Source organism: Erinaceus europaeus, chromosome 11, assembly GCF_950295315.1.
Source record: "Erinaceus europaeus chromosome 11, mEriEur2.1, whole genome shotgun sequence".
Classification (NCBI taxonomy): domain Eukaryota; kingdom Metazoa; phylum Chordata; class Mammalia; order Eulipotyphla; family Erinaceidae; genus Erinaceus; species Erinaceus europaeus.
In genome coordinates this window covers 51,755,251-51,827,339 of record NC_080172.1, presented here as the reverse complement: position 1 = coordinate 51,827,339, position 72,089 = coordinate 51,755,251, and the positions used below count along the sequence as shown (strand labels likewise).

Sequence of the window (72,089 nt, the reverse complement as noted above, 5' to 3'; positions counted from 1 at the left end):
CTCTCTTCATTATTTAACTAACCTTCCATCAACAAGCACTTTAGAGGCAGAGGCCAGGTAGTACACATGATTAAACTCACACATTACTGTGCACAAGGCCCCAGGTTTAAGCCCTCAGTTCCCACCTGTATAACAAAAGCTTCACAAGTGGTGAAACAGTGCTGCAGGTGTCTCTCTTGTCTTTCCTTCTCTGCTTCCTCTGCCTCTCAATTTCTCTCTGGCCTGTAAATTTAAACAATAAAGTTAAAAAAAAATCTTTAAAACAAATTTTGATGATGCTACTTAAATAGAACTCATGATTTTTAAAAAACTTTTCTCACTACCTTTCATATCCCAACCCTAGCACAGGTGAGATCTTTCTAGAAGATTCTAGAAAACCAGACAAGAGGATCTGATGAGAGACTAGACCCCACAGAACTCCCATGCACAAAGCCCCATCGAGGTGACTGCTGGTGTGAAATTGACACTGAGGGCACAGAGATAGGCTCCAGTCCTTCCAGGCTCCAGTCTCCATGCCGGTGAGGGGATAGCAGGTTCCCAAATGCTCCTCCAAGTGACTTCTCAGTATTTGCCTTACCTGAAGGAGTTATTTACCTGGGGTGCTTTGACTGGTGCCAGGAAGTCTCCCTGCCAGGCCCCCAATCAATTCAGGTAAGAATAAATCAGCCAGGACCAGGCAGTGGGGCTTTTAGTTGAGCACAGATGTTGCCATGTGCAAAGACCCAAGTTCGAGCCCCTGCTACCCACCAACAGGGAGAAGCTTCATGAGTGGTGAAGCAGGGCTTCAAGTCCCTCTCTTTCTCTCTCTCTCTCTTTCTCTCTTTCTCTCTCTCTGCCCTTCTCTCTCAGTTTTTCTCTGTCCTGTGCAATAAAAAGAAAAGGAGGTAGGGGGAGGGAGAAAGTAAAGGTCATTCATCCCATAGGTGAAAGGTTGGGTCACACTATCCATCAAGTACACTGTTTCCCCCACCCATCTGTCTCTTTTCTACATTCTGGGCTCAACCACCACCAGGTAGCCAGGGTGCTCTCACCTGTAAAATGTATAGCTCAGTTACAGATTGTCATTGGGCCTTGTGAGAACTGCGCAGGGAAGTGCTTAGAGAGCTTAATGACTAATGAAATAGCACCAATGCTTGTCAGGGCTGGAACAGGGCTGAGTCAGTGAGGGTTTCAGGGAGGAGAGATGGAGGGAACACTTGGGAAGGAGAGACGCTAAGAGACCAGAAAGAAGGTCAAATATCTTAAGAGGTGGACCCTCCCACAACCAATTTCCTAGTGCTTTTGTTTTAATTTTATATTGAACTGGGACCTTGTACATGTGTGATTTCATCCATCTGGGCCACTTTCTCTCTCCTCTTCCTGCTTTTCCTCTTTCTATTCTTTTTTTTTAGATACAGAGAGTCAGTGAGAGACCACAACAGCAAACTTCTTTCAGTGCACTAGGACTGGGCTTGAAGCAAGGATGTGCGCATGGCAAAGCAACACTATCGAATGAGCTGTTCTGACAGCGTTCTAGGCCACTCTAGCCCACAGACACAAAGAAAGAGACACACTGTGGTGCCAGAGCTTCCACTGCCGCCTTGGCACCTTCCACATGTGCTGGGTTTTGAGTTTGGTCTGTGTGTCTGGCAATTCAGTAGTTCTGTCCAGTGGGATATCTCTCCACCCGCCCACCCAGCCCCCGATACTTTGTTGGTGTTGCTCTGCCACCAGGGTCACTGCTGGGACTCAGTGCCTACATGACTCCAGTGTTCCTGGTGACCATTTTTTGAGAGAGGGCGAGAGACAGAGGAGAGAGAGAGAGACAGAGAGAAAGGGACCTGTTCCACCCTTTTTGAATTTCTATTTATTTCTTATATAGAGACAGAGAGAAATTGAGAGGAAATAGGGAGATAGAGAGGAAAGAGACAGAGAGACGCCTGCAGCACTGATTCACCACTTGTGAATCTTTCCCCCTATGGGGAAGAACCAGGGGCTTGAACCCAGGTCCTCACACACTATAACGTGTGTGCTTAATTAGGTGTGCCACCTCCTACCCACCCTTTTAAAAAATATTTATTTATTTATTTGGGTAGAGACAGAAGAAATCAAGAGTGGTGGGAGGGAGAGAGGGAGAGAGATAGGATAACATCTGCAGCACTTCTGCACCACTCATGAAGCTTCCCCCTCTAGTAGGGGGCTGGGAGCTTAAACCCAGGTCCTTTTGCATTGTAGCATGTACACTTATACAGGTGTACCACCACCTGTCACCCCCACCACTTTTGAAGGTTTCTTTCTGCAGGTGGGGCCTAGGGGCTTGAACCTAGGTCCATGGGCATTGTAATGTGTGCACTTTACTGGGTGAATCACCACCCAGTCTTTGATGTTTTGGTCACTATGCTCTCTGATGAGAAACTGCCTAGTAGTTCTGTAACTTCAGCTCACTGAAAATAGCTGTGAAGTTAGAGCACTATGATCTAATTCTGTGGGGTTTTTTGTTGGTTGGTTTGTTTTTTGTTTGTTTCTATTCACCTTTGAGAGAACTTGGGACAAGCTAGTCTGTTTCCCCTTCTAGTCAATGGAGATAAAAGGTGAATACATGGAGACACAGATAAACAAAATGAGATAGCATAGCTGAAAAACAGTCTAAGTAGCAAGGTTTGGGAAAGTCTGAGATGATGTGTGCATGTGGAACTGGCTTGGATGATCACAGATAGGGGTCCTTCAGGGATGGCTGTGCTTTGTTCTGTCCTGGGGCCTCAGCTGGAGTGTCTTCTGAGATGACATTTATGCTGTAAGTCAAGGCTTCTGTTTTTGTTCTGGTCACTGCCAGGATTATACTTCTCTAGACTGGCTTTTTCGATAGAGACAGAGGCAGAAAGATGGAGGGCTGGAAAGAGACCACAGTATCAAATTTCCTTCAATGATGTGGAAGCCAGACTAGAAACTGGGAGAGGTGCATGGCAAAACAAACCCCCTATCCTGGTGAACTATTTAATCAACCCAAGATTTTTTTCCCCAGAGCCATGATCTCCTCATGCATGCAAAATATAATCACTCTGTGCCATTTTTTTTCATTTAGATAGAGACAGAGAGAGAAGAGAGAAAGGGAGAGAAGGAGAGAGGGAAGGAGGGAGGGAGAGAGGGAGGGAGGGGAAGAGAGCTTCTCCTGATGTCATAGAAACAACCCTGTAGAGCCAAGACTCAAACCTAGCCTGTAAGCATGGCACAGCAGGTATTTATTTATTTATTTATTTATTTATTTATTTATTTATTTATTTATTTATTTCATAGAGACAGAAAGAAATTAAGAGGGAGAGGGAGAGAGACACCTACAGCACTGCTTCTCCACTTCTGAAGCTTCCCCCAGGTAGGGGTTTGGGGACTGAACCTAGATCCTTGCACTCTGTAACATGTGTGATCAACCAGATCTTCCACCACCTGGTCCCCATAGGCATGTTGAGAAATAAACCTGTAAACTATCTCTGCGATCCCCCATAAAGCAAGTTTTGCCTCTAGGTTGAATTCTCAAAACCACAGTGAAGTTGTCCACTGGCAACTTCAAGGGTTAAGGGAGTAAAGGAAGCCTCCTTTCCTTTTACCTGTCTGTGCTTTACTTGGGCCAATACCACCCCACCCCCACCCTCCAGTGTTCTCACCACTTTTTAAAGATTTCCAGGTGTAGCCCTGGGGGGTCCCTCCCAAGCCACTATGTAAATAACTTCCTGTTGTTCCTAGGGACAACCTGGGGGTTGGTAGGGACACTGCCCAGGCCTGAAGACTGGGGGTTGGGGAGGAGGCAAGGGTCCTGTTCATTCTTTCTTGCTAGGTGACAAAGGCAATAACCAGAGGTGTGGGGGTGTGGGGGTGTTGGGGGGAGGGCTTAAGGAGGAATACTTGCTTATTCTGGAGAAGCTGTGTGAGTGTCGGGGCAGGAGAGTACAGTGCTCTCTGGCCATCCAGACACAAAACACAACCATGGCACCTCCTAGGTGCTAGGCATGTGACAATGCCTCCTCTATGTCCCTGCCAAGTCCCTCTCACCTCACATACACTTGCCATTCAGAGTCAGCAACAAGAGAGGCATCCTGGAAGGGGTTGTAGAAGTGAGGGGTGCAGGTCCAGAGGGTAGAGCTCTTCTTGAATGTGGACCATAGCAGCAGGAATCCCAAATTGTCACCCTCTGCAGGATGTCAGCTTAGGAGGAGATGGAAGGAGAAGAAGAGGACTTGACTTATGGAGATGGGGGGTAGACTCAGAGGGGAGGCTGTCCCTGAAAAATGAGTGACCGCCATTCTCTATGTGACAGAAGTCAGAAAGATCTTTAGTCATGGTCCCCACCCAGTGACAGTCTCTGGAGCTCTGTAGGGACGCCATCCCTCTGTGAGGTAGTGGAAAAGAGCCCTGGGCCAGTGCCCTACCCAGCCCCACCCTGCCAGCTCTATGTTGTCTAACAAGTCACTGAACTTCCTTGGATCAATGTTTTCAAGCTATAAAGTCAGATTTGCAGGGGGCTGTGGCTCACCTAGTAGAGCACACACCTTACCATGCACAAGGACCTGAGTTCAAGCCCCCAAGTCCTACCTATAGGGGAGGAAGCTTCATGAGCTGTAAAGCAGTGCCACAAGTCTCTCTCTCTCTCTCTGTCTGTCTCTATTGCACACTATCTATCTATCTTTTCTCTCCCCCCCCTCCCTCTTATCCTATATCATACTATATCACAAAAATAATAATAATGGTCATCGGGAGGGGTTAACTCATGCAGGCACCAAATCCCAGTGATAACACTAGTGACATTTTTTTAATCATATTTACACTATTTTATATATTCCATTTTGTATATATTTGATTTTGTTACATATATATTATATTTTATCATTTTATTTATAGTTGATAGGGTGGCTTTGAGGGTTAAATGAGGCAAAGGAGCTGAAGTTTTCTGGTACATACTTACAGATCTTTATTTTTCTTTCTTTCTTTCTTTCTTTCTTTCTTTCTTTCTTTCTTTCTTTCTTTCTTTTTTCTGCCTCCAAGATTATCACTGGGGCTCGATCCCTGCACTACCAATCCACTGCTCCTGGAGGCTACTTTTTCCTTTTTGTTGCCCTTGTTGTTTATCATTGTTGTTATTATGATTGTTGTTGATATTGATGTCAATTGTTGTTGGATAGGACAGAGAGAAATGGAGAAAGGAGGGGAGACAGAGGGGGGGGAGAGAAAGATAGACACCTGCAGACCTGCTTCACCACTTGTGAAATGAACTCCCCTGCAGGTGGGCAGATGGATGCTTGAACCTGGTCCTTGTGCTTTGTACCATGTACGCTTAATCTGCTGCGCTACTACCTAGCCCCCTCTTACAGCTATTTCTATCATTTCACAGCCAGCGGCAAATGCTAGAAGAAGACAGCCAGCCATACACTCTGCTGCGGCAGTGATAGGTTGGCAATAGACCCATGGACTGGAGCTGACCAGGGTCTGAGGTTTAGTGTGATGGGGGTGCAGGGGAGGTTTTAGCTTCCACCAGCACTGCCTTTCCCCATTCCAGAACTCAGAAACCAGGGAGGAGCAGAGTACATTCCTCCTGTCTGAAGAGGTCTTTGAAGGAGGCAGCCAGACTTAGTGAACAGAACTTTCCCAGGTTTTGGGAGGGCACCTGTTTTGCCATGTCCACAACCCAGGTTCAGGCACCCTGGCAAGCCACAAGTACTACAGCACTGAGAAAAGCTATGCTGCTGTGTTTTTTTCTCCCTTTCATCTGAAAAATGTCAGCCAGGAGGGCCAACAAACTAACTTACACAGATAACTCACCTAAATACACAGGATCCAGGTTTGAGCCCAACCCCTCCTGCACTGGAGCCAAAGCCAATGTCCTGTTCTTTCTGTGTTTTGTTTATTCTCTTTAAAGATAAATTTCATTTATTCCACATGAAAAGGAGTTTCACATAAGACATAGAGAAATATATAGAGAGAGATATTAAAACACCCCTTTGGTGCCGGGGATCCAATGGGGAAACCTCAGCTATGCAGGTCGGAAACTCTTCCAGGTGATATTTCTCCCCTGCTACATGATGTTGGGAGGATATGCAGACTCATTCCTCCTTGTTTCCTGTGACACTCAGTCTGCAAACGGGCTGTCCTGTTGGAAAGATTCAGAGCCTTGAGGAGTTAAAGTCAGAATAGTGGACAAATCTGTCAGACAGATTGTGGACAGAATGTAAAAAAGCCTGTTGGGTGGCAGCCATCAAAACAAAGGCCTTGAAGCAGGTCCCCAGAGGAGTTACAGGTGGGAACAGTGGGCGAGGAATTCCCTGGCAGGTGGTAAACATGCCACACCAAGTGCCCGAGGCAGGCTGGAGGCCTTTATAAGACTTCAGGAGAGGTTGGCCTTGAACTTGCACTCGGCCTCCATCCTAGCATCCAGCTATCTTCTCTAGTAAGTGGGCACAAAACTCTCCTGTGATGAATCTGCTGTTCTTTTTCCTCCTCACTCATCTGTCTGTCTGTCTTGAGCCGCTAGGCCTAGCTCTGCTCCTATTCTTGGGTAATCAGAGAAGTGATACAAGCCTGGTGACAATTAAGGGACTGCCACCCTAATTGTTACATGGGAAATCCAGTCTCTATTCTGGGCCACTGCTATGTGTGAGCCATTTCCTGCTTCTGGGTTTGACATATTGACAAGCGAGCATTACTTGGTTGGCATATGGTAGTCCTGGGATTGAACATAGGGTCTCAAGTATACAAATTCTGTGGTTTGCCACTGGACAATCTCCCTATTTATTTGCTTATGTATGTATGTATTCATTCTTTCTTTCATTCATTCATTCATTATTTTTATCAGTGACACCAGAGAGCAAACTCAGGGTCTTACATATATGGTTTCCTACTGGGCTATATCCCTTTCCCATTTTGTTTTATCTTTTTATTTATAAGAAAATGTGTGGTGTGTGTGTGTGTGTGTGTGTGTGTGTGTGTGTGTGTGTGCGTGTGCATGTGTACGCACATGTGTGGAAAGCTCTCCCCATAAAGTTCTGACTTGTTTGTTTTTATTGTTCTCATGTTGTGCCAGAGTTTTAACTCATGTCCTTGTGCACACAGTGCAGGCACTGTACCACTGAGCTAACTCCTTAACCCATCTACTTCCTATTTATAGTCACAAAATTGCATGATGAGGAATCCTACTTGCAAAGAAAACCAGAAACACACACCAGAGCTGGGAGGGCCACAGAGCAGCACCCTATAAGTGGGGTTCTAGAGGCCCTAAGAAGGCAGGCTGCCCAGAGCCTACCTGGCCAGGAAGAGGCTGCTTTGGGTCTAGAACCCCCATCTATGCCCTCTTGGCCAATGCTTTTTGGTCTGAACCCAGTTGCCTTTTGGTAAAATTATCTCCAATAGTCCCAGTGACCTGTCTGACCTTCAAGTTCCCACTTCTCCTTAAAGGACAGAAAGCATTGTCCGCCAGCCCATTCCATGGCTTACTTGAGTGGGGTCAAAGTCTCTCTCTCTCTGACTTTTTTTTTCCAGAGCACTACTCAGCTCTGGCTTATGATGGTGGTAGAGACTGAACCACCTGGAACCTCAGAACCTCAAGCATGAAAATTTTTTTCCATAACCATAATGCCCCTCATCCCCTCACACTTTATTTTAGGAGAAGAAAGGGAGAGAGAGACAGAGAGAGACAGAGACAGATACAGAGAGACAGAGAGAGACTGACTGCCAGGAGCAGAGGGATCCTGCATGTATAGAACCTCAACAATAACTCTTGCAGAAAAACAAAAAAAAAAATAGCTATTGTATTCAGTTAAGTCAGGAGTTCAGGGAAAGGTGAAGAAAGAAATCAACACAGCAGGAAAGAAGGAATGGTATATGTGGATAAAACCATCAATAAGCTTGAGGCTGTTAGTCACTTACCACATCCTTAGCTGGTAGAGGAATAAACTCACTCTCCTCGAGCCAGAAAGGGGGAGAGGCAGATGGTGAGTTCCTTACAAGGTCCCTGTCCTCTTTCTTTCAGGTTTGGAGTTCCTGCAACAATGTCTTCACAGCAACACCAACAGCAGCAGGTGAAGCAGCCTTGTCAGCCACCCCCAACCAAATGCCAAGACACCAGTGTACCCAAAACCAAGGACCCCTGTGGTCCCCAAGCCAAGAAGCAATGTCTGCCCAAGGGCACAGCCAGCCCCACCCAGCAGAAGAGTCACTCAACACAGCAGAAGAGTCCCTCAGCCCAACAAGCTCCCAAAAGTAAATATAAGTAGGCATGGGCCAGAGAGACTGTAACTGTTACCTAGGTGACGAGCTTGGCCTTTCTCCTCTGCCCAATGCTCTTCTAGACTCTAGACACAGGCATTGTGCCCTCCCCCTGTGTCTCCTTCCTGGGCATCCCTCCTCCTTTTCCCACAAGTAAATCTGTGCTTAATGTCAGTGCCTATTTCCTGGAGCAGTTCATGATCTATTAACTTTTTAGAGGGGCAGGGTATGGATAGGCTGGGGGAGGTGAATGTGTCTCTGTGCATCCTATTGGACCCAGTTGCTCTGAGAACTAATGATGGGATGGGATGGGGTGGGATGGGATGGCATGGGATGGGATGGGATGGGATGGGATGGGATGGGATGGGATGGGATGGGATGGGATGGGATGGGATGGGGAGGGGTCTGATACTGGCTCTTCTCAGGAGGAGGAGGGAGAGAAGAAGAGTTTAGAGATTGGTTTCCAGACATGTAGCAGATTTTTACTAACTCAATATCTAGGGGAGCACAAAAAGAGTGAAGGTTAGCGCCTACCCTGAGGGTCATCCTACCTACCAGCTAATCTGGCCTTGGTATCTGTAGTTCTGCCAAAGCTGACAAAACTCTTGTGTTTTTTTTCTGACATTTAAATGGCAAGTTTATTGTCTTCTGACAGTTTGTTGACACGGGAGGGCACTTCTGCCCATGTGTGCAAAGTAATATTTGTTTATTTATTGTTCATTCATTTTCTCACTAGCCCATAGCCATGCATTCTTTTACTAACTCACTCACTCATCTAATATCATGAGTTCAGTTCCCCACTCTGCCATGTGGCTTTTCTTACAGCTAGTCTGGGAAGTTGGTCCTCAGTCTTTGTCTACTTGCTGAGTGTTGTACTCATTTTCTTAATAGGGGAAAACTTGGTCCAAGGACAATTGTATAGTTGACTTTGTCAATTAGTACAACTCTATATGGTTCATGAAATATGTTCTATATTTTAAAGATATATTTTTGTGACACACACACAGAGAGAGAGAGAGAGATGCTGCCTCTGTGCATCTCTCCAGAAGAATAAGTCCTTCACCCATTTCCCAGGTTTTGTAACCCTAGTCTAAGACTAGATGCTTATATTGAAAAGAAAAATCTGTATAAAAACTCAAAATTTGGGGCTGGTTGGTGGTGCACCAAGTTGAGTGCAGTTGTTACATGTGCAAAGACTCCGGTTGAAGTCTCTGCGGGGGTGGGGGAAGTTTCCTGTGCAGTAAAACAAAATTGGGTTGTCTCTCTTTCTCTTTCCCTCTTTGTCTCTGCCTCTTTTCTCATTTTCTCTCTGCCCTAACAAACAAAAAAGAAAAAAGAAAAAGTAAAGAAGAAAGGAAGGTAAGAAGGAAGGAATGGAAAAAGAAAGAAAGAAAGAAAGAAAGAAAGAAAGAAAGAAAGAAAGAAAGAAAGAAAAAGAAAGGAAAGGAAGAAAAAAGCAAAAGGTGGGGAAATGACCTCTGAGAGAGATTTCAGGGAATACACCAGATTAAGAGTTAAAAATGTAGACAAGGACAGTTCTAATCACTTATAGTATAAACTAGAGGAGTCTCTCCTTGGAAAGAGTAGTCACTACAAGGGAAAAGGAAGGGGAGCTGGATGTTGTAAAAGTGTTCATAATCTTGTAGGTGATAGTAATATGGGTATAAACTTACACAAAAATTTACTGAGCTATATCCAGGATTGGTGAATTTTGTAATTTAGATTCAATTAATATAAAGACAATGGGTTGTGCAAATTACCTCAGATTAATGGCTATGCAAAAAAATTTCCTATCCAAGGTTCCAATGACCCAGGTTCAATTCAGGACATCACCATAAACCAAAGGTGAGCAGTGCTCTGAGATTATGCATAAAGACATTCATGTCTGAGGCTTTGAGGTCACAAATTCAGTCCCCAGCATCACCATAATCCAGGGATGAGCAGCACTCTGGTAAATAAATAAATAAATAATATTTTATCATAGTTATATATATCAAATCATCACATTGTCAACCTTAAAGTTCTACTCTACAATGTTATATGCTAAATACATGTCAATAACATTGGGCACAGGCAGAAGCTCAAAAGAAAAAAAAAATTAATTACCTTAGTTGAACTGAGTAAGGCTACATGAGGTCCTTTTACTGAAAATATAATCAAACAATCACTGAGAATTATGAAAGAACTAACATAAAGTTAATCATGTCCATGTATCAGAAGACTGCTAGAATTAAATAGATTCACACACGGATAATTGTCCAACTCATCACTGAGCAATAGCATTACAAGAAAATATGAGAAAACCAGTGTGCTTTTCCACAAATACAATCTTCCACATGGACATTCATCTGAAATGAATACATTTAACCCCCACTTTACACATACATTAAAATAACTCCTAATATGGCCTAGATCTGAATTTAAAAGTTGTTGAAGAAGAGTGGTTGTGGAGGAAAACACAGATCTTAGAGTAGGCAGAGACTTCCTAAGTAGCCCCAAAGTGCCTCTATTAAAAAAAAAAAAAAAAGGAAGGAAGAAAGAAGAAAAAAGGAAGATCAGTGAAAGGAAAGTGTTTGCTTTTTTTTTTTAATTAGCTAGGAGGAGGGAAAAAGGAGAGTAGAGAGAAGAAATAGAGAGAAACAAGTTCCTCTCACAATGGATAGGACACCCAGTCACCTAGCAATGGAAAAGACAACGGTTAATTTTGGTCAACCTGAAGAAGGTGGATGGAAAAGGGACACGTGTATATAATAATAGTAGTAATAAAATAAAATAAAATAGAGTAGAAAACCCCTAACAGTTTGTCTGCAGCTTGGACCACTCCACTCGATTGGCTGCAGGCAGCCTGAGCAAAAACAGTGAATTGTAAGAAGCATCCAAAAAAAAAAAAAAACCCTCCAGGTAGTCTTTCCCAGGCAGGAATGAGGCTCTGATTGGTCAGGTATTTTGTCACTCAAATAGAGCTCCATCTACTTAAAAAACAGAGAGAAAAATTAAAGAAAGAGGTTTGGAATGACACTCCTGGTGAGCCAGGAATATTTTTGTTAATGTCTTCTTTTAAATAAATAAATAAATAAATAAAAGAATTTTTAAAAAAGAAAAGAAAATAGCTCAGTGGGGAGCCTGTTAGGATCAGCTGTGCTGCCCCTGGGGGCTGGTACTGGGATGGGGGGGGGGTAAGCTCAGAAATAATCAAAGGATTTTCCTTTGTCCCCCTGACCTCCTTTTGTCAGTCTAAGAGAAAGTTATGGGACTGTATTTTGGTGTCACTCTGACCAGCCCATGTTCACCCTCCTACAGACAATCCAATATCCTACCCTATCCAGTGGATCCCACACTAAACCACAGTGATGATCCTGGTGGCCATTAAAAAAAAGGAAGAAAGGAAGAGAAAAAAATGAGGAGAAGGAGGAAAAGGAGGAGACAGGGGAGGTAAAACAGGAGAAACAGTAAAGGTAGCAGCAACAGCAGCCATAAATCTTTAAGTGTCTTCCTGAATTTCTTTTTTACTTTACTCTAAGCTGAATATGGGCCCCAGATCACATCAAATCGATGGAGTTTACAGTCAACAATATTTATACCCCTTTCCCATATTTGGGAGCTACTCTCTCCCCTGATCCATCTTTCTGGCCCTTTTTCCAGCCATGATATCATCTCCCCATGCATATCATATGTCAGGCTCAGAAAAAAAAAAAAAAAAACTAGTATAGTCATGGGCCCTTTGGAATATAAGTAAAATAGGCCTACTAGCTATCTACAAAACAGAGAGACATGAAGATACATGGATACATGAAGAATTTCCCAAATCAATGTGTAAAACTTCATGCATCCTACTGGGATGATAGGCAGAGATTTGAATAGGAAACTCCCTCCACCCTAGAATGAGAACAATACCCTGCCTGCCAAAGCTGCTCAGCTGGCTGGTCGCAGATCCTCTGCCACATATTCCCAGAAGCCTCCTCTCTTGGCGAGGAGGCAGAGTACCCAGACCTGGACATCTTTGTGGGAGCTATTCTGCCACTCAGCCCCCTCAAGAAGGAGCAGTCCTAAGATTTTCAGGATCTGTGTGAGAGTGGTTGGCAATGTTGTGTAAAAGGCTGCTCTAGTTACAGAAGCCAGACCTCCCATCTTCTGTACCTCACAATGATCCTGGGTCCACACTCCCAGAGGGATAAAGAATTGGAAGGCTACCAAGGGAAGGGATTGGTTGGATATGGAGCTCTTGGGGTGCGCAATGTGTGGAAATGTACCCCTCTTATCCTATAGTCTTGTCTATGCTTCCATTTTATGAATCAAAAATAATAAAGGCTGCTCTTAGTGTGTAATGAGGCAGAGAAGCTAAGGGTTAACTTCTGAGGGCAGAGAGATTAACTTCGTAGTTGAAAAATGCAATTGGCTTCAATCTTGCCCCAGCCACACATCTCAGCATAAACAGGGCTTTCTACTAATCTCATTAAAGTGGCCTTGGTCAGTGGCCTTAAAAATCTGCTACTTCTGTCCAGAAGTTTGCTGAAACAAGTTGTACTTTCTATAAAATGAAATAATAATCTGTTCAGCTTGTTGCTATGAGTTACTATGGGAAAGTTGATAACTGTGTAGAGGGATAAAGAATAGGAAAGCTTTCAAGGCAGGGGATGGGATATGGAGCTCTGGTGGTGGGAATTGTGTATATTGAATCCCTCTTATCCTATGTTCTTGTCAGTATTTCCATTTTATAAATCTAAATTAAAATTTAAAAGGTGGGGGAGAGCACCATTATGCTCAGGGCTCAGTTTCTTTCTCAGACATAAGTCCACTGAGCCTGCTGGCATTCAATAAACTATACTTCCTGCTTTAAAGCCTCCTTGTATCCCATGTGTCTGCCTAAGAATCCTGTGACAGTATAGCTAGGGCACACAGGAGCCCAGAGGCTTAACCTAGAGAGCCTGTTCTGTCTGAAGAGTGGCCATATAGTGTCCATCTCATGACTGGGGAATCTCCACTGTGTGTAACTCTTTCCCAGCCTGAGGAAAGCTTAGGGTCAAAGAAGCAGTGGCAGTGGCAAAAATCAACCGCTTTGAAGTAATTCTGAAGTTCACTACTAGACAGAATAAGTTTAGAGGTTGTTCATAACCAAACTAAGCACCCAGACCAGGGCAACAGTCTGTAGACTGTTCTGATTATCCTGCTTCACAAGTCTCGTCTGTTTCTATAGGAAAGCTAAGCAGAAAGACTTACCAGCAGTTATTCTCTAGAAGATGAGACATCTAGGTATGGAGAGAAATCTCACTGGGTAGAGTGCATGCTTTGCCACATAAATGACCAGGTATGAACCCAGACCCTACAAGGGGTGGGAGGAGGTGCCACAGCAGTGGAGGAAGCTCTGGTACAGTGGTGTCTCCCCATCACTCTGTCTCTCTAGCTGTGTCCAAGAAGTCTGAGAGCAGTGCAATCACATTGTGTGCCAGGTGCTGGCAATGTTACTGAAAAAGAAAAAGGAAAAGGAAAAGGAAAAGAAAAAGAAAAGAAGAATGTCTAATGTTTTCAGTTCACATAAAAACAATGGGGGGTGGAGAGGCAGCATAATGGTTATGCAAATAACCTTCATGCCTGAGGTTTTGAGATCCCAAGTTCAATCCTCAGCACCACCATAAACCAGAGTGGAGCAGTGCTCTGGGTAAAATAAATTAATTAAGTAATTAACATTTAAAAGGAACACAGAAGATGGTTTCTAACATCATTCTTCCATAATAGAAGAGAAGAACTGTTGATAACCTACAGCAATCCTTTTTGTCTGTTCATTTGCTTCTTGCCAGTTCACATCTGAGAGATATCACCACTCCTGGTGGATTATTTGTCATTGACTTTCAGATAGGTCAGAGACAGAGAGGGAAAGTGAGACAGATGGAAAGGAAAAGACACCACAGCACTGTTCCACTCTGCTCACCACATGGTGCTTCTGTGGGATGGAGTGAGGCTAAAGACTGGGTCCTCATGCACAGCATAGTGAACTATCTCCTGGCTCCAATCCCTTGATATTTTGGAGTTAATTTAGATACAGCAATCTGTATTTGAGAAGGTCTGAAGATCACATCTGTTCTTATCCCTGGAATGTGAGGATGCAGTCAAGTCATTAGCTTATGCCTTTCCTTCTTTCTTTCTTTCTTTCTTTCTTTGTTTCTTTCTTTTCTTTTCTTTTCTTTTCTTTTCTTTTTGCCTTTAGGGTTATATCTGAGGCTTGTGCTTGCACTATGCATCCACTGCTCCTGGAGGCTATTTTTTTTCCTTTTATTGCCCTTATTTATAGCTGTTGTTATTGCTATTGTTGTTGGATAGGACAGAAAGAAATCGAGAGAGGAGGGGAAGACAGAGAATGGGAAAGAAAGACAGACACCTGCAGACCTGCTTCACCGCTTGTGACGTGACCTCCCTTGCAGGTGGGTTGTGTGGTCTTGAACCAAGATCCTTAAGCTGGTCCTTGGTCTTCACACCATGTGTGCTTAACCCACTGCACTACACCCCAACCCCCATGCTCATGCCTTTTCTAGCAACCCCAGATTCTGATGGGCAGGTTGGACTTTGGATTTTCTGAATAAGAGGCTCTTGTGATTTGGTTTGTTTTATTCTTAGTTATTGCCCCAAGCTTTTTGGCAGATCTGAGGTGACCCTACCTCACAAATGAAAGGCATTTTATAATAAAGCAAAACATCTAGAATTTTTTTCTCTTTCTTTCGGTCCACCAAGAGATCTGAGTTCTAATCCTGCCTCTTGCTACTGAGTAAATCTTTAATCTTAAGCAGTCGCTTCACCTTAGTCCTTTATGTATGAAACCAGAGGTTGAATTGGATGACTTCTTCCTGCACTGACAATAAGGGGATATATGTATTCTCTCTGGATCATACATTGGTGAGGGGTGACCTACTTCCCTACTCCACCCTTGGTAGCCCTATCATCTAACCCAGAGATCTGTTAAAAATAAGAGTAAGGGGAGTTGGGCGGTAGCGCATGTAGCCCAAAGTGCCAGGACCAGAGAATAGATCTCGGTTCGAGCCCCCTGCTCCCCACCTAGAGCGGAGTCACTTCACAGGCAGTGAAGCAAGTCTGCAGGTGTCTCTCTTCCTCTCCCCATCTGTCTTCCACTCCTTTCTCCATTTCTCTCTGTCCTATCTAACAACAACGACATCAATGGCAACAGCAATAATAACACAACAACAATAAGAAACAAGGTCAACAAAAGGGAAAATAAATACTAAAATAAATTTTAAAAATAAGAGTATGTTTGGGGGCACAAGCAAAGTCCATATTTTGAGAAACTGAATAAAGAATGAATAAAATAAAAGATAATCATATTTCATCAACAATTACAAACTATAGTAACCAGGGGGGGAAAAACCCTAAAAATTGACAACAGGGTTCTTCAGGTAAAGAATGGAAGAAAGAAAAAAAAAGAAAGAAGGACAGAAAGAAAGGAATAAAGAAAGAAAGAAAGAATAGAAAGAATAGAATGAACCTCTCTTCAGTGGGCAGAAGAGAAAGGGAAGCAACACCATCATTTTAGTATTTTGGAACTCATAAGGTCAAACTTCAAATCTTTCAGAAATTCCTTGGAGATCAGAAGCATAGGTATTTAATTCATTGAAAGAGAGCAGAATATTCCAGCCCCATATAGACCTCATTGACATAGCCATTATTTTGAGATAATGACAATTAAGAAACAGCAAATACTGGAGCTGGAGAGAGGCACCTGATTAAGTGCAGACATTACCTAGCACGAGGAACCCAGTTCAGGCCCTAGCTCCCACAGTGTAGGGGGACATCTTCACAAATAGTGAAGCAGTAGATCTCTCTCTCTCTCTCTCTCTCTCTCTCTCTCTCTCTCTCTCTCCTTTCATCTCTCTCTATCCTATTAGTTAAATGAAAATATCAAATTCAAACAAAGTTTCCCCTTGTATGTCAGGTATGGGCAAGATATAGAGAGCCCTTACTCTCTCTCTCTCCTTCCATCTCTCTCTATCCTATTAGTTAAAGTAAAATGAAAATATCAAATTCAAACAAAGTTCCCCCTTGTTTGTCAGGTATGGGCAAGATATAGAGCGCCCTTTTTTACTGAACACAAACCCCTAGCCTAGAGAGGAATCTTCCAGCAAACTTTGCCCTGCTGGTCTCTACCCAAAGGTCTACCCTCCCACAGGATGTCACTCTTCAAAACTGACTCAAAGAGTTTTGCTTTGTTCCATTACTTCTCTGAAAATTTGGTATTCTCTCTTAAAGACACTTCAAAAACCACACCCCAAACCCATGGTATGATTAAGTCTCTACTTCAAGATGCAGTTAACTTGCATTAATAAACTGTTGGTTTCCTTCTTGTTAATCCCGCCTCTTTTTTTGAAAAGCCCCAGTTGAAAATCCACACTGGTTAGAGGAAAAGTTTTGCTCCCTCCACACCACCCAAGAGTACCTCACACTGTGTATGTGACAGTATACAGGAAGGTGACACAGGACTACCCCCAGCTCTAGGCCACAGGCCAGGACTTGTCCAAGTCAGCCAGCCTGAGCCTGTCCTGTGATGATTCCCTGGAGGAAGGGTGGGGTCCCGGTGTGTGTGGAAGTACTTAGTTGTTCTTGGATGGGACTTAATTGATTCCCAAGGCTCAACTATCTTCAAGCTAAACACCCACATCCCTCAGCACCTGGTTGCACCAGCATCAGTGGGTGCCCAGCCACCTGTGTCTCCTTAGCACTGTTCAGAGGAACTCCAGGGACCAGAGCACTCTGTCTAGATTTGGGGACTATGAGTTGTAATGCTGGAGCCATAATTTCCCATGCTAATGGTTTCTGTGGACTTAAAAATATCCTTTTCTGGGGCAAGGAAGGCAACAGAATGATTCTGCAGAAGACCCTCTTGCCTCTGGCTGACTCCAAAGTCCCAGGTTCAGTCCCTAGCACCAACCACCATAAGCCAGAGATTTGCAAAGCTCTGGTCTATCTATCTATGTGCCTCTGTCTCTAGCTCATTGAAATAAAGAAATTAAGTATTTTCAAAAACTTTGAAAATAAATTTATTAAATAAAATCCATGTGGAGCCCAGATAGTTTAAAAATGACAATGTGGGGGGGGCAGTGGTGGGGAGGAGGGCAAACAGTAGTGTACTCAGTTGGGTGCACACATTACCATGAGCAAGGACCCCCACTCCCTACCTGCAGGGGGAACACTTCACAAATTGTGAAGCAGGTCTGCAGTTGTCTATTATTTTCTTTCTCACTTCTAGCTCTCCCTCCCTTTTTAAATTCTTTCTATCCTATCATATAAAAGAGAAAGAAAAGCATAGCCACTGGGAGCAGTAGATTCATAGTGTTGGCACTGAGTCCCAGCAAGAAGCTCAGTGGCAAAAAAAAAGACATCAGTTACTGTCATTCTAATCAATACAGAAAGACTGTTGGGCTTAGGATCTAGCGTTTTCCAGCTGTTTGAACATAAAACTCTCCTGATGGACTCTTTAGCAAAATAGATGCCCCAGGGCTCCTTAAGCTGTTCCTATTTCATTGGGACACACAGGTTGAAGCTGGAGCTCTAACAATTATCACCTGGCTGAGTATACACATTACAGTACACAGGAACCCTGGTTCAAGCCTTTGGTCCCCATCTGCAGAGCGAAAGTTTCATGAGTGGTGAAGCAGTGCTACAAGTGTCTCTCTGTCTCTTTCCTTCTCTGTGTCTTCCCCTCCCTTCTCAATTTCTCTCTGTCTCTATCCAATAATAAAAATAAATAACTAAAAATATTTCTAAAAAAACTGTCTTTTTCCCCCCTGAGCCTGAAATCTGATATGCAGGTGGATCCAAGTTATTGTCTGGGGAGATGATGTCATGGCTGGAAAAGGAACAGAAAGCTGGATCAGGGAAAAGAGTATTTCCCTAATATGTTAAAGGGTATATTTATTGTTGATTGTAAACCCCGCCACAGGTCCTTTGGAATATAACTAAAATATGCCTACTAGTGATCTACAAAATGGAGGACCCCCCCCAACTCTTCATCTGCACTATTCCAGCCTTTAGGTTCATGATTGTTCAACAATTTGTTTGGCTTTTTATGTTAATTCTTTTCAGCCACCAGGTTCCAGATGCTAGCATGATGCTGACCAGACTTCCCTGGACAGACAACCCCACCAATGAGCCCTGGAGCTCCGCTTCCCCAGAGCCCTTCCCCACTAGGGAAAGAGAGAGGCAGGCTGAGAGTATGGATTGACCTGTCAACGCCCATGTTCATCGGGGAAGCTATTACAGAAGCCAGACCTTCCACCTTCTGCATCCCACAACTACCTTGAGTCCAAACTCCCAGAGGGATAAAGAATAGGAAAGCTATCAGGGGAGGCGATGGGATACGGATATCTGGTTGTGGGAACTGCATAGACTTGTACCCCTCTTATCCTGTGGTTTTGTATCCTTCCTTTTTATAAATAAATAAATAAATAAATAAATAAATAAATAAACTAGTTGTCCTGAGTGATGCATATGCATTGGTCAATTGGTGAGAGAATCTCCATTTGTATGTATTGGGTAGCAGAATCTCACCTGATTTTATCTTTCTTTGTTTTTAAATTTCATTTATTTATTTTTAGATATGAACAGACAAGAAAGAGAGAGAGAGACCACAGTTTTGAGGCTTCCTCTAATACAACAAGAGCCAATCTTGAACCTGGGTTTCACACGTGGCAAAGCACAACACTAGCTAAGTGAGCTCTTTCACCTGCTGTCACCTTACTCCTTCCTAAAGCCTGGGATTCAGACCTGACAGTGACACTGATTCAGCAAGTGTGTGTTAAATAAATGACTAGCTGACTTCTTCACAGACCAAGAAAATGCTGGCATGTTCTGTGTCACTAAAGCCAGGTTCTAATAATAGATGTATTTTTTACTGTAAGAGGAGAAATGTCCTTGGAATGCAGCATCCATCCACCTGCTGTGTTCTAGTCACTAGGGAGCAGTTTTGCATATGTAATGTCCTTTAATAACAGCTCTGGAAGTAAATATTATCATTCCTAATAGGTAAGATAGACTAGACTCCATAAAGGCTCCAGAGTCACATTAACAGGGTTGCCTCTTGGCCCTGGCACGGATTTGCCACGTAAACTTAGGTAGATGACTTACTATTTGTGTTTCAGTTTCCACCTCCTCAAAATGGGTTTAATGACACATTCCAAGAACTGCTATTTGTGAGGATCAGTGTCCAATGCCTATAACACAGGCTAGCACTTTGTAGCTGCCAATCAAATGGTAACTATTATTTATCAGGAAATGTGTTAGAACTGGGCAGTGGAGAACACACCTCAAAGATGCAGGTTCAAGTCCCTGGTTCCCACCTGCCCATTTGCAGAAGGGAGGCTTCAAAAAAGGTGCAGCAGTGCTGTGGATCTTTTATTTTCTTTCCCTCTCTATCTACTTTCTGTCTGTCAATTTCTCTCTGTCCTATCAAGCAAAGGGAAAGAAAAGAGAAATAAGAGGTTGCCAGGAATAGTGACAACAGATACTGTAGTACAGATACTGAACCCCAGCAACAACCCTGGTGGCAAAAACAAATAATGTAATAAAGTAATAAATAAGTAAATATGTTCACAATAACATATTCACACAGCTAGTAGTGAACAGAGATGGAATTTGGACCCAAAAGAATGAACTCTGTATGTCACAGGATTCTGTTTACAGACTTGTGGTCTATAAAGTTGCCCTATTTTCTAAACATCCTTTCTGTAGGTGGTGAATCAAGGGCCAAGAAGACACAGCTGGAGGAGCAAGAGAGGGCACTGTCATCAAAGGAGTCACAGAGACAGCAGTATAGACAAGAAGGGGCTCCAGCTGGGAAGACAGCATAATGGTTCTACAAAATACTCTCATGCCTGAAGCACTAAGGTCCCAGATTCAATCCCTAGCACCACCATAAGCCGAAGGTGAGCAGTGCTGTAGTTTCTCTATATATTTCTCTCTGTATCTCTCTTCCATGAAAATAAATAAATATTTAAAAAGAAGTTATTGAATTGAAAGCAACTTGATTTGGGGAGCTTATGAAAACAAGCTTTATAGGAAAAGTGGGGTTTGGTTTGTACCAGAGTTAGGGTGACATAATAGTCTATTCATATTTAGGAGAATACATATATTCAAAGCCTTCACCACCCCAAAAGGTTGACTTATTCCAGGCAGAAAGAGTAAGAAATAGGGAGAGAGAGATTGACAAAGGAAGACACTATATAGCACCATAGTTTCCTCCAATGTGGTGGGGTTGGACATAAATCAGGGTCATTCACATGGCACCCTCCAAATGAGCTGTTTTTTTTCAGCCCAGTCATACACATTTTGGAGGGCATAGAAGTGGGCATGCTCAGTAGAATATGCAGTGATCATAAAATGCATGTACAGATAACAGTAGGACAATGTCATCAGGGTCTATACTATAGGCTCAAAGGAGTTCATTTATTTAGTTCTACTCAAGCTGGGTTCTGGGGACCTTATCAGTAAGGTTCTATCTTGCTCCAAAGGAAGCCAAAAAGTTGTGAGAGTATGATTGCTTCCAAAGGGGTGTTCTCAACCCACCCTCTAACGACAAGTCTCAGGACAGTGTACACCTCTCTTAAAACTGATCCCAGATTTATTGCTATAAAGAAAAGTTACAAAAAGTTCTGACAGGACCCACAATTAAACAAAGAACAATCACCACCTATGAGGTTTTGGATTCACTTTGGAAAGTGTTTATAAACTTAAGGTTATCATTTTGACCCTCTCATAGTTGAGGAGTGATGAGTAACTGAAGTGGGGAGCAGTCCCTGATCCAATTTCAAAACTCAGTGCCCTCAATTGTAAACATATCTCTCTATGACTTTTGTACACTCATACACACCCAGAGAAAAATCTACTTAGAGTAGTTCAGATGGGTGAGAATGTCAGAAGCCAGTGCTTATTCTGAGAGTTGATGTCTACCTTAAAAAAAAAAAAATGCCTCACTAGCATTAAGAAGCAGTATGACAAGGCTAACAGGTGCATTTTTGCATATTGTGCATATTGTCTGCATCTTATTCTACCTTTTTGAACTCTTGGGAGAGACACTTAGCCTGCTTCTGTCTCTGTTTCCTTATCTAGAGTATAGGGTATACCTAGATCATTGCATGATCACCAACACATTTAATCACCCATTTAGTAAAACTGTGCCATCATTCAATGTCCAGTGACTTAAGGTATAATCTGAGGAGCATGCATACCTGAAAGTTTAATGGAGAAAACAGAGATAAGACAATGACAAGTCCCAAGCATGCTGATTCAGTAAAGAAGGGTACTTTCCAGCCATATGGCCAACATAGAAGAAACCTAAGTTCCCAAGGACAGAGGACTGGACAAAGAAGTTATGGGATATATATTTCATGTAAAATTACTTTGCAGTCAGAAAAGATGATATTGTGTCCTTTGGGACAAAATAGATGGAACTGAAGGTGATTATGTTCAGCGAAATCAATAAAGAGATTTAAAAAAAACCTACCAGATGGTTTGACTCTTATGTGGAATCTAGAGAACTGATTTACATGAACTTGCCAAAAAAATCAAACTGTTTTTAAGATTTGTGAGAACTATGGATATAATCTGTGGGAGGGTAGGGATATAGGACTTTGATGCTGGGCGTGGTGCAGAACTATACATAATAATTTGATAATCTTGGAACAACTATTAATAATAAACAAAAAGTATTAAAAATTAAAATAAAAGAAGTTATGGAACATTCATTTAGTGGAACACTACTCTACAACTGGGAAAGATGATATTGTACCACTTAGGGACAAAATGGATGGAGCGGGCAGTGTGGTGGTGCACCTAGGTGAACACATGCTACAGTGCTCAAGGATTTGGGTTCAAGCTCCTGGTCTCTACCTGCAGGGGTAAAGCTTCACAAGTGAAGTAGTGATGCAGGTTTCTCTCTGTCTCTCTCCCTTTCTATCTCTCCTTCCTCTTAATTTCTGGCTGTCTCAATCAAATAAATAAAGATAATAAAAAATTGGAAACTACATAGAGCTAGAAGTGATAATGCTAAGTGAAATAAGAGGGGAAGGACAACTACCAAGTGGCTTTGCTCATATGTAGAATGTATTTTTTTGCAGTTTATTTTTTTAATTATTATCTTATTTATAAAAAGGAAACACTGACAAAACCATAGGATAAGAGGGGTACAACTCCACACAATTACCACTACCAGAATTCCATATTCCACCCCCTCTCTTGATAGCTTTCCTATTCTTTAACCCTCTGGGAGTATGGACCCAAGGTCATTGTGGGATGCAGAAGGTGGAAGGTCTGGCTTCTGTAATTGCTTTCCTGCTGAACATGGGTGTTGACTGGTCGATCCATACTCCAGCCTGCCTCTCTCTTTCCCTAGTAGGGTGGAACTCTGGGGATGAGGAGCTCCAGGACACATTGGTGAGGTTGTCTATCCAGGGAAGTCTGGTTGGCATCATACTAGCATCTGGAACCTGGTGGCTGAAAAGAGAGTTAACATATAAAGCCAAACAAATTATTGACCAATCATTAACCTAAAGGCTGGAATAGTGCAGGTGTCTCTCAGGTTCTGTGAGGACTAAAATAATTATGGGATAAGGATCACAGGATTTTGGTGGATGGTGCGCTAACTTACACTGACTATGGATGGGTTTCAAACTAACTGTATTATGTCTTATAATTGTATATGATTTTTTTTTCAAAAAGAATAAAAGAGTATCCTGCTTTTGGTCTACACACACACACAGACACACACACACACACTCTGAGCAGAAAAAAAAACACAATCAATAGGACCTAGATACTAAGTCTAGGTCTTTTCTTTTGTACTCTTTTTAAACAACTGAAATTTTATTCATTTTCCCAGGGGCTTCAGACTTGAAAGAGGAAAGAAGGAAGAGCAAGATGTATGCTCCATTTTAAGGGAGATAGTGACATGGATGAGAATCTTGGGTCCGCAATTTTGGTCTGATTCTACTGCTAACCAACCTGTGACACCTGGGCCAACTCTGCCCATTGTTTCTCCCACTCTCTCACAGGAGCTGGGTGGAGGTGCTGCAGTGCCAGAACTCTCGGGGCTCTCTCCACTTTGGCATACATTTTTACAACTTCCACTTGCCTGCAGGGCCACAGTATTCAGAAGCCATCTGAACAAATTGAATCTGGTGTTGATTCCTCCTCTTTTTTGATGGGGACCTGTGTGTCACAGACATCTTTATGTTTGATGATCTTGTTCTGAAGAGACAACAGTTTGGTCTTCCACTTCTCAACATGATCAGAGAAGGATGAAAGAACATTCCCAATAATTCCAGGTGCTGACATGCTTTTTAAAAATTTTTATAACAAAGAAACACTGGCAAAAACCATAGGAAAAGAGGGCTACAACTCCACACTATTCCCAACACCAGAACTCTGTATTCCATCCACTCCCTTGATAGCTTTCCTATTCTTTATCCTACTGGGAGTGCAGAAGGTGGGAGGTCTGGCATCTGTAATTACTTCCCTGCTCAACAGTGGTATTGGCAGGTTGATCCATACTCCCAGCTTGTCTCTCTCTTTCCCTTGTGGGGTGGAGCTCTGGAGAAGCAGGACTCCAGGACACATTGGTGGGGTCATCTGCTCAAGGAAGTCCAGTTGGCATCATGTTAGCATCTGGAATCTGGTGGCTGAAAAAAGAGTTAGCATATAAAGCCAAACAAAACCAAACAAAAGCTGACATATTTTTAACATGGGCTACATGGGAAGTGACTAGAATTCAAATTCTGCATCGTATTCCCTGAAGGCTCAGGACCTTGGGGACCAAAGGTGGTAGAGTGGGGAGCTAGTTAGGAAGGGCCTGACCATGGAGTAGCTTCAAGTCTCCCTGGTCTTCCTTGCTCTGTAAATGACTTTGGGGCCATACTCACCTCAATACTTGGGAAAAGGTCTCAAAGTGGTCTAAAAGGAGACACAGTTTGACTTGAAATGAGCAGGAACCTTTTACCGTGTTTTAAGGAGAGGAACTCATTAAAAGCTAAGTCTTGGATGATATCCTTACTATCAAAAGCCACTGTTTCACCTCTCTCTCTCTCTCTCTCTCACTCACTCTTCTTTCTCCTTTTATCTCTCTCCCTCTCTCTCAATTTATTTACTTTATGAAAGAGAGAGGGAGGGAGAGAGGGCACAAGAGCACCACTCTAATACACTATTTGCTGGACCTCTTACTTGAGAGTTCAATATTTCATCTACTGTTCTACCTTGTAGGCCACTGACTTCCCCCTTTTCTTTACATGTGGAATTTGTGGGACAAAATTCACCATCAAACCCAACCCAGATGGTAAAGACAGGGAGTTTCTCTGAAACAAGCTTTAACATTAACCACTGAGTGACACTCCTCTGAATGAGCACCAGGCAAACAAACAGGGAAAACAATGTGGAGGTCAAAGGAAAGTTCTAGAATTGGGTCCCAGAGCAGCATTGGGTGGAGTGAATGAAGCACAAGTCCAGGCAGGCAAGAGAAGTCTAGCCAGGCCTGGGTAGGAGGTGAAAGACTATTCCAGGCAGGGAACCAAGTTCCCTTTCCATAGGTGGATTCAAGCCTCCCTGGGACTGAGAACAAGTGGGTAATACCCCATCTCAGAAGATTAGGAAGCAGGTAGATTTTTCTTTATTAGAGAGAGAGAGAGAGAGAGAGAGAGAGAGAGAGAAAACCATAGCATTCCTCTGGCACGTGCAATGCTGGGGATTAAATTCAGGACTTTAGGTTTGAGAATCCAGTGCTTTATCTACTGCACCACCTTCTGGACCACAGGATGCTGTGAACTAACTCCACCAGATATAAACCAAAGTTTTGCTTGTACTTCCCCCTGAGAGAGATTCTCATGACAAGTGTGACTTGGCCCAGCTCACAGACGAACTACAGTGAAGACAGAGGGTTGGGCTCAACTGTGGTCCTGGAGCTGGTAGCATCCCAGCAGGAGGTGGGAGTTCAGCTTTCAGGCAGGGCAGCAGGTGGCAAGGAAATCTCTCCTCTATTGAGCCCTCTTTCTTTCCTTAGGCAACCCCAAAGCCAAGCATCTTCCCAGAAATGCCCAGAACTCTTTTGTAAATAATTCTACCCATACATTATTTCAGTCAGATAGTTGTTTTATAAACATCAGTTCACTATATGGCAGGCACCACACAGGGATGGCTCTGGGGACACTGTTGGGGGTAGCAGCAGGTGTTTTGAAAGCATTCTCATGAATGTTCCAGTAGAGGAAGGTAAAGAGGAGGAGGCAGTATCCACACACCTGGGTTCAAAGAGTGATTAGGACTTTCCAAAGGCCACACCTGGTAGCAGACTCTGTTTTGAACCAGTGACTTCAGATCTACATTGTGTCAATCAGAGGGAAATCTGGGATAAAGATTCAGGAATCCCTTTTCATATGTCCCTGGCAATGACAAGCCCACAGTGAAGAGAATCCCATCATCTTGGGGGATCGCATACCTAGACAAATGCTCAGAGGCATCTGCTCTCACACAGGTCCTCATGCCACTCTAGGGATTCCTTCAGGGTGAAGGAAGTTCTTTGAGACATTTCAAACTTTTGAGTGCACGCTATGGTTTTGTTCTTTAGCTTCTTCTTTGAGACTGTGGTCCATTGAGGGATAATTAATTAAATAAGTCCCTGATTTGTACCTGTTTTGATTCAGCTCCTTCCCATTTTCAGCAGAGTGAGAAGCATCTGTTGCTCAGCCCTAGAGCCATTACAATATTAAGCAGCTTGATTCCCACTTAAGAGTTTTGCATCTCAATAGAGATTAAAGGCTTACCCCAAAGTCAGGTCTCTTTTTGTCTCCTCCCACCACAACTTAAGCAAACCTTTCCCAGGACAGTAAGTGGACTCAGCTCTAAACTGGGTTAGTCTGAGTTCTCTGTTTCTGCCTTTAATCATTTTTCTGTCGGGATTTAATTACCTCTCTAGACATTAGGAACAGGGAGGAGTCAAAACAACGGAGAACATAGCATTTCTGTGTCAACTCCCTTTCCTTGTGGCTTTGGCCATAGCTGAAGTATTGGATTTCTGGTGATATCAAATACCCAATCATTACTAGAGGAGTGTGAGTTAAAGATTCTCTGAAATATTTTTAAATGATAGACTTGGACCTAGGTTGTGTCTTCTCTCAACCTATAAAATGCTTCACCTGTTAAGGGGAAGTGGTCTCCATGCATGGGTATCTCCTAGAATGTGAAAGGACTCAAACCTATTAGGGACTATGTTAATATTTCTTGAATGAATATGGAAACAACTATTGCCAGGGGAACATGATTGACCTAAATAGGCACAGCTTCAACACCCTGAAAGCCTCCAGGACAAGAGAGCCAGAAGAGGAGCAGGACTTTACAGCTTATAGGGTGCCTAGCTGTCAGTGTTGAGTTGGAAGTGAATGAGTGGTGAGGAAAGATTCATCACCAAAGAGTCCATGGATGAACTTGGGGAGTGAACGTGATTAGAAAAGGCTTCTGAGTTGGTACACGTGTGAGATCCAGGTTGAATCCCAGCCCCCACCACATTGGAGGAAACTTTGATGTTGTGGTCTTTTTCAATATCTGTCTCTCTACCTTTCTGTTTAGGCCAAATAAAGAAAGAAGGAAAGAAGGAAGGAAGGGAGGGATGGATAAAGGAAGGAAGGAAGGATGGAAGGAAGGAAGGAAGAAAGGAAGGAAGGAAGGAAGGAGAAAAGGAGAAAAAGGAAGGGAAGAGAAGAAAGGGGAAAAGGTAGAAAGACAAAGAGAAAAAGAAAGAGGCAGGAAAAGAGAGAGAGAAAGATGAAGGAAAGAAGGGGAAAAGGGAATGGAAGAGAAGAAAGAGGCAAGGAGAAAAAGAAAGAGGCAGGAAAAGAAGAGAGAGAAAGATGAAAGAAGGAAGGAGAAAACTTCTGGTTTCTGGTGGTGGTGGTTGGGAGGAGGGTGGCTGGTGTGTAGTTAGACTGAGAAGGAAGGAAGGGAAGAAGGATTATGACCAGATGCTGGGTGGAGTAGAGGAAAAAGATTATCCCAGAAGAAGAATTAGCCATTGAAACTCTCAAATATAGGAAAGGAGGTGAGGTGTGGTTGGTGAAAAGGGGCTGGTTAACCCAGATTAGCAATGTGTTAGGGAGGAATGTGGGGTGATAAGTAACTCTGAATGTGTGAGGTTGAGAGGAAGAAGTGGGAAGCAGATAGAAGGGTCTTAAAATCCTACCCCCACGCCACTCCACCCCCAGCAGAATTAGTTGGGTCATGTACCCATCTTCAACTCAGCTACTCCGCTCCCATTTGGTGCCACCTACTCGTGTCTCCAAATATGTTCTGTTCCCAGAACATAAGAAAGAGCCATGTAAGTAAAGGAAAGCAGGAAGGTGGCACCACAGTCACAGAAGGATCAGATGGCCCCTCCAGGACTGGATCACTGAACCCTGCTGGAATCCCGTGCCCCCCAACTCACCCCCCACCCCCAGCACAGCATACAGGAACCTTGCACCTGACTGTGAGGGGAAGGATGACAGCAGGCACTGAGCCCAAGTGACATAATTGCCAGGCAGCCAGTGCCAAAGAAATAGCAAGTGGGTGGTTTTCATCACAAAAGCTGAGCCAACGGGTAATTGAGGGGAGTGGGGTGAATCATGTTTGACAGGGCAGGAATGAAAACAGAGGGGCCAGGACTGATCCTGTTTCCTTGAGGCAGGGCTTGCTCAAGGTATAAAAAGCTGTCTGTCCATTGCCTTTGCACCAGATTCAGCCACCAGGCATCCCCGTTCTCTCCTGCCAGCCAGGTAAGTCTCTCTCTGATGGGAAGCCATGGGAAAGATGTGATTCTTTCAAGGATTATTACTATTAGATGCTCACCAGTGTGGAAACAGGTTGATCAGAGAAGACATACTGGGATATCCTTATTTTACTTTATTTTATTTTTAAAATGTATGTATTTATTAATTAATGAGAGAGAACCAGAGCATCACTTTGGCACATGCTACAGCAAGGATCAAACTCAGGACCTCATGCTTTCACTTAAAATTTATAATGATCCAGGGCCAGGTGGTGGCACACCTGGTTAAGTGCACACATTACAGCTCACAAGGACACAGGTTCAAGCCCCTCGTCCCCACCTGCAGGGGGAAAGCTTCATGAGTGGTGAAGCAGGGCTGCAGGTGTCTCTTTACTTCTCCATTCCCCCATCCCTCTCAAGTTCTCTCTGTCTCTAGCCAATAAAAAATAATTAAAAATATTTTTAAAAAATTACAGCAATTCTGCAGCTTAAGAGGTGGCTCAGTGGATAAAATGTTGGATTCTCAAACACGAGGTCTTGAGGTTTGGATGGGAAAAGCACTTGTTAGGTGGGGAGGGGGTGATAAGTCAGCCACCTCAGGGGAGAACATTGGGAGTGAAGTTGTTTGAGTCCCAATAGGTAAGTCAGGAACATGGTTTAAGCTAGGACCCAGGGCCGGGGCACTCTCAACAAGGCCTTGGTTCCTTCTGTGTGTGATGCTGAGTTCATCAGCGGAGCCTCTGCTACTCAGGTGTTCTCCTGAAGGCAGCATGGCAGGTGCTTTGAATGACTCAGACTGACAGAAGACTGACTGGACAGCCTTACAGTCTAGCAGGGAAGATCACGTAGGTGCACACACAAGTGAAATGCTAATTAGAGAGTGGCTGGCCTGAGGAAAAAGGGAGGTGAAGGGAGGTGCAATCTGAGGTTCTTGCCTCTAGGAGAGCTTTCATGGTGGTCTGGGCTCTGAGTTCTGAGGGGAAAACACAGACACAAGCTCAAAGGGGGAAGTAGAGTGGTTTGGAAGGAACTGGGTCGACAAAGATCACAGTGAAGTCTTAGAGCTTACTCATAAGAAACTTTCCTGGAAAATAAGAGATGGTGCTCAGACTGGGAAGGTGACCAGTTCCTGAATATTTAATATGTGGGGCCAGTAAAATAGCTCACCTGGTTAGTGTGCCTGCTTTGCCAGGTATGAGATCCAGGTTCAAGTCTGGCTTCCACTTGCATTGACGCATACTACAGTGCTGTGGTATCTTTCCCTCTCTTTGTCACTCTATCCATACCTTAAAAAAATGAATAGGGGCCTAGCATTACCATGCTCAAGGAGCTGGGCTCGATCCTGATCCCCCACTCCCCACTTGCAGGGGGGACACTTCACAAATGGTGCAGTACGTTTGCAGGTGTTTTTCTTTTTCCCTCTCTATCTCTCCCTCCTCTCTCAATTTCTTTCTGCTCTATCAAATAAAACAGAAAAGAAGAAAAGAAAAAAATGGCCATCAGGAGTATAGATTCCTAGCAAAGGCACCAGCCTCAGTATAACCCTGGTGGAAAAAAAATTCTAATATTTGGCTTTGGATGCTTGACAGTGAGAAACATGCTATTCTCTGAAAAGAACGGGGACCAAGAAGTGAATCTGCTAAAATGTAGTTAAACACCTTGCCTTTCCTCTTGAAAAAGAACCAGAAGTTATCAAAGCATATTTGACTCTTTGGCACATCTAGGGGGGAGGGGTCATGTCTCTTCTATAAGAGTCCTGAAATGAGAACTATTTTGCATAAAAATTAATGTGCTCCATGCTAAATTCAATCACTAAGTCAGCTTTTATTTTTGTCTCCAGGTCCAGCCTCCTCTGAAGTATGAGCTCCCACCAGCAGAAGCAGCCCTGCACTGCACCCCCCCAGCCCCAGCAGCAGCAGGTGAAGCAGCCCTGCCAGCCTCCACCCCAGGAACCCTGTGCCCCCAAAACCAAGGAGCCATGCCATACTAAGGTGCCTGAGCCCTGCCATCCCAAGATGCCTGAGCCCTGCCATCCCAAGATGCCTGAGCCCTGCCATCCCAAGATGCCTGAGCCCTGCCACCCCAAGGTGCCTGAACCCTGCCCTTCAACAGTCACTCTGGCCCCATCTCAGCAGAAGACCAAGCAGAAGTAACATGCTCTACAGTCTCATCCTGGAAGAGCCAACCACCTGAGTTCAAACTCTTCCCTCTTTGTCTGGCTGAGCTAATCTTCTGGATGCCTATGGCTCCTCTGAAGAGGGATTTGGGGGAGTGGGGAACAAGCTCATTTTTCCTAATCTGCCCTAATAAACCACTTTGAACACCATTGACTGGCTCAGTTGTTTTCACTTTTCTTTCCACAGCAAGCAGGGAATGCACCTATCAAGGGCTGGTGAGGAAGGCCAGAATGTGCCTGCTCAGACCTGAGAAAAGGTGTGTGTGTGTGTGTGTGTGTGTGTGTGTGTGTGTGTGTGTATGTGTGTGTGTCTGTGCATATGTGTGTGCCTGTGTGTGTGTGTGTGTGTCCCCACAGGGTGTGCCACTTTTTGAGCCTCAGTTTGAGCAGGGTTTTTATGGTAGTGCAGGAATGTGTTATATCTAAGTATAACTCACTGCCTGTTTCAAGATACTTCGGATGCTGAGTCTTTGCCCCTAATTCATGCCTGCTCTGTTCAGTGGCATCCAAAGTGGCCTTATCACTATCCTTTCTTTTTTTAGTTGCCACTATGGTTATCACCATGGCTTGTTGCCTTTATTAGAAATTTCACTGCTCTCAGTGGTCATTTTTCCATTATTTTTCTTTATTTTTTGTTTAATAAGAAAGAGAGAAATTGAGGGGGGAAAGAGAAGACACTTGAAGCTCTGCTTCATTTCTTGTGACCCCCCCATAAGTGGGGACCAGGGACTTGAGCCCAGGTGCTTGATTATAGTAATGTGTGTGCTCAGCCGGGTGTACCACCACCTGCCCCCTCCCATCACTATTATAAGGAAATATTCCTGCTTGATCATCTGTTCTCCACTCATACCCCTTTTCTATGGCTTCCAACACATGAATGCAAGTGCTTACACACATTCATGGACACAAACACAGGGGCACATTCACAACAAATGCAGACCCACACAATCACACAACAACCCACACACAAGCCAGTTCAACCACCTTAGGCCTTGTTGTTGTATATTTTTATTTTGTTGTTGCTGTTTCCTTAATTAGTGAGTATCATCTGTGAAAATCCTGGTGCTATAACAGGAAGTGGGGGGGGGGAGAAGGGAGTGTAATGCACAGTAGCTGCTCTAGAAGGAGGCTAAGAGGAGAGGGGAAAAACTGATTGAATGTCTCAAACTTTTTAAAGCGCAGACTGAGTCTTTTTAATACATAGGCTGAGTCTTTGATACGTTGACTCTCTTAAAAGCTTAGTCCAGGGAGAACAAAAGTAACCAGTGGCATAGCTATATACAAATAATGTCAAAGGACATAATTTTTTAAAGGTATTATTAATTAGTTGTGAATATTTTCCTTTTTTCTTTAATTTTTTATTTATTAAAAGGAAACATTGACAAAACCATAGGATAAGAGGGGTACAATTTCACACAATTCCTACCACCAGACCTCCCTATACCAACCCCTCCCCTGATAACTTTCCTATTCTTTAACCCTCTGGGAGTATGAACCCAAGATCATTGTGGGATGCAGAAGGTTGATGGTCTGGCTTCTGTAATTGCTTCCCCGATGAACATGTGCTTTGACAGGTCGATCCATAGTCCCAGCCTGTCTCTCTCTTTCCCTAGTGGGGAAGGGCTCTGGGGAAGCAGAGCTCCAAGGCACATTGGTGGGGTTGTCTGTCCAGGGAAGTCTGGTCACATCCTGCTAGCATCTGGAACCTGGTGGCTGAAAAGAGAGATAATATATAAAGCCAAACAAATTGTTGGACAATCATGGACCTAAAGGCTGGAATAGAGCAGGTGAAGCAACGGGGGGGGGGATCCTCCATTTTGTAGATAGCTAGTAGGCATATTTTAGTTATATTCCAAAGGGCCTGCAGCTATACTAGTGTTTTGTTTTTTCATTTTATTTTTATTTTTTGCCTGAGCTTGGAATCTGATGTGCAGGTGAATCCTAATTATTGTCTGGAGAGATGATGTCATGGCTGGGAAAAGGACCAGAAAGCTGGATCAGGGAATAAATTAGCTCCCTAATATGGGAAAGGGGTATAAATATTACTGTAAACCCCATCAATTTGATGTGATCTGGGGCCCATAATTACCTTAGGAGCCTGTGTGACCTCTACATCCCTCTAGGTCTGAGCTCACATTCTATGGTCATGAGTAGGAACATTCCGTGCTGCCCCAGTGTTGACCCATCTTCCTCCGGTGTAGCATAGAGTGTGTTGTCCATCCTCCCTATGTTCATAGCAACTCAATTCGTAATAGCTAAAAAAGCAGGATTTGACTAAATCTGGAGTAGGACACCAAAGTAAAAATCCTAGGGTGAAATTGAGGGTGGATATTCAGCTTCCCTGGGCAGCAGGGAGTGGGGGTGGGGGGGGAGATGGGACACAGGTTTGCTGGTGGGAATGGTGTTTATGAACACTCCTATTAATTTGTAGTCATATAAATCACTATTTAATTAATATGAGAAGGGAAAATTGATTGTATGTCTCAAACTTTTTAAAACACAGACTGTGTCTTTTTAATACATAGGCTGAGTCTTTGATATGTTGGCTCTCTCAAAAGCCTAGTCCAGGAAGAACAGATGCAATCGGTGGCACAGCTATATACAAATAATGTCAAAGGACATAAATTATGGTGATGTTGGGTATTATACAGCAAATCCTAACAACGGGATTTTTCAAAGTTAACCCAATTACTAAATGATGTGATTAAAACAATAACTAACTATTTTCTTCTTGAACTCTAAGACACCAGGAACCTCACATTTCCACTATAGAGCCTATATTTCCCCCAGTCCTGGAACCTCTAGGGTGGGGCACACTTTCCTGCATGCTTCTCTCAATTCATACCAAATAATATTGCATCTGCAGATCCCAACCTAATTAATGCAACGAGTACCGCCTCAGCATGCTTCACCTCAGACTGTGTCCAGAGAAGTCAGGCATGGAATATCACCCCTTTACTCTCATTACTCAGTTGAGACCTTTCCTTTCATAGTATTCTCTAATTCCATTCCAGGTGGTTCACTTCCTAACAAAGTCCCAAAACCTAGATATAGACCAGGGCCCATGAGACAGGGCATATGTTCACATGTATCCATAAATTAAGGCAAAATATATACCTGAAAGCAAAAATACACAATAGTCTGTAGTGAGTCAGTATAAAGTTCCTAATGAAATAGTGTCTACTTAGACTTAGATACCCTCCTCACCTACTTCCTATTATAGTTCTCTGACTCACTCCAAAGATAACCTTAGCAAAGCAAGGACTGCAAAAGCTGAATAAGTGCAAGAGACTGGCATATTTTAACGATGACTCTTTAGTCACTACAAGGCCATTCCACCAGCTGAGGCCCTAATTGGGGAGTCCTGTGATTCCCAAACAGACTTGATGGGCCTAGAACTCGAATAAATCCCTCTCTCCATTATTACCAGTCATTTCTATCAGGAACAACACAATAGGCCCCTTTGTGGGCCCTCATAGGACCTTGCCCTCAACTTGGATCAACAATGGTAGAAAATATTCCATCCTCCAAAGGGAGGATGGACAACATACTCTATCCTACACCTGAGGAAGATGGGTCAATATTGGGGCAGTATGGAATGTTCCTACTCATGACTGCAGATTGTGAGCTCAGATCTACAGGGATGCAGAGGTCACACAGGCTTCTAAGCTGACTATGGGTTCCTGATCACATCAGATTGATTGTTTACAGTCAACAATATTTATACCCCTTTCCCATATTAGGGAGCTACTCTCTTCCCTGATTCAGCTTTCTGGTCCTTTTCCCAGCCATGACATCATCTCCACAGACAATAACTTGGATCCACCTGCATATCAGATTACAGGCTCAGGGGCAAAAAGAAAAAAAACTAGTATAGTTATGGGCCTTTTGGAACTAAAATATGCCTACTAGCTATCTATAAAATGGGGAACCCCCCAACTCTTCATCTGCACTATTCCAGCCTTTAGGTCCATGATTGTTCAACAATTTGTTTGGCTTTGTATGTTAATTCTCCTGTCAACCACCAGGTTCCAGATGCTAGCATGATGCCGACCAGACTTCCCTGGACAGACAACCTCACCAATATGTCCTGGAGCTCTGCTTCCCCATATCCCTTCCCCACTAGGGAAAGAGAGGGGCAGGCTGGGAGTATGGATCAACCTGTCAATGCCCATGTTCAGCGGGGAAGCAATTACAGAAGCCAGACCTTCCACCTTCTGCATCCCACAATAACCTGGGGTCCATACTCCCAGAGGGTTAAAGAATAAGAAAGCTATCAAGAGAGGGGATGAGATACAGAGTTCTGGTGTTGGGAATTGTGTGAAGTTGTACCCCTCTTATCCTATGGTTTGGTCAATGTTTCCTTTTTATAAATAAAAAAAAATTAAAAAACAACAAAAAAGTTTTTCCATGTTAAAAAAAAAGATGTGAGAAGCAGATATAATGAACACAATTTTGTCAGTTTGAAAAAAAAAAAGAAGTAGGTTGATAGCATAATGGTTATGCAAAAAGGCTGTCACATATAAGGCTTCTAGGTCCCAGTGTCATTCCCTGGAACCACCAAAAATAAAAACTGAAAAGTGCTTCAGAAAAAAAAAAATGTATCAACTTATAAATTAACACTTAATGTTGCTGTGAAAAATCCTCTCATTGCCTTAGCAAGGCCAAACCAAATGATTTCATAGACCATACATTCTCCACTTCTGACAATAAAATAATTATAACTACATGACAAAATTGTATAGATATCATACACACACACACAGAGAAGAGAGAGAATGCATGACTGATGAAAGTTAAATGAACTACACCAGTATTTATTTCCTCACTTTGCCACTTGAGAAGGCTGTGTGTAGGTGTAGATTTAGTTGCACTTTTTTATTATCTGTGATTAATTATAAAATTTGAAAATTTGAGCCAGTGCAATAGCTCACCTGGTAGTGCATCTGTTTTTCCATGTGAGTGACCAGCATTTGAGTCAGTCTCCATGACATTGGTGGTGCCTAGGGTACTGTGGTGTCTTTCCCGCCCTCCTTTTCTCTGCCTTTCTGTCGCCTTCTTTCTATCTGAAAAAGTCAGCCTGGAGAAGCCTTGAAGAAAAATAAACTAAACTAAAATAAAATAAAATTACAAGAATAGTTAATGCTGACAAAATAAACATTTGCTAACATTTACTTGGAGTCATTTGTGGGTGAACAGGAAGGTGGCATAACAATAGAGTAAGATCTTGCACTTGTAAATGTGCAAAGTTCCATATTTTATCCTTAAAACCACAATGTCAGGATGATGTTCAGCTTCTCTCTCTCTTTCTCCCTTTCTCTCCCCCCAATGAAATCCTTTTATGAGCCTTGCACATTTATCTATCATTTATACCAAATTTTGTAGTATCACAAATTGGTGGTGTTGGAAATACTGATTTGCTGAGTTATGCAAATCTTGCAAATATTAACATATCTCACTGGACAATTATAATATATCACATGCACTGATATTGCCACAATATTAAGTGTTGGAAGCTGTGCTATTGTAACGAGTAAACAAATGAGTCTGCATCTTACACAATTAAAATTTTTATTTTAAGTTTCACAATTCATCATTGATGGTAAATACTATTTAGTTTTATACTTCTGTGTAACAAGTTGCAACAACTTTACCATCTTCTAACAACACATATCAATTATAAAATAGTTCCCCTGGGTTGGAAGTCTGGGAGTTGGGGCATTTGTTGAAGGATCTCAGAAGAGGATCCAGATGTCACTTTGGTCAAGTTCTTATCTAGAAGTTCCACTAGGGATGGACCATTCAGGTCATTCAGGCTGTTGCCTCAAAGACCAAGCACTAAAATCCACCTGCAGTTCCTGGAGGTGGCTCCAATTTTTTCACTTAGCTTCTTCAACCTGGGCTTTTGCTTCATCAAGCCTGGGAGGGGAGTTCTAGCTCCAGTCTGCCAAGTCAGAGTCTCATGTACTTAGTGAGGTCATGGGAGTGAAAGCTTGACACCTTTTCCAGTTGGTTAGTCAGAAGCAGGTCACACATGCCACCCCATTCAGGGGGAGGGGCTATTCTGACTCAACCTAGGCTCTAACTTTCAGAAATGGGGACTTTTGTTGTTGTTGTTGAAGTGGCAACTTCACTGAGTTATTTCTTGAAAACTGTCAGCTAAATAAATATCCACTAGAGTTAAGCAAGTAGATATTAAGCATATGATTCAATAAAGAAAAAAAATAGATCAAAATTCAGTAGCAAAATCACCCCCAGCAATTTTAAACTATAACTTTTATTTTTATTTATTAATTAAGAAAAGAGAAAAAAAATCTTATTTCTTTAAGTACTCTTTCTTATTCACAATAGCCAATGTTATGGAGACAACCTAAATGCCCAAGGAACCACTACTCTGCAGTCAAAAAAATATGAAGCTACATCATTTGGAACAAAATGGGCAGAACTGGATATGATTGGGACTGGGTGGTGGCGCACCAGATTGAGAGCACATGTTAAAATGTGCAAGGAACCGAGTTCAAGGCCCCGGTCCCCACCTGCAAGGGAAAAGCTTCACAAATTGTGAAGCAGGGCTGCAGGTGTCTCTCTCCCTCTCTATCTTTCCTCTCCCTCTCAATTTCTGGATATCTCTATCAAATGAATCAAGATAATAAAAAATTTAAAAATAAAGATATCTTAATTTTTTAAATAATTGAATATGGTTATGCTAAGTGAAATAAATAAAAAGGTAAACAAATACTGAATGGTTTTACTTATATGTGGAGCATAGATGATTAAAGCAAATGAACTTGAAAAAATGAAAAAGAAGATAATCAGACCATCTCTTATAAAATGTGTGAACTAAGATAGTTATAGAGGGGGTGGGCTGGGAGGACACAGAACTTAGGTGGAGAATGTGGTGAGTTACATGTATCACATGTGGGTATACAGTACTCCTGGAACCTGACAGTTCCATAGAAAATTACCTGAGGGGAAGAGGAAGGGATGGGATCCAGTAGAAGGGTCATTTTGATAATGAACTAACATTAATATTTAGGTGATGGGCTTGGTGAGACTTACTCATACAAAAAGTGATGTACTATTTCTAAAATGTTCTTGTAATGAATAACTGATAAATCAACATCACTTTGATTAAACATTTCTGTCTTGAAAGAAAGCTGTGGGGAGGCTCGCAGACAAGTGTTTGTGTTAACTTTTCAGGTCTACTACATTTAGTGAAGTCTACGAGGATAATATCAATTGTAAGGTATTTTTTCTCTTTAGTGAGAATGTGACTATTATGACTATGTCACAGTATATGTAAATTCAAGATAAAATGAATGGAGCCAGAAGTGATAATGCTAGGTGAAATCAGAGATGAAAGATAACTACCAGATAGTTTAGCTCAAATGTAGATTATAGATGACTATAGCAAAGAATAATAAACTGTCTCTTAGACTTTGAAAAATGAGGGAGGGTGTCATAGGAACTTTGATGGTTGCAGCTGTCAAGAACAATGAACCCACCTTCTCTGACCCATCTTGGACGGAGCTAGAAGGTATTATGTTAAGTGAGCTAAGTCAGAAAGATAAAGATGTGTATGGGATGATCCCACTCACCAACAGAAGTTGAGGAAGAAGATCTGAAAGGATGGGAATGGTGTTTATGTACACTCCTAGTAAAATGTAGTCATATACATCACTAGTTAATTCATACAAGAGGGGGAAAATTAATTGTATGTCTCGAAGTTTTTCAAAACACAAACTGAATCTTTTCTCAATATATGCAGTGTAATTGATATGCAGACTCTCTCAAAAGCCTAGACCAAGTAGATCAGAAGCAACCAATAGCACAGCTATATACAAGATACTGGGTACTGTACAACAAATCCTAACAAAAGGACTTTTCAAAGTTAACCCATTACCAAATAATGGGATGATAACAGTAACTATCGATTGTCTTTTTGAACCCTAAGACAGTAGGAACCTCACATCTCCACTATAGAGCCTCTACTTCCCCCAGTCCTGGAACCCTTGGATAGGGCCCACTTTCCCGTATGCCTCTCCCAATCCATATCAAATAATATTGCATCTGTCGATCACAACCTAACCAACGCAACGATTGCCACCTCAACGTGCTTCACTTCAGACTGTGTCCAGAGACTACACGTGTGGAATGACAACCCTTCAGCTTCATTACTCGGGTGAGACCTTTCCTTTCATAGTATACTCTAATTCCATCTCAGGTGGTTCACTTTCTAACAAAGTCCCAAAACCTAGATATATACCAGTTTCTGTGAGAGAGAGCATATGTTCACAAGTATCCATAAACTACTGCAAAATATATACCTGAAAGCAGAAGTACACTAGAGTTTGCAGTGAGTATCCCCCTAACACTTCCTCTCCACTATTCCAAGCTTTGGGTCCATGATTGCTCAACAAGTTGTTTGGCTTCGTATGTTAACTCTCTTTTCAGTCACCAGGTTCCAGATGTCATCAGGATGCCGGCCAGGCTTCCCTGGACTGAAGACCCCACCAATGTCTCCTGGAGCTCCGCTTCCCCAGAGACACACCCTAATAGGGAAAGAGAGAGGCAGACTGGGAGTATGGACCCACCAGTCAACGTCCATGTTCAGCGGGGAAGCAATTACAGAAGCCAGACCTTCTACCTTCTGCAACCCACAATGACCCTGGGTCCATGCTCCCAGAGGGATAGAGAATGGGAAAGCTATCAGGGGAGAGGGTGGGATATGGAGATTGGGTGGTGGGAATTGTGTGGAATTGTACCCCTCCTACCCTATGGTTTTGTTAATTAATACTTTCTTAAATAAATTTAAAAAAAGGAACTTTGATGGTGTGTATAGTAAGTCAGACACTCACATACATGGATGTGAAACTATAACCCTGAGGTCTTACAATTCTATAACCAGTGTTGAATTGCTAATAATAAAATATAATGAATAAATGAAATTAAACAAGTAATTTTAAATTAAAATGTTTTGTGCTATTGTTTTGATAATGATTTCATGACTGTATATCTGAAAACACAGGCAGTAAAGTAAAAATATTCAAGTGAAACTACACTAAACTAAGAAAGCTTTGCACAGTAAAGAAAACAATCAATAGAGTTATAAGGCAGCCTACAGGATGGGAGAAAAATATTTGCAGATGCTTTATCTTAAAAAGAGCTGGTTTACAAAATATATAAAAAGCTTCAATAGCAAATGTAAACAAATAAAAAAAATAAGCCATGTATAGTGGACTTAAAGTCAGAGGTTGTGTCTCATATGAAATGTTCTCAGCATAATCAAAATGAGACACTTGCAAGGAAAACCTAGAATTTGTTAGAGATATCTCTTTTCTTGATAGTGTTGGTAATGTTACAGGTGCTTGTATATGTCCAAAATCATTTAACTGCACATATTAAATATAAAAGTAGTGCTTCAGAAGGTTTTTCTCTGGAAATGAAGAAGAAAGCTCAACTTATAACTTTATGAATTCCATTGGTGACTTATAGTCATTAGATGTGAACCATTCAAGTCTGCACATCTATACATAAAATTAGCATTTCCATAGACTTCTCATGTCTTGTGCTGTGGCCTCCTGGAACCTGGGGTCAAGAAATAAGAGGCAGAGATCAAAGGAATGTGTGTGGAGCATTCATACAGACACAATTACCAAATACCCAAGGCCCAGGAGATCTGAGAGTGTATAAAGTTACCCATTACCACCCATTTATGGGTATCAAGCAAAGCCTAGCTCACTGATGTGGGAAGTATAGCAACTTCTTGCCACTAGAAAAGGGAGTCTGAGGAAGATGTCAGTACATCCACCAATGGTACTTAGCAATGGGGCTTTTATTTATTAGTGATTTAATACTGATTTACAAAATCACAAGATAACAGAGTACAACTACCACCACAGTTCTGGATCCCCAACCCTTCCACTGTAAACTACTACAGTTCTCCCAAGATTGCAGATATGGGTCAACTATTTTTTCTACAACCATCTGTCTATATTTGCATATATTTGGCCCTTTTTTAGAATCCTTAATAAAAGAAGAAAAATGCACAAATATATATAAATATAAATGCATAGTCATAGAAATTAGAGTCAACCCATATCTGCAAACTTGGGAGAACTATAGTATCTTCCAATGGAGCGAATAGGGACACAGAACTCTGGTAGTGGGAAAGGTGTGAAATTATACCCATGTTATTTTATAATTTTGTAAATTAGTATTAAATAATTAATAAAATAAAAAGGGAAAAATGGTTATTGAGGAAAAAAAGAAGAAGAAAGGAGGGGATTCATACTCTGTGCAGGTCAGTGTCCTTCAAACACACAGTACTGTGAAGAAATCAAGCATCTCTGAAGAACAGGAAGGACTCTAACACCCAGTCACACAGTGTGTTTGTCCAACACAGGAAAAACAAGATTGGTGGAAATAGGAACTCTCCACTGGTGTCTGGGGGCTTTTGTTAGGAGGTACAAAGTACAGTCAGTTGGGGAGAGGCAGGAGAGAGGGAACATCTCTGGGAACCTAGGTCCAGCTCATGGTAAGACAGAAGAAAGACTCAAATTCATACATCAGAACAGGAAGCAGGATGCCCTGTTGACAAGAATTAGAGGTAGAGCAGTTAAGTTCCCCCATGTCAGTGTCCCTGAGAGGAGGTTTTTGTCAGGGGAGAGGTCTAGATTCAATCTGAGTGGAGAGCACATGTGATGTCAGAGACCATAGCTTCAGTGTGACAGTGACACTGGTTCAACCCCAGAGGGAGGTGACCAGTCTAACATTAACAGAGAGGGAAGGAGTTGATGGGTGGGGAAGAAAGCAAGGAAAAATGATAAACCTTTACCTCTTCTTCACTCATACAATGAGCCTGTCATATGAGAGTGAATCATGTCAAGAGATTGCTGTATTGTTGTCAAAGCAGTTGGCAATAGAACAATATTATTAAAAACATATTATTTTAATGAGAGAGGTACAGAGAGAAAATTCAGATAGAACGACCAGAGCACTGCTCAGCTCTGGTTTATGATGATGCTGGTGATTGAACTTGGGACTTTGGAGCCTCATGCATGGAAGTTTTCAGCATTAAAGTTATGCTGTCTCCACAGTCTGACAGTAGAACCATATTATTTCTTTCTCCTTTTGTCTCTTTCCTTTCTGTCCTTCCCTCCTGCTTATCTTCCTTCATTTGTCTCTCCCACAACCTACATATCTACCAAATAAAATAATTGTCTGAGGTAGTATATGAAGATAAAGTATGGGGCTGAGTGTTGGCTCACCTGGTTAAGAGCACATGTTACATTGCACAAGGGCCTAAGTTCTATCCCCTGGCCCCCACCTGCAGAGGGAAAAGCTTCATGAGTGGTAAGGTAGTGCTGCAGGTGTTTCTCTGTCACTGTCTCTATCACCCCTTCCTTCTCAATTTCTAGCTGTGTCTATCCAATAAATAAATAAAGATAATTTAAGCAGGGTCGGGCCTGGTTAGTACTTGGATGGGAGATAATTTAAAAAATGAAATTAAATTTTAAAAAAGATAAAGTAAAAGTAGGATTTTAGGTTTTGTTTACTTGTTTTTTATTTTTTTGTTTGTTTTATTTTGTTTTGTTTCACCACAATACTGCTTAGCTCTGACTTATGGTGGTGCAGGGGATTGAAAATGGGACTTTGGAGCCTCAGACCTAAGAGTCTCTTTGTGTATCTGTTATGTTATGTACCCTTTCCAACTAGGATTTTAGGAAACCAATGGAAGGAGTTTATGGTAGAGAACTCAGGTTCATAGGAGGTAACACAGAGACAAAACACTAAGGAAGGAAGAAGGACTCACCACACACACACACACACACACACACACACACACACATACACACACTTAAAAAGTATTTGTGGTCTACATGCCATCACAAAACTTTTCCCACAGACATTTACCAAGCATCCATGGTGAAAACTTTCTTTTCCCCTCCAAGTCTATAACTGTTCTGAGTTGAAACATGAGAAAATCTACATCACAGCCCCAACTTTAGTGTCTGTCTCCCTGAAGAACTAGAATTACCTACTGTCATTGCCACATTGACTTAGGACATGAAATGCTCCATGGAATGTATTTGAGCTAAAGGCTGGGGAACTGTTCAGAAGGCATGGTTGTGACCCCAGAAACCCTGCACTTTACCTTGATCTAACTCATCACCACCCAAGAATCCTGTTCTACAAAACTACCTCACTACAAAGAGAGGACAGGGATAGGCCAAGGTGAACTCATTGCAAAGCCAAAAAATATTAATCTAGGGATATTCATTGTAAAAGCTGGAATCGAGGTAGAGCAGAAAATCCCACTTCCTTAAGGCAGGACTGGTTTTCTATATAAAGAGTCACCTGTCCAGACAGTCCACACAGGACAAACAGGCCAACAACTCAAACCTTCCTGTTTCTCAGGTGAGTCTACCCCCTTGGGTTTTCTTATTATTTACCCAGTGCTATTTTATTTGATTGGAGTCTCTTGATATTATAAAGATGCATATATATTTAAACATGGATGTGTTGTATAATATGTAGTATAGAAACTGCAAAAAGAAATTGCAATAGTGATTTGCATGCTGGGAGACATGCACCATATTGGCTTGGTGATTAGACTAGAGTTATGGAATGGTCAGGAAAAAAAAAGGCCTGGTATATGTAATGACCACTCATTCACTTAGAACAAGGAGAAGAACTAGCATACACTATTACATAGGCTTTGCCCTGGCATTTGGAGGGTCATTCTAATTTTCCCTCTAAACATTAGTGAGAATTTTCTATGTATTGCAGAAGGTATGATTTGTGGTTTAGATGTTTGGAGGATAAGTTTTCTTTTCTGCCTAACCCAACAGTGGACAGAGGCTTGGGGGGGGGGGCGATTTGATAAAACACTGCATGTAAAATGTTTAGCAAGGAGGACAGAGCAAGCTGAGTGCTTTGCTCAATGAGAAAGGTGATCCAGCTTCTGGCAGAGAATAAGGGAGGAGAGCCTGTGTGGACAAGCAGCACAGAGTGGGGAGCCTTCCAGAAGGGAAGGACAATGTGAGGGCAGGCTTAGGAGGCAGAGCGAGTACTGGGCTTGGGGTGGGTTGTGTAATTCCATATGAGAGCTTGGGTGTCCTAGGAGTGAGAAGGAAGTTCCAGACTTTTAAATTTATCACGTTTTAATTTTCTAAGTCTGAGGTCTAAGTCAAGTCTAGGAGATAGTCAGGCTGTGTTGTGAAATGGACCTTAGAATCAATAGGAGAGTGACAGCAGAGAGAAGGATGCCACTCCCATGGAACAAAGGAAACCAGCATCCTGTGTGAGGGTCTCTTTTGTGACTTGCAAGGGGTTCACCAACATTACTATTGATGTCATTTTGGGAAAGCAGGACATAACTAAAGGGAGACTCTAGTTTTGGAGAGACATGAAGTGAGGCACATGGGCCTTAACCATGACTTGTTCTTGCTTTACCATCCACTGAGCAAGCTTGTCTGTGTGTGTGGGCAGGTGCAGCCTCCTCTGAAGATGAGCTCCTATCAGCAGAAGCAGACCACCATCCCACCCCCTCAGCTGGAGCAGCACCAGGTGAAGCAGCCTTGCCAGCCTCCACCTCAGCAGCCTCCAGTGCCCTGTGTGCCTGACGACATCAGCGATCCTGGCCAGACCAAGGTGCCCCTGCCTGGCATCAAGGTCCCCCTGCCACAAGAGCCTGTCCACCCCCAAATCCCTCATCCTGTTGACCCCCTGCCTGGCATCAAGGTCCCCCTGCCACAGGAGCCTTTTAACCCCCAAGTCCCCCATCCAGTTGACCCCCTGCCTGGCATCAAGGTCCCCCTGCCACAGCCTATCAAGCCCCAAGTCCCCCATCCTGTGGACCCCCACCCTGGCATCAAGGTCCCCCTGCCACCACAGCCTGTCAACCCCCAAGTCCCCCACCCTGGCACCAAGGTTCCAGTGCCACCCACTCCAGTGGTCACTCCAGGACCAGGGCAGCAGAAGACCAAGCAGAAGTGACATGGTCCACAGCCACCATTGCAGCTGGCCACCCCTTGATGATAACCACCTTCTCCTCTGTCTGTGCTGTGTAGAACTTGCCATCCCCTTGAGTCAGAGGGTCTTTCTTATTTGCATCTTAAGTAGATGTGCTTTGAAGTTTCTTGTTCTCCTCGCTTTGGAGTTCCCAGAGACCTCTGAATTGAGTAGAGACTCTTAGTCATGGCCTTCAGCTACTCACTATTCATCTGCAGAGGGATCTGGGTTGGTAAGAAATGCATGTTTCCTGCTCTGTCCTCATTAAATCCCTTTTAAACTCACTCTCGACTCTGTGTGTCATTGGGTGACTCTGTGCCTCCCCGGCTGTCCCATCAGGAGTAGGACCAGCAGACCAAGACAAACTGGCACTGACATCATTTATCTAATCCTGATACCATGTGTTTCTATAAGTCTGTGTGTGTGATGGCATTCAGGGGCATCCCTGGAATGGCAATGGAGCTCAAGTTTGTCCCCCAGGCAGCCACACCTAGGGCAGATCTCTCCTCTCTCACTGCACTGAGTCATGCCTGAGTCCTGTGGTGCTGACTCCAAGGCAGTTGAGTTCTTGAGTACTCTAACCCCAAGACTCCAGATTTCTCTCCCCTGCTCCAAAAGAAATCACCCCCACATATTTTAAACTGGTATTCTGACTTTCTTCAACTTCTTTTAATTCAGTTCTCCAACACATATACCCAAAGCATTACAGTCTTTGCAAATAGTTACCCACTCACATAATCATGCATACAAATTCTACCCTTGTTAAGCCACAGTTCTATCTTTATCTGATATCCATGCTGTGTGGAGATCTGGAACTTTCCAGGAAGGAAAGAAAGATGTAGAGTGCCTCCCTCTATGGAATTTGCATCCCAGATGTCTCAGCTTCTGAATTATGCTGCTGGTCACTATGCCTCACATCACAGATGTGGTGTTCACATTTTTTTCAAAGGTGGACACAAATGCACACCCACTCACCCAATAATAGCTCTCTTAAAATAACATGAAAAGTCCTATTATTTTTTCTTTTAAACTGAATTTATTTATTAACACTATAGAGAAGAAGAAAGAGAATTGGAGTATCATTGTGGCACAGGATGCCCAGGCTTAAACCTCTTGCTTGAAATTCTAGTGCCTTAGCCACTGAGCCATCTCTATATCTGCTCACTTGTGATTTTGCTTTATCTAAATCAATTTTAATAGAGGATAAATGGTTTACAGTACAGTTGTTGACATAAGATACAATTTCTCCAAATTAGGTCCCCCTCCACCTTTGTGCACTGGGACCCTAACACCTTTTCCTTTCTCCTTTTCCCTCCTTCTCTTTTGCTCTGATGAAATACACCATACCCCAAGTTTCCCTTTGTGCAAAGATCTAAGTATTAAGTTATTAGAAAAAGGAGGTGAGAACGAAGCAAGGATTACATGATTACATAATTCAGGTCAGAAGAGTAATCATCCATAGACTGGCAGAGAAAGGTCTCTAAGAAAGAGTCAAAGGTGAAAAGAGTATTAAGTGTGCACACTGCATTTCAAGAAAAAGAAATGGTTAGTTATAGAAATAAAATTAAGTCAGAATGACAAGAAATTATTCTGCATGGCCCCTAGAGCCTATTTCTCTACATCCCCAGCCCCCTCTGTCACTCTCCACTGTAGTCTTAATGTCAAGGACAATCAGGCTTACAGATCACTGTAGAGTGGGTCTGGTACATTAAGAAGCTTTTTTTAAAATTTTTTTTATCATATTTATTTATTTTCCCTTTTGTTACCCTTGTTGTTTTTATTGTTGTTGTTGATGTCATTGTTGGATAGGACAGAGAGAAATGGAGAGAGGAGGGGAAGACAGAGGGGGAGAGAAAGATAGACACCTACACACCTGCTTCACCACTTGTGAAGCGACTCTCCTGCAGGTGGGGAGCCGGGGGCTCAAACTAGGATCCTTATGCCGGTCTTTGCACTTTGCCACATGCACTTAACTGCTGCACTACTGCCCAACTCCCAAGAAGCTTTATTTTTTTTAAGTAATGAAGTAAAAAGAAAATTCCATAAGGGCTATTGTAGTCATTGAAGAGTGTGTCTTATTTCTTGTCCACCTGGGTTATTCATAACAACAAGCAGGTGCAAGGCAGGTGACAGGTGGCCTCTGGTCACACAAACATTCCAGACAGAGCTGATAAGGACTCAGATATTGGAAACTGTGACAGAAGTTGGCCAACAGGACCTTGCAAGGTGATAAAAAGTAGTCATACTGTCTGGGGTGGGTAGTACTTGGATTTGGAAAACATACTCCTTGGCGATGACTTCATGTCATTCTGATTTTAGCAGTGATGATGTGTAGCAATAATACTAGGGTCATTTGTAATGAAATACATTCATCTCAAATAGGGACATGAAGCCCACCATACATGGTTTCTGTGAATACTGAGTATTTCAAACAGCTTAAAGAAGAGTTCCTCAAACAAGAATCTAAAGTTTTAGAGATCTGTCTGACTCTTGAGATGTCAATGTTATTTTGCTGGTTTATTATGTGTGTAGACAAAGATTACATATATTAGGAAGTTCATTGCAGCAATGGATCTAAGCAAAAACTGGGTAGAAACTTAAATTTATTTATTTAGATAGATTTAAAATATATATTACTTGGGCTATTGCTAGGACTACAAGATGAATACACAGCTCCAGCCGGCTATTTCTTTCCTTTATTTATTTATTTATTTATTTATTTTTCTTTTGATTTGTTACAAGAGAGAAATAGAGAGGAAAAAGAGAGGTAGAAAGAGAGCAAGAGAGACAAGCAGTGCCACACCTGGTTGGATTCACACATTACAGTACACAAAGACCTAGGCTTAAGCACCTGATCCCCATCTGTGGGGGGCTCGGTGGGGGAGCTCCACTAGCAGTGAAAGTACTGTGGGTGTCTCTTTTCCCTCTCATCCTATACCTCTCCTTCCCCCTCAATATCTCTCTGTCTGTACCCAAAGTAGATAAAATATATTTTTTGAAAAAGAGAAAAGAAGAGACATCTTGAGATCTGCTTCACCACTCATGAAGCTTCCTATCTTTAGTTGGGAACCTGGGGCATAAGCCCAGCTCTTTGTGCATAGTAACATGTATGCACAGTTAGATGTGCCACCATCTGGCCCTCTAGATATATACTTTAATCGATAATTAGTTTGATAGTCAAGAGGGTCTCTGTGTGTTGTGATTATACAGCAGCCATGAAAAGGAATTTGGGACTGGCAGAAGAAGTCATCTGGATAGTACACCTGCTTTGCTATGTGTGCAGTCTGGGTGTGAGTCCAGCACCCAGCACACTGAAGGAAGCTTTAGCTTTGTGATTCGTTTACCTCTCTGACTCTGCATCTGTCTTCCTATCTGTAAAGGTCTTTGTGGAGTGGTAGAGTACAAAATAAGCAAATAAATTTAATCTAAATGTCATTGAGTAGCATGGGGATGGTACACAGTTAAGAGTACAGGACTTGGGGTGAAGAGTAGGTAGCATAATGGTTATGCAAACAGACTTTCATGCCTGAGACTCCAAAGCCCCAGTTTCAATCTCCCCCATCACCATAAGCCAGAACTGAATAGTGCTCTGGTAAAAAAAAAAAAAAAATACAGGACTTGCATGAGTGAAACCCCTGGCACTGTCGATGCCAAAGCAAAGCAATGCTCTGGTATCTTTATCTCTATCACTGTTTTAATATCTTTGTCTCTCTAACTAAACAGATAAATATAACTTTAAAAGAGAGTTTACACCTGGTTGAGGGCACATGTTACAGTGCACTTGAGCCCAGGCTCAAGCCACCATCCCCACTTGCAGGAGGAAAGCTTCACAAGTGGTGAAGTAGTGCCACAGGTGTCTCTATCTCTCACCTTCTCTATTACCCCTACCATCTCAATTTCAGTCTGTCTCTATCCAATAAATACAGATAATACTATTTTTTTTTAAAAAAAAGAGTGTCATAGACTAATGATTAGTAAATGTTCTCAGTAATTGCTCAGGCCATCTGTTCTGCTTTGTATCTTAATGCTTTTTAGCCACCAAGCTGCAGATGATACCATGACTCCAACCTGACTTTCCTGGGCAGATGACCTCACCAATGTGTCCTGGAGCCCCACCTCCCTAGTGCCCTACCCCACTAGGGAAAAATAGAAATAAAGTGGGAGTATGAATCAATCTGTCAATTCCCATGTCCAGTGAAGAAGCAATTACAGAAGCCAGAACTCCCACTTTCTGCACCCCGTTAAGATCTTTGGTCCATATTCTCAGAGGGATAAATAATAGGGAAGCTTCTAATGGAGGGGGTGGGATACAGAACTCTGGTGGTGGGAATTATATGCAGTTGTACCCCTCTTATCCCACAATCTCATCAATCATTATCAAATCACTAATAATAAAAACAATGCTTTGTTTTTCTGTACTATATAATCTTATTTAATTTCTCAGTGTTTTAACATGATATTAAAAATGTAGAAGTAAAAGACTTCATGTAAACAAGAACATCACCATAATACTTGTCATATATCAGAGCAAATAAAAAACTGTTGAATAATGTCACTTCAATACCTTAAATCCATAATATCAATAAATATCAGTGACTTAAATTCACCCATTAAAAGGCACAGAGTGGGAGTATGGATCAGAAAACACAATCCAACCACATCTGCTTGCAAGAATCCCACCTTACCCAACAATACAACACAAACTTAAAGAGAAAGGAGTGAAAACTTATAATACAAGGAGGTCAGTAGCGCAGCATGTTAAGCACACATAGTGTGAAGCACAAGGACCAGTGTAAGGATCCCAATTCTGTCGTATGCTTTACATTGGTTTGTTCTAGCCCTCCCCCCGCCAAGAGAATTGGATGAGTCCTGTTAATTTCGCGGGCCTGCTTGGCCCCGCCCCAAGGAACCCCGGGAGAGGGTTCCTGAGTTCGAGAGTTCCAGAGTTCCGGAGTTCCTGAGTTCGAGAGTTTCAGGGTTACAGAGTAAGAGAGAGTTCCAGTGTGCCAGAGTTTCAGAGGACTCTCAAGTAAGAGAGTTCCAGAGTTCCAGAGTTGGAGAGTTCTGGAGTTCAAGAGTTCGGGAGTTTGAGAGTAAGAGAGGGTGTTTGTGCCGCCGCAAAGAGACAGCAGAGTTCTGTTTGGTGATTAGTTTGTCTTAGTTTATGAATCGTTGTTCGTGAATAAAGAAATACAGCTTCCCTGCCCAGCCGTTGTCTCCGCGTCTCTGTTACCCGCCGTGAAGCAAGCAAGCCAGTCCGGCAAGAGCCTACAAATTTTAACAACACAATTCAAGCCCCCAGGTCCCCATCTTCAAGAGAGTCACCTTATAGGCAGTGAAGCAAATCTGCAGGTATCTATCTTTCTCTCTCCCACACTGTCTTCACTTCCTCTCTCCATTTCTCTTTATCCTAGCCAACAACATCATCAATGACAACAACAATAATAATACCTACAACAACAATAAAACAAAAAGGGGGAAGCAAAAAATATTATTTATTTATTTATTTATTTTGCCTGAGCCTGAAATCTAATATGCAGGTAAATGCTAATTATTGCCTGGGGAGATTATGTCATGGCTGGAAGAAGGACCAGAAAGCTGGATCAGGGAAGAGAGTAGCTCCCAAATATGGGCAAGATATATAAATATTGTTGACTGTAAACCCCATCGATTTGTTGTGATCTGGGGCCCATATTCACCTTAGGAGCCTATATGACCTCTGCATCCCTGTAGATCTTTTAATTTAAAAATTAAAAAATCAAGAGAAAATTATCATACAGGCTAATGGACCACAAAAAAAGGGCAGGAACAGGTATTCTCATCGCTGACACAATAGACGTAAGTTAAATAAAGTAATAAAAGATAGACAAGGTCATTATATAATGATCAGAGGATCAATCAATCAAGAAGACTTAACAATTATTAACATCTATGCATCCAATGAGGGACCATCTAAATACATCACTTATTGAAAGACCTACAAAAAATACATCAGTAGTAATACAGTAATAGTAGGAGACTTCAACACCCCACTCTCACACTTAGACAGATCAATGAAGCAGAGAATCAACAAAGAAACAAGAGAATTAATTGAAGAAACAGACAGACTAGACCTCCTGGACATTTTCAGAATTCTTCACCCAAAAAAATTGGAATACACACACTTTTCAAATCCATATAGCACATCCTCATAGTCCACATGTTAGGCCACAAAGACAGTATCAACAAATTCAAGAGCACTGAAATCACCCCAAGCATCTTCTCAGACCACAGTGGAGAATAGCTAATATTCAAAAAACAAACAGAAAATTACTAAAATTCACAAAAATTTGAAACTCAACAACTTAATAACTGCTGTATAAAAGTGGCACTCAAGATAGAAATTCAAATGTTTCTAGAAAAATAAATGAAAATGAAGACATGCGCCATCAGAATTTATGGGACACAGCTAAAGCAGTACTTAGAAGAAAACTCATAGTCATACAAGCACACATTAGAGAACAAGGAAAAGCTCAAGTAAACAACCTGACTGCACATCTTAAAGACATAGAGGAAGAGGAACAAAGGAACCCCAACACATCCAGAAGGACTGAAATCACCTAAATTAGAGCAGAAATAAACAACATTGAAAATAAGAGAACCATACAAAATATCAATGAAGCTAAAAGTCAGTTCTTTGAAAAATTAAACAAAACTGAAACCTTAGCCAAACTCACTAAAAATAAAAGGGGAGAAGACTCAAATAAATAGAATTGTAATGATAGAAGGGATATTACAACTGACACCACAGAAATCCAAAAAGTCATGTGAAACTATATGCCACCAAGATAGAGAATCTAGAAGAAAGGGAAGAATTCCTAGAAATATATACCCTTCCAAAACTGAACCAGGAAGAACTACAGAACCCAAATGCACCAATCACAGACAAAAAAATTGAAACAGTTATTAAGAATTTTCCTAACAACAAAAGTCCTGGACCAGAAGGCTTCACAAATGAATTCTACAAAGCCTTCAGGAAACAGTTAATACATATTCCACAAGACTGAAGAAACAGGAACACTCCCTTCCACCTTCTATGAAACCAACATCACCCTGATAGCAAAAGCAGTTAGGGACACAACAAAAAGGAAAACTAAAGACCATTATCTCTGAAGAATATAGATGCTAAAATATTAAACAAGATCCTAGCCAACCGAATACAGCGAAATATCAAAAAGATTGCTCATCACAACCAAGTGAGATTTATCCCAGTAATGCAAGGCTGGATCAATACACATAAGTCAATCAACATCATCCACCACATCAATAAAAGCAAAACCAAAAACCACAACATTATCTCAATAGATGCAGAGAGAGCCTTTGACAAAATCTAAAACCCATTCACACTCAAAACACTACAAAAATGGGTATTGGTAGGAAATTTCTCAAGATAGTGGAGTCCAGATACATTAAACCTATAGCCAACATCAAACTCAATGGACAGAATTTGAAAGCATTCCCCCTCAAATCAGATACTAGAGAGGGCTGTCCATTATCACCACTACTTTTCGTTTTTTACTTTATTTTATTATATTTTGACAACAACTTTTATTTCTTTCTAATGACATTAAACACAACTGCTACGAGGGGAAAAAAAACATAATAAAGAGGAGGCACCAAACTTCAGTTTCATAATTGGTCTTGGTAACAACTCAAGTAAATCAGGGTCTGCATTAGAAGCAAAGCTACAGGGTATCTCTGTCTCTCACAACTATGCAAACAGTACATTCTTATTCTGCTTTGTGGAGACCCTGTGGTGAGGATGCTGATTGCAAAAAGCTAGGCAGTCAAGTTAAATGTATATATCCATTACTCAAGCAAAATCACATGGAGCCAAGAATTACACATGGAATATTAGATATAGAGGCCAACACCAAATATGAGATATAGAGCACTAAAAACAGATTACAAAGTCAGATTCTACCTACTGCCATCTTTAATTCGAACATGTCTGACGAGTTTTCTTTGGCTTTATTTTTTTTTCTTAAATAATAACATCATATTAACTGCTAGAGAACAGTTCTCTCTTCCTCCCCCAGCCCAACAGATTTAATTAAGCTGCTAATGCTTTAGAAAAACAGAATTATTTGAACAAAGAGGAAATGTGATTGTCACATTTTCTAGTTAACCCATCACTCACTTAATTTGTAGGCGATGCTCCTATTACACATTCTAACTTAAGCTTTCCTGTACAACGGAAGCAGGAACATCAGTCTCAGATTTTTGCCCAAGCAAAATACTGTACCCTCACTCCTTGGGCTAGCTAGACAGTTATGATATTAAGTTACTCCAGTTACAAGTAACTTTTACTATTCTTTGATTCCAAAGGTAGATGTTTTCATGTCTCACTCCATTAAGCTAATTTAGGGAAACCTAAAGGAGAAATGACTGATGTTGTAAATGTCAACTAAACTGTTTGAAATAATAAATTCTGACCCCTGTCATTAAACAAAACTTCCTTGCATTTTGGTCTCAGAACCTAAACCATATAAATGTCCAAGGAGAAAAAAGCTCTTGATTAGATAAAAACAGTAAACATTTATTTAAAAGTATCATCTAAATTAACTGGTGGTATAAATAACCAAGTTCTTTCCCAAGCCAGCTTCCAAGTAAGGGTAGGTCTATGATTGTTAATTATATACAAAGACAGGGCTAAAGAAACAGTATGGGGCAAAGAGAGCTAGTCCATTATGATAAGTTTGCTGCTACAATAATTATATATAACCTTCACAGAGAGTGAACAATAACACAAATACTAGTCAGGGCCAAAATCTCCCAGAAGATGTCTATAGCTTTCTATAGAGAATTAACAATCTCTTAAAACATCCATTATGGGGGGTCGGGCGGTGGCGCAGTGGGTTAAGTGCATGTGGCGCAAAGCGCAGGGACCGGCGTAAGGATCCCCACCTGCAGGGGAGTCGCCTCACAGGCGGTGAAGCTTGTCTGCAGGTGTCTATCTTTCTCTCCCCTTCTCTGTCTTCCCCTCCTCTCTCCATTTCTCTCTGTCCTATCCAACAACGAATTGCATCAACAAGGGCAATAATAATAACCACAACGAAGCTACAACAAGGGCAACAAAAGGGGGAAAAAATGGCCTCCAGGAGCGGTGGATTCATGGTGCAGGCACCAAGCCCAGCAATAACCCTGGAGGAGGAAAAAGAAAAAAAAAAAAAAAAAACATCCATTATGATGGGTGCACAGAATCTGTCAGATTGAGTTAGAACACCAAATCTTAAAACTTAATCAGTTTAACTGTTTTGAGAAAATGTGTATCAGGTATTTGATCAAATGAGAGGTAACATCCAGAGTCCAAAGGTACCTCATAACTAATAATGGAGAAGAAATGCCTCTCTAAGATTTCTCCTACAAGAGAGAGTCACTGACTACCAATTTGTACTCAAAGTTGAGGTGTTACAACAGATATAACTGAAGATCAACTTGACATCTTAATGGCACTGACTTTTCTGCACCATTCTAGAGTCAAGATTTTGGTTGGGCAGTTCTTCATTAGGACTTGGAGACTTGTCATGAGACTTACTTATGACCAACAGGGTATAAAATGACACTGGTAGGATCCTAAGGAGTATAGTGGCTACTGGTGAAAAAAGGAAAATCCTTAGAGGCAGAAAATAATTCACAAGATCACAAATCAATAGGGGTTAGTTAGCAACCTTTTGTCAGAGTTACAACATATAAGATTTGTAAACACTACTGTGCAATATAAATTTAGTGAAGAATAAAAACAATGCAAAAAGTAAAAAATAAAGGCAGCTAGGTACAACAGTAGAATATAAGATTTACTTTTAACAGGATTTTTGTCCCATTCTGTTCTACTTCAAATATGCTGGATTACCAACACTAAAATACTGATATTTTGTATTATTATATTTAGGAACAGATTTTAAAAGAGGTCTGTTCAAAGTTATTTATATTTACTTATAAGCCATTGGCAAAGACTAACACTATCTTATAATCTAATAAAGAATTTCTTCTTTACAAGAGATTTTTAAAAGTTGATTTCTTTGGGTGTCGGACTTCTCACCCACACTGAAGTGGGTGTTTTGGCTTAATGTTGGCTTTTAGCAGGCAGACACCTTCAGTTAGAAAAATAAAATTACACCTTCAACTTAATACTGCTTAAACAATCACACATACAGAAAATTTCAAGTTAGCAGTGCACTATTTCCAATAGGTAACAAGTTTTTTTAAATAAAAAATATTGTGGAAAATAAATCCAAAACAGAAGAGATGCTGCCTTGGACAGGATCCTGACCAAGGACCTTCACTGCTGATGAGATGAGAAAAAAGGAGTGCATGGGAGCCATTGGAATCGATGGTGGCTTCATTCATTTCTATCAACCCACTGAGTCAGACTGTATCTTTGCTGGGAATTCTGTCAGAACTGGGCACAGTTTCGTTTGGTAAGGTCTGAAGGATGCTGCCACTTTGGGGTATGCGTATGAAGAACTTGATCCATTAAGGCACAGAGCTCCCCCCAAGTACCTTGGTTAACATCCTCTGAGCCTTCTAAGTGAGCAATGACATTACTGAGATACCTTTGCTTCTCTGCTTCTAGATCTGCTTGAGGAGCATGAGTCCTGGTTTGGGTTTGTAGAACAGGAATGACTTTTCCTAGTCTTCTCTCTTGGGCTTTTAGCTTCTCAGAATCCTTGCCAAGAGCACCCTGCCTTTTGTCTGATGAAATGGAAATAACTGGAGAACTCATTTCATTTGATTTATGTGATCCATTTTTTCATGATGACTGGACTTGGGGAGTTTCTGAGTGGTCCAAGATTTGAGAGACTGCAGAGACAGTTTTCTTACTGTTTAAAGGAAAAGGGAAATGAGACCCATTTGGGGCAGAGTTATTAGGGCCAGTTCCTTCAGATTCAGTGCAAAGGTTGGTCTTATTTGGGCTAAGACCATCTTCTGTTATCTTACTTTCAAAGGAGGAAGGTTTTTCATTATCTCTAGAGAAGTCAGACTTTTCCTTATCAAGCACAGCACAGCAAACTGTTGGATCAAATGGTGCAACAACTGTTATTTTCTTGAGATTCTTTTCTACTGAAAAATGTCTGTTTAGTGGTTTAGTAGGAGATGGTCCATAACCAGGTGATGTAGTTAGTTGAGGTAGTTTCAAGAGGCCAGGGGTCTCATCTACTGGACCTAAGCTGTTCAATGAATCTTTCTCTTGGGGCACATCACTTTTTTTTTTGATTTAAGAAAGGATTAATTAACAAAACCATAGGGTAGGAGGGGTACAATTCCACACAATTCCCACCACCCAATCTCCATATCCCACCCTCTCCCCTGATAGCTTTCCCATTCTCTATCCCTCTGGGAGCATGGACCCAGGGTCATTGTGGGTTGCAGAAGGTAGAAGGTCTGGCTTCTGTAATTGCTTCCCCGCTGAACATGGGCGTTGACTGGTGGGTCCATACTCCCAGTCTGCCTCTCTCTTTCCCTAGTAGGGTGTGTCTCTGGGGAAGCTGAGCTCCAGGACACATTGGTGGGGTCTTCAATCCAGGGAAGCCTGGCCAGCATCCTGATAGCATCTGGAACTTGGTGACTGAAAAGAGAGTTAACATACGAAGCCAAACAAATTGTTGAGCAATCATGGACCCAAAGCTTGGAATAGTGGAGAGGAAGTGTTAGGGGGGTACTCACTGCAAACTCTAGTGAACTTCTGCTTTCAGGTATATATACCTAAAAGGGAAACTAAAAGCAGGACCTGACCAAATTGTAAGTAGGGCACCAAAGTAAAAACCCTGTGGTGAGGGGTAGACATGCAGCTTCCTGGGCCTGTGGGGGATGGGAGTGGGTGGGAGGGATGGGTCACAGTCTTTTGGTGGTGGGAATGGTGTTTATGTACACTCTTAGCAAAATGTAGACATATAAATCACTAGTTAATTAATATGAGAGGGGGAAAATCAATTGTATGTCTCAAAGTTTTTCAAAACACAAACTGATTCTTTTTAATATATAGGCTGTGTATTTGATATGCAGACTCTCTCAAAAGTCTAGACCAAGTAGATCAGAATCATCCAATAGCACAGCTATATATAAGATACTGGGTACTGTACAGCAAACCATAACAAAAGGACTTTTCAAAGTTAACACAATTACCAAATAATGTGAAGATAACATTAACTATCGATTGTCTTTTTGAATCCTAAGACAGCAGGAACCTCACATCTCCACTATAGAGCCCCTAATTCCCCCAGTCCTGGAACCATTGGATAGGGCCCACTTTCCCGTATGCCTTTCCCAATCCATATCAAATAATATTGCATCTGCGGATCACAACCTAACCAACATAATGATTGCCACCTCAACATGCTTCACTTCAGACTGTGTCCAGAGACTTCACATGTGGAATGACAACCCTTCAGCTTCATTACTCGGGTGAGACCTTTCTTTCATAGTATACTCTAATTTCATCTCAGGTGGTTCACTTTCTAACAAAGTCCCAAAAACTAGATATACACTAGTTTCTGTGAGAGAGAGCATATGTTCACACGGGGCACATCATTTTGAATTTGACTCCCTTCTCCTTCATTCTTGACATGGCTATCGTCATTTTTAAGAAGCTTTCCTCTACAAGTGTTCTCATTTGATGAGTCATCATCCTTCAAGAGCTCTTGAACCTCTTCCTCTGTAAAACTGAATTATCCATCATCTTCTTCTCCTTCAGATGGCTCTAGCAAGGAGTCATTCAATTCATCCTTATCCAAGGACCCCCCCAGAAAATGTGGCACTATCTTTAGGTGAAAAAGAGGTACCAGAAGACTATTCAGAGGGCACTAGTGAGCACATCGTATCTCGGAAAGCCTGGCCGAAGCCAGGGCGAATGACTGAGCCTCACTCCACCCCCGGCGCCATTTTATGTCCCCTCCCACCATTACTTTTCAACATGGTATTGAGAGTTCTTGCCTTAGCAATCAGGCAAGAGAAAGAAATCAAAGGAATACATATTGGAAGGGAAGAAGTCAAACTCTCACTATTTGCAGATGATATGATAATATACATAGAAAGACCTAAGGAATCTAGCAGAAAGTTACTGGAAATCATTATGCAATATAGTAAGGTATCAGGCTACAAAATCAGTGTACAAATATCAGTGGCATTTCTTTATGCAAACACTAAATCTGAAGAAGAGGACACCCAGAAATCACTTCCATTCACAGTCACAGTAAAATCAATACAGTGCCTAGGAATAAACCTGACCAAGAAGTGAAAGACTTGTATGCTGGAAACTATGAGTCACTATTAAAAGAAATAGAAAATGATATCAAGAAATGGAAAGACATCCAATGCTCATGGATTGGAAGAACAAATATCATCAAAATGAATATTCTCCCCAGAGCCATATACAAATTCAATGTGATATCCTTCAAAATCCCAAGAATAGAACAAAAATTGTAGTCATTTATCTGGAACCAGAAAACACCTAGAATCACCAACACAGTCCTGAGGAAATGAAACAAAAATGGAGGCATCACACTCCCAGATATCAAACTACATTATAAGGCCATCATAATCAAAACAGCCTGGTACTGAATCAAAAATAGGTACACAGACCAGTGAAACAGAATTGAAAGCCCAGAGATAAACCCCCCACACTTCTTGATATCTAATTTTTGATAAAGGGGCCAAAATATTAAGTGTAAGAAGGAGGCTCTCTTCAATAAATTGTGCTGGGAAAACTGGGTTGAAACATGCAGAAGAATGAAACTGAACAACTATCCCACAAGAAGCAACATTCAACTCCAAATGGCTCAAAGACCTGGATGTTAGACGAGAAAATATCCAATACTTAGAGGAAAACATTGGTGGAACATTTTGCCACCTAAATTTCAAGGACATCTTTGATGATACAAATCCAACTGCAAGGAAGACTAAAACAAATACAAATCTATGGGACTACATCAAATTGAAAAGCTTCTGCACATCAAAAGAAACCATCATCAAAACAAAGAGACCCCTCACAGAATGGGAGAAGATCTTCACATGGCATACATCAGACAAGAGACTAATCACCAAAATATACAAAGAGCTCAGCAAACTTAGCAATAAAAAAGCAAATAACCCCATCCAAAAATGGGCAGAGGATATGAACAGAATATTCACTATAAAATGTATCCTAAAGACTGAAAAACACATGAAAAATTGCTCCAGGTCACTGATTGTCAGACAAATGCAAATAAAGACAACACTGAGATACCACCTCACCCCTGTGAGAAAGGCATACATCAGAAAGGACAGCAGCAACAAATACTAGAGAGGTTGTGTGGACAAAGGAACCCTTCTGCACTGCTCATGGGAATGTAAATTGGTCCAGCCTCTGTGGAGATCATTCTGGAGAACTCTTACAAGGCTAGACATGGACCTTCCATATGACTCAGTAATTCTTCTGCTAGGGATATACTCTAAGGACTCCATAACACCCAACTAAAAAATATATATTTATACACCTATATTCATAGCAGCACAATTCGTAATAGCTAAAACTTGGAAGCAACCCAGGTGCCCAACAACAGATGAATGGCTGAGAAAGCTGTGGTATATTTACACAATGGAATACTACACAGCTATTAAGAACAATAAACCCATCTTCTCTTACCTATCTTGGATGGAGCTAGAAGGAATTATGTTAAGTGAGTTATGTCAGAAAGACAAAGACAAGTATGGGATGATCCCACTCATATATAGAAGTTGAGAAAGGAGAAAAGAAAGGGAAATTCAAAGCAGGATCTGACTGAGTTTGGAGTAGGACATCAAAGTAAAAATCTCTGGGTGAAGGTGGATGCTCAGCATTGCTTGGGGGGGGGGGTAGGATGGGATGGGACACAGACTTTTGGTGGTGGAAATGGTGTTTATGTACACTCCTATTAACTTGTAGTTATATAAATCACTATTTAATTAATATGAAAGGGGAAAATTGATTGAATGTCTCAAACTTTTTAATGCATAGACCATAGGCTGAGTCTTTGGAATGTTGACTCTCTTAAAAACTTAAACCAGGAGAACAGAAGCAACCAGTGGCATTACTTTATAAGATATATATATATATAACATCAAAGGACAAATTACAGTAAGGTCGTGTATGATACAGCAAATCCTAATAATGGGATTTTCATAATCAACTTAATTGCCAAATAATTTGATTATAGCAATAACTGTTTATTGCCTTTTAAACCCTAAGACAGTAGGAACCTCCCACTTCCTCTATAAAGCCCAAATTTCCCTCAGTCCTGGAACCTCTAGGGTAAGGCTCACTTTCCTCCATGCTTCTCTCAGTTCATACCAACTGATACTACATCTGTTGATCCCAACACATTCAATGCAGTGAGTACCACCTCAGCATGCTTCACATCGGAATGTGTCCAGAGACATCAGGCATGGAATGTCAACCCTTCGCATCATTACTTGTGTGAGACACTTCCTTTCTCATGGACTCCCTAATTCCATTTTGGGTGGTCTCAGATGAGAACTTTCCTTTTATAGGGTTCTCTAATTCTATTTCAGGTGGTTCACTTCCTAACAAAGTCACAAAACCTAGATATAGACCAGGTCCCATGATATAGGGTATATGTTCACATGCATCCTTAAATTAGGAAAAAAATATATACCTGAAAGGGCACAATAGTCTACAGTGAGTCAATATATGCAGCAAGCAAGTAGAAAGACCTAAAAAGACACTATAAAGTTCCTAATGAAGTAGTGTCCACTTAGACCTAGATACCCTCCTCACCTACTTCCCATTACACTTCCCTCAGTCACTCCAAAGCTAATCTTATCAAGTAAGCACTACAAAAGCTGAATAAAGGCAAGAGACTAGCATACTTTAATGATGACTCTTTAGTCACTGTCAGGGCACCTCATCAGCTGTGTCCCTAGTCAGGGAGTCCTGGGGTTCCCACACAGACATGATGAGCCTAGACCTCTAGTAGATCCCTCTCTCCATTATCATTGGTCATCTCCATAAGGAACAACATAATGGACCCCTTTATGAGCCCCCATAGGACCTTACCCTCAATGTGGATCAACAATGTTCCATCCTCCAAAGTGGGGTTGGATAACATACTCTATCTACCACCTGAAATTGGTGCAACTAGGAATGTTTCTACTTATGACCACAGAAGGTGAGTTCAGACCTACAGGGATGTGGAGTTTACATTGGCTCCTGTGCTGAATATGGGCCCCAGATCAAATGATGGGGTTTACAGTCAACAGTATTTTGAAAATTTCCCTATAATTGGGAGATACTCTCTTCCCTGATCCAGCTTTCTAGCCCTTTTTCCAGCCATGACACCATCTCCCCAGACAATAACTTGTGTCCAACTGCATATCAGATGTCAGATTCAGGCAAAACTAATAAAGTCATGGGCCCTTTGGAATATACCTAAAATAGACCTACAAGCTATTTCCAAAACAGAGACCCCCCCAATCTTCATCTGCAATATTTAAGCCTCTAGTTTCACTATTAGTCAATAATTTATATGGCTTTATATGTTAACTCTTTTTCAACAACCAGGTTCTAGATGCTAACATGATGCCAATTGGACTTCCCTGGGCAGATGACCCACCATTGTGTCCTGGAGTTCCGTTTCCCCAGAGCCTCAGCCTACTAAGGAAAGAGAGAGGCAGGCTGGCAGTATGGATCGACCTACCAATGCCCATGTGCATTGGGGAAGCAATTAAGGAAGCCAGACTTTCCACCTTCTGACCCTGGGTCCATACTCCCAGAGGGTTAAAGAACAGGAAAGCTATTATGGAAGGGGGGTGGGATATGAAGTTCTGGTAGTGGGAATTATACCCCTCTTATCCTCTGGCCTTGTCAGTGTTTCCATTTTATAAATAAATTAATTAATTAAAATAAAATAAATAAAATAAAAACACAGAAGTCAGTGAAGATATTGCTACCCTAGAAGGAAACAAATGTTCTGCCCATTCACAACATTCTTGAAACTCTGTAGCAGGCTCGGGGTGCCAAGAGATCCCAGACCTCATAGTTGCTGTGGCTTGAAAACTCCTGCCTGTTTCTTCTTCATTACTGAAACACTTGTTCAAAGAGCTTCACCTCTAACACAAAATTTGTCATCTGAGCAGCATCCCTCCTCAGCAAATAACTAGAAAAAGGTCTTGGGATGGTTACGCAATAAGACTTGCCTGCGGTGAGTCAATAAATGTAGCAAGCAAGCAGAAAGACTTAAAAAGACACCATAAAGTACCTAATGAAATAGTTTTTACTTAGACCTAGATACCTTCCCCACCTACCTTCTATTGCACATACCTCAATCACTCCAAAGCTAACCCTGTCAGACAAAGTAAGAACTACAAAAGCTGAATAAGGGCAAGAGACTGGCATACTTTAATGACGACTCTTTAGTCACTACCAGGCCACCCCATCATCTGGGACCCTAGTCAGGGAGTCCTGGGATTGCCACACAGACATGATGAGCCTAGACCTCTAACAAATCCCTCTCACCATTATCACTGGTCATTTCCATCAGGAACAACATAACAGACCCCTCTGTAGGCCCCCCTATTGGACCTGGCCCTCAATGTGAATAGATAATTGTAGGGAATATTCCATTCTCCAAAGCGAGGTTAGATAGCATACTCTTCCTATCACCCAAGGATGATGGATCCTGAAATTGTTGAAGCCTGGAATGTTCCTAGCCATGAGCACGGAATGTGAACTCAGACCTATAGGGATGAAGCTGTTACATAGGCTCCTGTGCTGACTATGGACCCCAGATCAGATTGATGGGGTTTACAGTTAACAATATTTCTATACTTTTCCCATATTTGGGAGCTACTCTCTCTCCCCTGATCCAGCTTTCTGGTCCTTTTTCCAACTGTGACACCACCACCCACCCCCAGATAATAGCTTATGTAACCTGCATATTGTATGGCAAGCACAGGCAAAAACTACTTGGGTCATGGACCCCTTGAAATATACCTAAAATAGACTTACTAGCTATTTCCAAAATGGAGACCCCCCATATCTTCCATCCACAATATTCTTACCTTTAGGTTCATGATTAGTCAATAATTTGCTCTACTTTATATCTTTAACTCTTTTCCAGCCAGCAGGTTCCATATGCTACCATGATGCCAACTGGACTTCCCAGGGCAGATGACCCCACCAATGTGTCCTGGAGCCCCACCTCCCCAGATCCCTGCCCCACTAGGGGAAGAGAGAGACAAGCTGGGAGTATGGATTGACCTATCAGTGCCCATGTTCAGCGGGGAAGCAATTACAGAAGCCAGACTTTCCACCTTCTACACCATATAATGTCCCTGGAGTCCATGCTCCCAGAGGGATAAAGAATAGGAAAGTTATCAGGGGAGGGAATGGGATATGGAGTTCCGGTGACAGGAATTGTGTGGAATTGTACCCCTCTTATCCTTTGGTCTTGTTAGTGTCTCCATTTTATAAATAAAAACTTAAAAAAAAAAGTTTGCATGCCTTAGGCACCAGAGGCCCCAGGCTCAATCCCCAGCACCACCATAAACCAGAGCTGAGCAGTGCTCTGGAAACAAACCAAAAAGCACCAGACACTCTTCTCTCAGAAAGGTCCCCTTTTAGTTATCTGGTCTAATCTAGGTGCCTTATACTGTGAGTGACCCCATTGAACCTCTTTCATTCAAGAAACCTAGGCATCCACCCTCCAGTAAAGTCAGGACTCCAACTCTCCAATTTCTCCCCTTCTATCCACCCACAACCTCCCAGGTCCGGCCCTAGAACAAGTCATACACCTGCCAGGAACTGTGAGTAACAAAACTTGTTTTTGCAGAATTGCTGCCAAAGTACATCTTGCAATCACAATAAGAACCAAAAGGGCCAGTTCAACCACAACATTGCCTCTGATCACAGAAATGGCAGTGTGGAACCCACGTCCTAACAGCCAGGTAAATGTCCAGGTGCTCCAAGTTCCATCTTCTCACCACAAGAAACATAATCCCAAGGAGCCATCCCTCTCCACACATCCCCAGCCCAATTCTAAACTTTTTTTTTTTGCCTCAAGGGTTATCACTGGGGCTCAGTGCCAGCACTATGAATCAATCCACTGCTTCTGGTAGCCATTTTTTTTTTCCATTTTATTGGATAGGACAGAGGGAAATTGAGTGGTTGGTAGATAGACAGGAAGAGAGAAAGATAAACAGATGCAGACCTGCTTCACCAATTGTAACACCTCACACCCTGGCCCAGCAAGTGGGGAGTGGGAACTTGACTCCAGAACTGGCTTATGTCACTTAACATGATTCCTTCAAGCTCTATCCATGGTGAGGCAAATTTTGTTTCTTTGTGAAGAACTTGAGGTTCAAATGATGCTCAGTTTGGCAAACTTTGAGTTTAAAGCCTAATAACTGATCTAACTTGTGTAGGTAAAGAGATGCACATTCAGTTTATCTTCATGGTTCTTCTTGAGTTTCTCACCTTATTTTTTCTTCATCCTGTCATAACTATGACCTCTACAAAGCCTGAAAAAAATAATATAGAACACTCTTTTCAATTCAGACAAAAAACAGCACTAGAAGGTTTTTGTTTTGCTTTGTTTTTTGTTTGTTTGTTTTTGTCTTTCTTATTTCTAGCTCAGAAAAGTGCCATTCCTATGGATTTAACACAACCACCTTTCTCCTCTATTCTTTGCCAGCCTCCAGTTTAATATCCCTAATTCTTCTTCTCTTTTCTGTTATCTTTCTTATGTGTAATTATCTTTCTGTTTTTTTGTTGTTTACCAGAGCACTGCTCAGCTCTGGCATATGGTAATTTGGGGCTAAAGCATGGAATGTTAGATGTCTCAAGCATGAAAAAGCATTTTGCACAACTATTATACTGTCTTCCCAGTCCTCTATTAGCTTTCATGCTCTACATTCAGTCTCTCCCCCAAGTGAACTGACTTAGCCAAACAAGCAGTGCTGGCAATTTGAAAAGACACTGTGACCTGACCTTGTGATACTTTCTAAAGTAGACTTTTGGGGTTTAAAATCAGTGACAGAGAAGAAGTAAAGTGGTTGATGGCAAGATAATGAATAAATATCTTATACAAATAGAGAACTCCAGCTAATTACAGAGGTTTCTTGACAATGGCTTAGAGCAAGAAGATGATATTTTTTCATCAGTCATTCCAGAAACCCTTGAGAATGAAACCGTATGTTTTCCAAATCCAATCCTGCTTTTGGAAACTTGTAAGGTGAAATCGAGTTCTAAACACTCAATTTAAATAAGTTTATTGAAATGTATCTTAAGTGTATTAAAATCTATGTAATATTTAACCATATAAGGTTAAGTGGAATGATGCCTAGTGGCAACATTTTCTGAAAGACATTTTGGTCATACCATGTGGAGGTAAATTGGATAAAAACTAGTGACTCAAGAGACTTTACAATAATGCCTCAATATCTTTCTCTCCACATCTTCACTAACACTTGTCATCTCCTGTTTTGTTGTTGTTGTAAGTCATTCTCAGGTGTGAAGTGGAATCTCAATGTGATTTTAATTAGCATTTCTCTACTGTAAATGACTGCTTTGAACTTGTACTATTTACATGTTATACTTAAAAAATTGCCAATGTTCTAGAAATATTTCATTAAGACTTCTGAGTAAGACCAGAAATAAAATGTATGAATTTATATATTGTTTCTAATTTTATCTTAATAAATGTGAATCATGTCTAACTGCAGGAATTAATGTTCTATGATAGGAACTTCTGGGAAACATGGCCATGGAATAACAGAGAACAGAACAGACTTTCCTCCAAAACAAGAAATAGCTACAAGTGTCAAACTTGGCAAACTTTATCAAATATAGCTGATACATCCACAGAAGCACTTCAGCCTCAGACACTAGGTTCCAGATGCTACTGACTTGGTTCCATTCTGACTTTCCTGGGTAGACAACCTGAACAATGCTTCCTGGAACATGCCTCTCCAGAGCTCTACCCCACTAGGGAAAGACAAAAACAGGCTGGGGGGTGTGGATCAACCTGCTGGTACCCATGTTCAGTGAAGAAGCAATTGCAGAAGCTGGAACTCCTACCATCTGCACTCCAAGGAGAGTTTTGATCAATATACCCATAGGGGTAAACAACAGGGGAAGAAATCCAGAGGGCTCTATACCCCCATTCCACCAGGACCAAACACATTTATCACCAGGAATCTTGTGTTTTTTTTTATATCATCAATGAAAGGGAGTCAAATCTGGGAAACACCAAAGGAAGCCAGGCATGGTTTTGCTTATCTGAGAAGAGGAAAGGGAAAGATATTGGAAGTCTTGATAGGTATAGGGTTGAACTAGAAAAGAAGTGAAGGTGGAGTCATTGAAAACCTGGGGGATATATATCAAGCATGAATATACAATATAGTCATAGAATCAAATCAGCTCATGTCTGTGGGGGCCAGTTCTCCTCTGTGCATCATCCGGTGAGTGCAGAGGAGGGGGGAGACTGGCCACGGGGTGGGGGGGGGGTTCTGGGGACACTGCTGATGAAGGTGAGCGTGTGGAGTAAACCACCACTTCAGGAGAAGCTTCAGAGATACATCTTTTATTTGGGGGTACAAGCAGGCAGATATACTCAAGGGTTAGAAAAATGATTAAGGGGGGAGTCGGGCTGTAGCGCAGCGGGTTAAGCGCAGGTGGCGCAAAGCACAAGGACCAGCATAAGGATCCCGGTTCGAACCCCGGCTCCCCACCTGCAGGGGAGTTGCTTCACAGGCGGTGAAGCTGATCTGCAGGTGTCTATCTTTCTCTCCTCCTCTCTGTCTTCCCCTCCTCTCTCCATTTCTCTCTGTCCTATCCAACAACGACAACAACAATAATAACTACAACAATAAAACAAGGGCAACAAAAGGGAATAAAAAAATAAAATAGATATTTAAAAAAAAAGAAAAATGATTAAGGTAATCATTAATCCATACACAATACAGGGTTAAATCTTTGACCTATCAAGTATTTGGTCCTAACTGGAAAGTTACCTTATAAGGTCTGGTCATGAGCTCATCATGCATAGGCAGGCTTTTTCTCTAAGGGTGAATTACTAGCACCTCAGGGCAGGGGGAAAGGGGGCAGTAGAGCAAAGCCAGGATATTTTCAGTGGGTTTCAGTTGGCCATATAGGGTAATTCATGGCCTTTGTTCAAAGGGAATGAGGAAGCATATGCAAGGAAGTTCCCAGTCTGGAAAAGCCCACCCATCTTAAGGTCATGAGGTTGAGTGTGGACCTCCCCACCACCCCTCCTATGAGGAAGGGGCTTGAGATTGACCCTCTTAGACTCTCATGGAAAAGATGGCCTGGATTTCCCAGACAGCGGGGCTTTCCCCATACATGTCGTTGACCTTGGGAGAATCACTGCAGATTCCAATGGAGGACATGGGACATGGAATTCTGGTGGTGGTTACTATGTAGAGATATACCCCTGTAATCTTGTAATTTTGTGCATCAATATTGAATCGCTAACAAAAAATAAATGAAACAAAGAGATAAATTAGAATTAAAAGATTTTTTTTCCTAAGGCTAAACTTCTTTAAAATGTCCATTGATTACTCTCTCAGATCTCATAAATTCTTGACAATGAGAATGAAGCAGAAATCCTATAAAGAATAAAATGCAGTGAACATCTCACTTTAAAACAATGAAAACTGGGAGTCAGGCTGTAGCGCAGCAGGTTAAGCGCAGGTGGCACAAAGCACAAGGACCGGCATAAGGATCCCGGTTCAAACCCCAGCTTCCCACCTGCAGGGGAGTCCCTTCACAGGTGGTGAAGCACGTCTGCAGGTGTCTATCTTTCTCTCCTCCTCTCTGTCTTCCCCTCCTCTCTCCATTTCTCTCTGTCCTATCCAACGATGACAACAACAATAATAACTACAACAATAAAACAACAAGGGCACCAAAAGGGAATAAATAAATAAAATAAAATATTAAAAAAAAGAAATAAATAAAACAATGAAAACTGTCACCAGACACTGCATGCTAATACATAGTATTACTTTCTTGAATTCAATTAATCTGTTGATTTAGAATCTTCTTATCGACTTGTGCTTTTCTCATTATATGCTTTTCTCACACAGAATTGCTTCAATCAGATGGTCTTTTCTGATTTCTTGCTATCCCAAAGAAGAGCATAATAACAGTCAAAAACAACCAAAGGTCATTTATATTAGGTGAAATTCAGAACATAGTTTTATCTTGAACATAAGCACAATTTTATTATACTTGAAATCCATTTCCCTCTAGAGTAAGCCAAAGGTGAAATGCATCAGTTGAATCAGAAAAATTTTAAGTGTTACTTTTGATAATTAGATGATTCCTCTTCATAACAGCAGCATTCAGTTCTTTTAAATGAATCTGCAAAACTGCAAGCCTAATTAGAGTTTCCATCCATTTCTGGGAAAATGAGTAAGGGGAATGTCAGAAAGTTTTAGTACGTAGAATGATCCACTTAAATATAGAGGTTCTAAAGCTAAGTGATGCACAATTCACCTTGAAAAGGTGATGATCTTTCTTTTTAAAACAAGGTGGACTAATATATTTTTGCTTAAATCTATTGATGTTCATTGTTTTGCCTAGTCTTGTGTCTTACAATTTCATGTGATGCTTAAAATTATCTTGTCCATTTCTATAAATAAGCCCTCTAAAATCCTTCTAATGACTGCATTGAATCTATAGATCAATTTAATGGCATTGCCATCTTAACATTTTTTTTTTAATTCCCACCAAGTTTATTGCTACGGCTCTATGCCTATACGACAATTCCACTGCTTCCAGAAGCTCTTTTTTTCCTTCTTGTGCCACCCCCATTTTCTGTTTTATTATTTTTTTATAAAGACAAAGAAAAAATTGAGACAGATAGGAAAAAGAAAGAGGAACACCTGTAGCACTACTCCACCACTCAGGAAGCTTTCCCTCTGCAGGTAGGGATGGAGAGTGGGACTTGAATTCAGGTCTTGTCATCAGAAATCTTACAGGTTAGAAGGAATTTCATGATATCTTCAAAGTGCTGGAAGGAAAAAAACCTTCGACCTGTCACTTCCCCCAGTTAGGCTACTACACAGAATTGAAAATGCTTCAAATTATACTAGAATATGGACAAATTATACTAGAAAAATTTATTAAAATGGGTACATTCAGTTGGACTCTTTGCATAAAATGATGACTGTGGGGATTCTTCATTTAAACCAATTAAAGAAAGCAAGCACAAAAACAAAAAATAAATAAATCATGACAAGTTGTAATGTTACCTATTCATAATACGTATGTACGCATGTATGTATGTATGTATGTTAGGGTTAATTATACTGGGATGTAAAAATACCTCTGTAATTCTTATTGACTTATTCTTTAATGAAATTGTTGTACCATGACAATACTAAGACATGGTGTAATACTGGTTTTGCTAGTAAGATTCAACTACCTTAGATAAATAAGTCATATGACAATACTGATACTGATGATGAAATATACTGAAATATCAAGTTAGAGACTTTTCTATATTTAATACCAGTAGAAAATGACCGGTGTGAGGGATAATGGGATTTATACAACCATAAGTTAGTTTCAATAATAAATCCTTCTGTACATTCTTAGCATAAGAAAAATGAATAATAAGTCAAAAGAATAGTGCAAAGCAATCACTCATGTGGAATCTATTAATCACAATAAAAATGGGAAAAATAAAATACATGTAAGGCCTTTTAAAATAGATTATTTGCTACCCTATCTTGCATCTCTTTAAAAAAATAACCCACCAATGTGTCCTGAAGCCCTGCTTTCCCAGAGTCCTACCCCACTAGGTAAAGAGAGAGATAGGCTGGAAGTATGGATCGAGCTATCAATGCTCATATTCAATGGGGAAGCAATTACAGAAGCCAGACCTTCCACCTTCTGCACCCCATAGTGACCTTGGGTCCATGCTTCCAGAGGGATAAGAATAGAAAAGCTATCAGGGGAGGGGATGGGATGGGATACGAAGTTCTGGTGGTAGGAATTGTGTGGCATTGTATCCCTCTTATCCTATGATTTTTTTCAGTGTTTCCCTTTTATAAATTTTTTTTTTTAATTTAACCATTTTGTAAGGTAGATAGCATAAAGCTTATGAATAGAGACTCTTAAACCTGAGGCTCTGAGGTCCCAGTCAATCCCCTGCACACCACATTAGCCAGAGCTAAACAGTTGTCTGGTAAAAAATAATAAAAAAATAAAAATAAGTCAAGTATTTTGAAATTCATACTGCTGCTGTATTCTGAGAAATAACCTCTGAGCCTCGAGACTATCCTACTAGATAATTCAATCTTTGTATACTTGAAAACTAGAACCATTCTAGATAGCTAATGCTCATAATATAATTTATAGTCTTGATTTCAAGACTTGGTTTGGTTTCTATAGTTGGTAAAAACACTGTGTTGTTGTACATTGCTGCTGGGAGTTGTGTTCTCTACTTGCTTCTGCTAAGCGAATGAAGGTCAAGTGTGGATTTTTTATGTACCCTGATTTACACACCCTTTTCTTTGTTGATTTTGGTCTGTATATTTTCACTGTATTAAACTATGGGGTATGAGGATAGTAGGTGTCTACTTTTGAGTTTTCAGAATTCTTTAACAAGTCACAGAACTTGAAGGTAACTGTGGAGACCTACAAGACATGATTCTATCAAACAACCTGGCTTTAGAGCCTCTCATAAGTCAGGCCAATTTCAAATACCATCCACTGACCCATCAGATGAGTTTTATGTGACTCCATGCTGGGAAATTGTGCCGATGCAGTCACGTCTGCCATGTTGTCCCCTCAGGCTACTGCTAGTTCCCGGGAGAGTTGGGACATTCTCGGAGTGCCTGTTCAGCCATGTTGTGCCCTCAGGGCATTGTCTATATCCTCGCGATATTTGGAGTGCTTTGGTTATTCCTCCCCCCTCCCATTCTCACGAGAGTTATTATCCTATCCTGGAGTGCTATGGTTACTCCTCCCCCTTCCCATTCTCGCGAAAGCTGCTCCTATAAAAGCCTTTGTTCTTCTGCACCTCGCTCTCTTGCCAGCGCTTCACTCTGGTGTTCAGACGCAGGAAAGGTTACTGCGTGAGGCGGCCATTTTCGCTACCTCCACATGGCCCAACCTGCTTGGATATAAACAAAGTAAAAACAATGGGGGGATGAACTTTGGTCCCTTAAGAGCACCTATGGTTACAGAAGAGATGTAACTCAGAGATATTTTCCATGCTACAGGACTGGCACATTGGATAAGGTGTTGGACTTGCAAGAATGAGGTCACGATTTCAATTCCTAGCACCTGAGTAACGTTCTAGTTCAAATGAATGAATGAATAGAAAGACTTCCCCTTAGAATAGAAGAAAGAAACATTTTTCTCTCAAACCCAGATTTCTATGGGGGTGATACCTGGATATTAATAATCCTTCACTTCAAACTTGCATATGCACAATGCATCACAAGTATTCACAGATACCTCAAGTTGTAGTATCTGAGGGTCCGTATTGATAGTTGAGACACAACCCAAGGAAATATGTAATAATGGTCCATATATTCATGAATTCCCAAAGAGCAACACACAGATGATTTGAAAATTATACAAGGAGTGTTCAATACTATCTATCAACTTGTCCCAAGCAAGGCAGAGCTCATGGAAATGGAATAGCAACCTCTTACCAAGATAGAAGGGAGTCAGTGGTAATGAGCTAGTGATCTGGGATGGTGGGGCTCAACATCACAAGCTACTTCCATGTACCCTCTCAGAAACTAAGACACTGCTAGTGAGGAAACCAGGCTTCTCTGAAGGGCAGAAAGAGTCTTAACTCACAGTTACTATGTGAGGTTGACCAGATAAAAACAGCAGTGATGGAGGATAAAATTAGAAACTCTAGAGGCTGATATAAATAAGAAAGGCTTTTTATTGGTTCAGGTCAAAAGAAAATGTATCCAAGAAATGAGAACAAGAATTTCTTATAAAACCAAGTCAAGTATCAAGCAATGAGGACCCAGATTCCTAATTCAGTATCACGTGTACCAGAGCCTCAGAGACAAGTTAGGTCTGATGGATGACAGAGGAGCAGGAAGTAACTCCACCAGTGATAAGGATGACAGGTACAGTAACAGTGTTCAGTCAAATTCCCCACATAGGAAACTTCTGAGCAGTGATTTTTGTGAGAAGAGGATATGAAACCAAACTCTTAGTGGAGCTCCAGAGATGAGAGCTCAGGTGTGACTGTGACTCAAGTCCCAACCCAGAGAAATAGAGAAAGAAATACTGGTCAAATATCATCAGGGAGGGAAGAGGGTGGAAGAGGAAGGAAGTAGGCAAGGAGGATGATTCACTCTCACCCTTTTATGTTCCTAACATAAGGCATGTTGCAAGGTAGTGAATCATTTTCAAGAAGCCACCTTTTTGAAAATTCTCTTTCTTCTTTCTTTCTGCCCTATTTTCATACTTTCATTTAGACACTGATCTATTAAAGTACAACTTGAATTTTGGTGACTGGGACATGGAAGGTAACACAGAGATAGATGAGTGGGAAGAGTGGAACCAGCCACATATCTGCATTTTATAGATGCCTGGATTTCCAAGGATCATGCCTAATGGAATTTGTTAGAGGTTAGCTCTAGGTGAGTGGCCTCTGTTTTACCTTATCATCTCATAGTCCTCAGAGGTAAGGCTTCTCTATGAACTCAAAGAATCAAAGCTCCCTCTTGCTCTTTCTTTTTAATATTTTGCTTTAATGAGAGAGATACAGAAAGAAAGATCAGAACACTGCTCATCTCTAGTTTATGGTGGTTCTGGAAATTGAATCTGGGACCTCATAGTCTCATGCATGGAAATCTTTTACTTAACCATTTAGCTATTTC

General features: G+C 41.6%; 2 protein-coding genes and 1 pseudogene across 2 annotated transcripts; 2 read left to right on the top strand and 1 right to left on the bottom strand.

Moving 5' to 3' along the window:
- Positions 1–27,865: 27,865 nt before the first annotated feature.
- On the top strand, positions 27,866–30,326 carry LOC107523341 (cornifin). Its single transcript, XM_016193966.2, has 2 exons — positions 27,866–28,007; positions 29,841–30,326. The coding sequence occupies exon 2, from the start codon at positions 29,860–29,862 to the stop codon at positions 30,151–30,153; it is 294 nt and encodes a 97-aa protein (XP_016049452.1). The 5' UTR covers positions 27,866–28,007; positions 29,841–29,859; the 3' UTR covers positions 30,154–30,326.
- Positions 30,327–42,556: 12,230 nt separating this feature from the next.
- Positions 42,557–44,476, top strand: LOC103125521 (cornifin-B-like). Its single transcript, XM_007536312.2, has 2 exons — positions 42,557–42,596; positions 43,650–44,476. Exon 2 carries the CDS (start codon positions 43,689–43,691, stop codon positions 44,175–44,177), a length of 489 nt encoding a protein of 162 aa, XP_007536374.1. The 5' UTR covers positions 42,557–42,596; positions 43,650–43,688; the 3' UTR covers positions 44,178–44,476.
- Positions 44,477–54,513: 10,037 nt separating this feature from the next.
- Positions 54,514–57,047, bottom strand: LOC103125522 (S100P-binding protein-like; annotated as a pseudogene).
- Positions 57,048–72,089: the final 15,042 nt, after the last annotated feature.

Bases quoted from the DNA above. Each gene is read 5' to 3' on its own strand.
- LOC107523341 (XM_016193966.2), top strand. From the start codon at position 29,860: ATGAGCTCCCACCAGCAGAAGCAGCCCTGCACTGCACCCCCCCAGCCC.
- LOC103125521 (XM_007536312.2), top strand. From the start codon at position 43,689: ATGAGCTCCTATCAGCAGAAGCAGACCACCATCCCACCCCCTCAGCTG.